The sequence below is a fragment of the Silene latifolia genome, unplaced genomic scaffold, assembly GCF_048544455.1.
Source record: "Silene latifolia isolate original U9 population unplaced genomic scaffold, ASM4854445v1 scaffold_79, whole genome shotgun sequence".
Lineage (NCBI taxonomy): Eukaryota > Viridiplantae > Streptophyta > Magnoliopsida > Caryophyllales > Caryophyllaceae > Silene > Silene latifolia.
Window position 1 is genome coordinate 1,496,676 of NW_027413701.1, and position 72,089 is coordinate 1,568,764.

Below are 72,089 nucleotides of genomic sequence, written 5' to 3' on the forward strand. Positions count from 1 at the left end.
TTTGTTAATCGTATAACTCGGAAAAACAATAACCGATTTGCATGCAAACAACCTAAGGCTCTTGATACCGCTTGTTCGAAATCTATATCTCATTATACTGAACATATTCAAATATGTTATAATTAATTTAGTCATAAAATTAATTTAGATCTTATGCATATAAACAAGAATAAGGATAAAGAAGAAATCGTCATCCTTACATTGAGATTTCGGATATATGGGCACAAATAAGTTCTCCTACTCACTTGTTCTTGAGCTTCCTAATTGTTTTAGCAGGATTTTCCCTGAATGGGTCCGGCTTGATTAAAGAATAATTTGCGTATCTAGTTCTATAAGTTTGGAATATTGTAAATGAATAACAAGGAAAGACTAAGTATAAAGAATAATGTTTATATTATTTAGATAAGCTGAATACAAATTTGTTTAAGTAATTGGATACTCGGAAAATAATGAAAGATAAATAGTGAAGTAGTTCAACACTGATGAATCATGAATACCATTACCAATGCCAGATTACAATATTTATAGTCATACAAATATGAACGTTGTATTGATCTCCAACGTCCTTCTCTTTTGTCGGAGTTGTTACCGGATTAATAGGGCACATTCCCTATTAATTCGGTTGACTCGTTCTCTTCTGATTATTCTTCAACTCTTTCTCCTCTTGCACGTCTAAGTTCATGGGTGATATAGTCTCATAGTTAGACTTGGTCTTCCTTGAGAATAGGACGTGAACATGTATCTTTATATAGCCGTTTTGCTGCTCTTCAGCTTAATCCGGCCTGCTTATGTGTGCTGCCAGGCTATTCCGTGCTTACCATCAGGCCTTCCTTCTGGGATTAAGTAGCCTATTCATCCTGTAATACTCTTCATCTACCAAATAATGGTTAGATTTATCCGGTCTCTGTTTGCCTTAATCAGCCTTGTAAGGTCAGGCTAGGTTAGAGTCAGACCAGGCTAAACTGGGCCTAACAATTGCCCCTTGACATTTTGCCCGTGTTGGATCAGGCTAGGGGTAAGATGTCAACTTTACCGGGTTAAACAATAAAAAGAATTATATATGCTCAATGACTCTTAGACTCCTAGTTACCGTTAAACACTATAACGGCTAATTTGTATGATGTCACGCTGACAGTTTTGTGTTGTCTAGGGTTTTTGCACCGTTATCCTCCTTCTATAAATACGGTATTTGGGATGAGATTGTTCTTCACCGAATTTCTTCCACTTTTCTTGCTAAACTTTCTCTAAAATTCTCCCCTATTTCCCAGGAGTTTCATTCTGCTAACTTATAAAATAAAGTTCCCTCACAATAAACTAAATAACAAAGGATATGGGAGCCAAAGAGCGTCATGCACCTCAGAAAGCCGCTGCTGAACCTGAACCCAAAGACGTCCAGGAGGAGGAGGTGATGGAAGTTGATCCTCCTGCTCGTGCTGTAGCTTTTAAATATCAGGATTCTATTTTTACTGCCCTTCAATCTTTGGATCCTTACTTTCCTGAAGAAAAATTATTGAAAACAAACTATGATAGGGTTTTAAGGGAGAAGAAAATAATTCCTGATTCGACTGAGGTATGGATTCGAGTCTTGTCCGGTCGAGCTAACTGGGTGTCACCTGGTTGGTTCTGTATTTTTGAATGGGCGTTCAAAGGAGGCTGTAAGTTACCCTTTACTCCTTTGATGATTGACACCATTCGTGCTATGGAAGTATCACCTTTTCAAATTATGCCCATGGTTTAGAAACTTGTTCATTCCATTGAAAATTTATGTGCTAAACACAACCTTGTAATTACTATTAATGATATCAAGGCAATATATCATATGAAAAATCCTGTTGACGGTCGTTTTAATTTGAGAATCAAGTCGAAAATGTCTCCATTAATTACTAACCTGGACTCTGGAGATGATAAAAGCTGGGCAAAGACTTTCATGTTTGTCCGGACTGAGAGCCTGGGGTCAGGCTTTGATTACCTGAGATATCCCCCTCTGGAAAGTGGTAGGTTTCCTGTACTGTTAATTTGCAATTTATATTGAATGAAAGTAGGATATATAAGTCTTACCTGTATACTTTTGTTTCTGTAATGTTTGTAGCTCCTGATTTGAACCATGATCCTCTTGATGAGGAGGTTGTTGCAAGGATAGACGCTTTCCTTTCTATTTCTGAGGAAGAGAGGACCTGGCCTGCCAGTCTGGGCAGGGAATTATTGCCCCGGTATATGAAGACCAAGCTGAGTGGGGTCAGAGTGGCCAAAGGCAAGCCTAGCTCCACTGCTCTTTCCTGTATGGTTTCTATATGTCTTTATGTTAATTGCTGTCTTCTTATCGCTTTTTATCTGATATTTATGTATACTCTTTATATATCCAGTATTCAGGTCTTCTGCCAGGTTGGCCAGCTTTTCTGCAAAAGATTTAAAGGCTGGGGTGGCTAGGATTGCTGAACAGTCCAAGAGCCAGGAGGCTAGTGGGAGTGACAAGACGCTTGATATTTTGGTTTCTGATGTCCAGCCTCCCCAAGAACCGCCCAGACTAGTATCACCAGAGGTAGTTCAGGCTTCTAAGAGGAGAAGGGAAGATGTTATTCCTGAAGAAGAAGAGGGAGAGAAAGAGCCTATTCAGGCTCAACCAATCAGGAGTATCAGGCAAGTGTCTGCTAGGATTGACGATATGGATGCTGCTCGGGCTCGGATAGATGAATTCTCTTCAAAAATGGGCGGCCAGCTTTTGTCTGCTAATACCCTTGAGTCGTCTACTAAAGTGGTTTCTATTCTGACTTCTCTTGTGACAAAGGCTACTGAACTTGCTTCTCAGGCTAAGGAGGTTAGTTGTAAAGGGATGTTTTAATTGTTCAAGTGTTCTTTGAGTTACTTTATATTGGGCTGATTAATTTTGTTTCTTGTAGGGATTTGATGTCGGGTTGGCTACTGCTTGTCAGTTCAGGGATGCCCAGACCAGGGTTTCTACTCTGGAAGAAAAACTGGATAAGGTTAACCGTGAGCTGCACACATCCAGGGGTAATGAAGTAGTACTTCAATCTCAGCTGGCGACAGCTAGAGAGGCATCCAGGGCTGCTATAGTTTGTGAGGTTGCTGCAAAAAATGCTGAGAAGGCTGTCAGGCAAGAGTTAGAGGCTGTAAGGGAGGAGTTGGCTGCTGAGAAGCAGGCTATGCAAGATCAGCTGAGGAAAAATGAAGAGCTTGGCGCTGAGAAGGAACTAGTGGAGGCGCGGCTTGCTGCTGCTGCTCAGTACTTCTTTGGGAAAGGCCGGGTTGATGCTATGAGGGATCCGGATTCTGATCGGGCTAATTGGGACCTGGACCGTGATGAGGCAGCTTTGGACGCCCAGTATCCTGATTTGGCCAATATGGGTCAAGAAGATGAGGCGGATTCTCCTCCTTCCAAGGGAAAATCTGGTGATCAGGAAATGGTGGATGGGTGTGAGTCAGTTACTGGTGAGAAACCTACTTAGTTTGGAGTTTTTTCTTTTTTTGTTTTGGCCCATCCAGGGGGGTGTTCCTGGAATGAATATTTAGGTATTTTTTGGCTCATCCAGGGGGAATGTCCCTGGAATGGATAATTAGGTTTGTGGCAAGGCCAACTATTTTGGGTAAATAAATATTTGGTCTTTGTTGGTTCCTTTTTGTGTTTTGATAAGGCACTTTTGTAGTATTGGATGTGTATTCTTTGGATCGGCGATTATTCGATTGGATCGGGCGTTTCTTGTCTTGGATCTGGCCGTTTATTGTGTTATGGGTGGGGTTGTTGCACATGCGGAGGGCTTATGTCCCCTGCACTGTCGGAGGGCTTATGACCCATCTATGTTATACAATCCAGGAATAGATTTTCCAGGTTTGTATGTTAAGTTGAGCTCAGTATTTTAAGGCCTGTTTTTGCAACTGAAAGTTGGGTATCAGTTGGATATTGGTGGGGGTGGCCCCCAATCTTTAAGATTTGTTTTAAGTAAAGTGCAGTATATAAAACAAGTATTGAAGATTCTACTTGGTAAAAAGAAATATGAGAATATTGACAAGTACTTGGGCACATCATGGAAGAAATTATATAAGGCATTTATTCATATAATGGTAAGTATCATACATGTAGTTTCATATCAAGCCAGGCAAGAAATGTCAAGGTGAAAATTATACCTGGACTGGGAGATATATTTTATATGTGAAATAGTTTTAAGTGTGCAATATTCCAAGCTCTTGGGATCATTTCGCCGTCCAGGGTTTGTAACCTATAAGCTCCTGGGCGACTATTGAGTCAATCGGTAGGGACCTTCCCAGGTTGGGGCCAATTTGCCAAAGCATTCTTTTCTTTTGTGTTTTGGAAGACTTTCCGAGGACCAGATCTCCTACCCCGAATACCCTGGCTTTGTGAGTCTTGTTGTAGCTTTTCGCAACTCTTTCTTCGATATCTTTGCCAATCTAATGATGGTCTGCATCTCTTAGCTCTTTCGTTAAGTCCAGCTGTCCTCCATTAGAGGTATATTGCTTGTTATTGTGTTCAGCTGCATCTGGTGATGGAATGTCGACCTCGGCCCGGGATTATCGCTTCACATCCATAGACCAAGGAGTAGGGGTTTGGCCTGTGGATGTTTTAGGCGTGGTTCTATCGCCCCGGAGGACCGGGGAGCTCTTGACCCATCTGCCTTTCCTTCTTTCTAGCTTCTTCTTTATGCAGCTGATTACTACTTTGTTACTGGATTCTGCCTGACCGTTAGCTTTTGGATATCCTGGCGTGGAGGTTACCAGGTTGATGTTCCATTGAGCACAGAAGGCTGCTGTTCTTTTTCCCACGAATTGCGTGCCATTGTCACATACTATTTCAGAGGGGATGCCATATCTACATATGATGTTGTGTTTGATGAATGCTATGACATCCTTTTCCTTGACTTGCCTGTATGAATCAGCTTCTATCCACTTGGAGAAGTAATCAGTCATTGCTAGCATGAAAACTTTTTGTCCGGGTGCTTGAGGTAGTTTCCCTACTATATCCATGCCCCACTTCATAAATGGCCAGGGTGCGGATATGGAATGTAGTTCCTCAGATGGCTGATGGATATATGGTCCGTGAATCTGACAAGCTTTACATTTAAAGCTAAATTCCAGGCAATAGGCCCTCAAGGTGGGCCAATAATAACCTGTTCTGAGTACTTTGCTTGCCAGGCTTCTTCCACCTTTATGATTTCCACAGTATCCTTCATGGATTTCTGATAATATCTGCTCAGCTTCTTGTGGCTCCAGGCATCTGAGGTATGGCCCAGCCTGCAATTTCTTAAAAAGCACGTTGTTAATAATAGTATATGAAGCAGCTTTTATTTTTAGTGCTCTGGCATCTTGCTTATTTAGGGGGAGGATTCCCTGTTGTAGCCAGTCATAGTAAGGTTTTGTCTAAGAATTGGCAACATAAATTGGGAAACTTTCATCTTGTTTATTTATTGCAGGTTCTAATAAATGTACGATGGGTATTTTGTCGAAGTCAAGGGGACTGAAGTTTATGGCTCTTATTTTGATGCTGTACGAACTAGATTGTGGACTCAACTTAAGAATTTAAAGAATACTTGTACTCTTCCCTGGTGCATTGGCGGTGATTTTAACTCCCTCCTAAATTTCAATGAGATAGTGGGAAGTGAGGTTTTATGGTCTGAGATCAGGGAGTTCAGAGAATGTGTTGATTACTGTGAAGTGACTGACATTAGGGCTCAAGGTTCTTTTTTTACCTGAAACAACAAACAAGACTTTGCAACTCGTGTGTTCTCAAGAATTGATAGATGCCTTATCAATATGGAATGGATGCATTTGTACCCTGAAAGTAGAGCTTATTTTATGAATGAAGGGACTTTTGATCACTGTCCCTGTATTTGCTATAGAAGGAATGCCACTGTGATCAGGAATTCCCCTTTCAGATACTTCAACATGTGGAGCCTTGATCCTCATTTTCAGACTATAGTTCAGCATGAATGGGATAAACCTGTTACTGGAGTAAGAATGTTCCAGGTTGTAACTAAGCTTAAAAATTTGAAGCATCCCCTTAAGGAGCTTAACAAGAACATATTTTCTGATATTGAGACATCCACTGAGCTGGCAAAAATCCATTTGGATAATATTTAGACCCAGATGCATCATAATCCTCAGGATAGTGCCCTCCTGCAGGCTGAAAAAGAGGCTGCTAAATCTTTCACTCTTCTCAATAATGCCAAGATCAGCTTCCTCAGGCAGAAAACTAAGTCTGATTGGCTTAAAGGTGGTGATGGTAATACCAGATTTTTCCATAGTCAGATCAAGGCCAGAGAAATCCATAACAATGTACTTCAGATCACTGACTCTGTTGGAAATACTTATACTGATCACAAAGATATTGAACTGGCCTTCCTCTCTTATTATCATGGTCTACTAGGAACCAGCACCCACACAACTAAGGTGCATAATCCTACTGTTAGGACTGGGAAGGTCATTGAAGCTCACCATGTGACTACTCTGTTGAAACCAATTACTGATGCTGAGATTAGGCAATGTATCTATGCTATTCCTTCTTCCAAGAGCCCAGGACCTGATGGGTTCTCAAGTCAATTTTTTAAAGATACATGGGAAACTGTTGGGCCAGATGTTTATGCTGCTGTCAAAGATTTTTTTCATTCTGGTAAGATCCTGAAACAAATCAACACTACAACTATCACCCTTATTCCTAAAGTCCCTCAGCCTAAAACTGTCATGGAATTTTGTCCTACTGTGTGTTGCAATATTATTTATAAATGCATTGCTAAACTTTTATGCAATAAATTAAGTGAAGTCCTCCCTGACATTGTGAGTGAAAATCAAGGAGGGTTTGTGAAAGGAAGGAGTATAGTGGAGAATATTCTTTTTTGTCAGGACATTGTTAGACTTTACAATAGGAAATCAGCTTCCCCTCGATGTCTTGTCAAAATTGACCTCAAAAAAGCATATGATAGTGTTGAATGGGACTTTTTACATCAAATGCTTAAAGCATTGAAGTTCCCTGATCAGTTTGTCCATTGGACTATTTCTTGTGTCTCTACTCCTACCTATTCCTTATCCTTGAAGGGTAACACTTTTGGATTTTTCCCTGGGAAAAGAGGGCTTAGGCAGGGGGATCCCTTATCCCCCCTCCTGTTCACTCTGTGCATGGAGTACCTTTCAAGGATACTTACTGTTGTGGGGCAACAGAGTGACTTCAGATTTCATCCCCTCTGCTCTCATCTGAAATGCTGATGATCTCCTCTTATTTGCAAAAGGGAATGCTCCTTCTATTATGTGGATTTTAAGAGCATTTGCCACTTTTTCTGCTGCTTCTGGCCTTCAGCTTAACAAGGATAAATCTGAAATATACTTCAATGGGGTGCAACATAATACTCAGCAAGATATACTACAAGTTTCTGGGTTTGTGAAGGGCTCCCTGCCTTTCAAATATTTGGGTGTTCCTATCTCCTGTAAAAAAATTGACTAGGAATGAAGGAAGGAAACTTATTGATAAAATTGTGGCTAGGATAAGAGCTTCGGGGGCCAAACACTTATCCTATACTGGAAGGCTGACTTTGGTCACCTCTGTTCTTCAATCCCTTCACTCTTACTGGTCGAATATTTTCCTCATTCCCAACTGTATAATGAGCAAGATTGATGCTATCTGTAGAAACTTCTTATGGGGTGGCACTAACCTATACCTAAGAGCAACTGCTATCCACTGGGATCAATGCTGCAGGTCTAAATCTGAGGGTGACTTAGGTATTAAAGCTACTAAAGTTTGGAACAAAGCCATCCTGGGGAAGTATGTTTGGTGGATTGCAAATAAGAAAGACCATCTGTGGGTAAAATGGATAAATCATGTGTATATGAAAGGGACTCATTGGACTATTTACACTCCCCCAACTGATTGTAGCTGGACTTGGAAGAAAATTGCCTATCTCATGGGTATTTTCAGGTCAGCTTATGTTAATGACAAGTGGAATGGTACCATAACAGATTACAGTGTGCAAGAGGGGTATAGGTGGCTCAGACCTTCCCTTTCTCAAGTTCACTGGTGGAGGGTTTGTTGGAATAACATGAATATTCCTAAAACTTCCTTTATTTACTGGGCAATGATTCAAAATAGGCTGTTTACCCGTGATAGAATGAATAGAATGGGGTGTCCTCAGGGTCTGAGTTGTTACATTTGTGCAGGAGCTGATGAGAGTCATCTTCACCTTTTCTTTGATTGCCCTTTTAGCACTAGATGTGTTTACCTTTTGCAGTCATATCTTGGTATTCACTTTGATCCCAGGAAGCTTACTCAGTGGTATAGATGTGGAAGAAGACTTAGTGTGCTGGTCAGGAAGTTTGTCACCAGCTGTCACATTAAGCTGGTCCATTCTATTTGGTTGGCCAGAAATAGAGCTCGGCTTTTTGACCAGGTTATCCATCCAGAGTTGCTAGTCAAGCAAGTTTTGCGAGATATGTCCATCAGATTTTGGGCCATGAATCAGCAGATAGTTCAGAGTAGAGATAAGTGTTGGCTTGATAAGATAGCATCTTTGAGTCTGTAATCTTTTGTTTTGCGTTTGTGTTCACAGTGTATGTAATACCCCTGGATGATGTACTTTTGTTAATATTAATATACTTACCTTTTACCAAAAAAAAAAAAAGATAAAATGGATTCCATTTTATCTTTGTCAATTTATCAATTTGTCACATGTCACAAGTCATGTAAAATTGTCATGCATTTTTAACATATTAAAAAAACAACGTATTAATAAAAATACGTCATGTACAAAATCGACTTAGTAATCATAATTACTTGTACCAAAATGATTTACCAATTATAAATCACAACATCTTGTATTTATAATAAATTATTCATTCAAATTCAATTGTTTCCGTAAACAATAATTTCATCTAAGTAATAAAACAATTCGATCACTTAGACCGTATCTTATTTAATCAAATTATAATGAGATACGTAAATATTACTTCCAAAATCGTCCGTCAATTTTAAGTAATTTAATTAACCCGTATCGTCATACGATCAGTTAAATAATCAATTAAGAGTGTTACCCTTTAGGTATGACCTAAGGGGATCAACTGATCACCACCGTCGCACGACAGTAATGTCAAACTCTAGTCAGCCAATCATTACCGATATGTGTGGACTAGTTGACAGTAAAATACTACTTCCCACATGTATTCTTAAAATGAGACTTAAACATGTGATCATCATGATCGACAGTTGTGATCGCATTATTGTCGGAGGACACATATTCCAACAGGGTCAATCTCCATAGGGAGGCGGTCACTATCTACTTGTTTATTCTAGTCTGTCTACGGTCACAATTTGGGGGTTTGAGTATGAATAAACTAAACTAATAAGAACAAGGGTAAAGAGAAAACAAAGAGAGAGATGCCAGGATGTCGGCCTATCATGGTATTACACAAATCAGCTAAAGGTAGGTCAATCGATCTAATGTGAGAAGGGTAAAGGAAAGGTCCTTTCGATTCGCTATCCGCCCTAAAATACAACTAGCTTAGCTTCGACCCTCACTAGTGTAGTCTATTGCTCATAACAGGTCTATTCATTCCAATCTTCCGATCTAGGATTGAACTTAACCAAATTAACTAATTCAGTTGTATGCATTCAACCAAACGATTATAATTAAATTGTTAATGAAACCATTCTCACATAAAATCTCCTAAACCAACTATCGCATCATTGCTATACTACCATGACTCCCCTAATCCTAGCATTAAGGGATTAGCTAAACATAGTAATAGGTAAAGCAATAACAATAGATAAAAGGACAAACATGATATAGAAATATGCAAGGGAATTAAATTAAATAAAGGGAGTAAGGGAATTACAGAAGTTTAAGATCCAGCAAAAGGAAGGCAAAAGCACCGTTCAACAGAGAAAGGAGAAAAGAGAACTCCCTAAACCTAATTAAGTCTCTCCTATTTATAGGAGAGATATTTATTTTAACCTAAAACATAATTAAAATATCACGAAAATAAGTTTACGCCAGAAAAACTCACGTCACATAGCAAACTACTCGATCGAGGACTTTAGAACTCCTCGATCGAGTAACTGCTAGCAAAAACCTCTCGATCGAGGACATTAGGTACTCGATCGAACACTATCAGAAAAAGGACATTCGATCGAGGATATTAACCACTCGATCGAACAAGATAGTACTCGATCGAGTACTATCCAGCGCACAATTCCTGCTTCGCGCACTAAACTTCAAACGGCCGCCATATCTTCGTTACTTGGGCAAACAGAGCGTTTCCGGTGGCGTTGGAAAGCTAAGAGGATAAGATGAATCTAGTTGGAATCACATGAAAATAAGTTGTAGAACTCGAGATATAGCTCTTCAAATTAGGCACTAGTAATTTGAAGTTCTTCGTTTGCTCGCCTAGCTATCTTACTTCTTTGCGCATCACAATTAGTAGTTTCCAAGCTCCGACTCAACTCATCTCGTAAATGCATGCATATGGACATGTTTTAAGCTTGATTATGCTCCTTTCCGGTTCATACCTGCAAATAATACAAGACAAACCAAATTAGACTATTCGGGGGGCATTTGTAGCGAAACACTACTAAATATGCATTGGAATGCGTGCAAATGAAGTACAAAATACCTATATAAAATGCACGCATCAAATCTCTCCAAGCCAAACCTTTGCTTGTCCCCAAGCAAACTATATGCAAAACTAGTGGAACAGAAAAGAAAACTCAGAGCTAGCTACAAATTGTCCACTCAAACCGATTTAATGCAGCAAACTAACACTTATAGCAAAAAACTATCAAATGCAAACGAGTTGTAAGATGTTTATAATAAAGCTGAACAGTCGACCTTGCAAGACCTCTGATAATGGACTTTCTCGGGTTATTCTTCTCTCATGAAGAAAAGGGTAAGCATATCAGTGTAAGAGAAGGAGAAAAATAGTCGCTCACCTGAACTACGACCGACATAAACATGCATGCAGCTAATATGATAGACAATTCTAACTACCGTACACACATTCCAACCAAACAAGATATGTCACAGCCGAGGGCTTACAAAAATATGGCAAAGTGAGGCAATGGGTAAGAAAAAGGCAAAACATTTATGGAATTGTGAGGTAATAGTCAAGCTAGCTACCTAACGAAACCATACTTAAACAAATCCGATTCTTCACCATTAGAAATAAGCACAAGTGCCCTTCATTTTTCACACAAGCTCACTAAACCAAAGTAGTACTCCTCATAAGATATAGAATAAGAATATAGGAGCAAAAACCATTAACAAACAAATCTTTTCATCATTTTTTCTTCTTCTTTCTTTTCTCCTTCTTTTTTTTTTCTTTTTTCTTTTCTTCTTCACGTTTTTTTCTTTCTTTTTTTTTCCATTTTCAACTTTTTCATATTTTTTTCAACACACCATCCTTCCTTCTTTCATAAATTACCAACTCCAAAACAATACAAAATACCGCATAAGCATACACTAAACTAGCTTGAAAGGCAGGCTAAATTTGGATGTAGTCAAGGGTCAATAGGCAAATTTGGCTAAATGTGGAGTTAAATGGGTAAAAATGGAAGAAAGGGGAAATGTAAGCACCTCCCTGCATGTGACACCAACCACTAACCCGAATGTATGTAGGCAAAAAGCAATTGAATTTCATGTACGTGCAAACTAATGAACATGTTACAAGAAGTATACTACTCACAATCCTACATGTACTGGTCATAAATGACACCAGTTATAAGGCTCTAGTATCTTAGAATATATAAGTATTTTGCCAAAATTTTCAGGCCAAGTCTATTTGTTCAGCTGTATTTTAACATAAACTCGTAGATTATGCAAAAGACAAAGCTAAAAGATATTAATTTTTACAAGGCTTAAGCAAAAGGACAAAAAGTAGTGCAATTTCATCATCGAAATACACCGTTCCGATTCAACCTATATGCTAAAATAAACGTGCAATTTTTTTATTTGTATCAAATTTTTTAATTTTTTGAGATTTTGATTTTTATAAAAATAAACAACAATGCATACAGAAATTAAACGTGATAACAAAAATGCAATAAAAACAACATGCAGACACAGATATGGATGCATAACCTCCCCAAACCAAACCGTACAATGCCCTCATTGTACCCAAAAATAGGGAAAAGAAATGCAAACTAAAAAGGAGAGAGAGACTGCGGAAAACTCACAAGAACACACGAACAAGGGACCTCCCCAAACCAGCCAACAACATGGGAGGTCACAAACAGCTTCACAGTGGCGTCATTGGAAACAATACAAAACAAGCCTACTCGTGGTACTTCGATCGAAAAGATAGACTACTCGATCGAGTAAAATCAGCTGCCGAAGTGTTCGATCGAGGAAAAAGAGTTACTCGATCGAGATGTCTATTTCTGTGGATGCTCGATTGAAGAGGATAAGCAATCGATCGAGGGAGTGGGCACTCGATCGAACAGAAAATAGCTCGATCAAGGGCTCCCTATTGCGGTACTCCTAGGCGACAGTGAAGCACCTGCAAAGACTCAAATAGCAACCATAAAAACGACCAAAAACCCAGCCGATATTGTTCGCAGTCTATGGTCGTAGTGACCAATTATTACTTGTTCAACAAATACTGAAATGTTTCAAAAAACTACTCAAAAGAAATCTAAACTCCGGGTTGCCTCCCCGTAAGTGCTAGTTTCAAACAGGTCCCAGCTCGACCTTCTCTTTTCTTCAACCGCCATTCTAATTGACCCAAGTCAAAATAGCTCAAAGCACGGAGCAGCAGATCAAACAACTGTGAATGCGCTACACAAAAATGTAAGTAGCACCATAATATAATAATAACATATGAAATTGATATGTACAACCGTTTAAGCCTAACGAATTTCCTATGACAGATATGGTGAAAAATTATTATCTTATTTGTCCAACCGGGAGGGAGTCGAGCATCAAAATAAAAAGCAGGGGTCATATGAGATAGTGTACCATTAATACCAATAATAAAGAAATTATCAATATCTACCTCAGGTTGGTCGCTCCTAACGTCGGAATCATTGGCAAAAGAGTATATTACCTCTACCGCGCTAGGAACAGTCACTGACTCAGCTACCTTCTCATTCCCCGCGCTAGGAACAGTCACTCGGCTTTCCAAATGGGGGATTCACCATAACCATTGTCTTCATTCGTATCGTCATCCGAAATAGGCGAGAATGATGAATCAACAGTGTTCATGGTCAGAGCACTCGATCGAGCAAGAATAGTGCTCGATCGAGGAGTTTCTTCATACAACTCAGTAGATCGAATAAGGTAGGGTGTTCGATCGAGGTCCTCTTCCTCAGCATTACTCGATCGAACAGTGTGGGGTGTTCGATCGAGGTCTTCCTCATACAAACCGTTTGATTGAGTGGTAAGTTCTGCTCGATCGAATTCCTCCTCATAGAATTCACTCGATCGAACAAGGTGGGCCGTTCGATTGAGTGTTTGATGCTGAACCTTAGTGAGGTGCTTAAGAAATGCTTCGTTTTCAATAGCTTCTTCAATTTCCGAGTCATACAAATCTTCATCATCAATAGGCAGCTTAGGTCCTTCATAGGAAGGACCGCTCTCGGTACAAATAGCAAGTACCTCCTCTGAATGCCTATAGTCCATCTCGGTAGCTAATTGAGCTATTTGAGATTCAAATAGCTTGACACAAGCTTCCCTAGCTTTGTCAGATTCTTGCACTAGAAGTGCAAGCGCCTTCACCAAGGATTTCAATTAAATAACCTCTTCATTCTCTTTAACGGGAGGAAGGGTTTGTTGTTGCGGGGGCCAGATAAAGGGATGTGGTGGAACATATGTGAAGGAATGACTGGCTTGCCTACACTACCTAAATGCATAGACTTCGTCGTTCCGTACTAGACAGATAACAGCATTGTGCCTCGCAGCACCACATCTCTAACAATAGACCACATGTCGAGCCATCGGATGGAACATAGGTGTAAGATCAAAGGTACTCAAGCCTTCCCTTTGATGATCTTTTACCTAGAACTGTCTAGGTAGGACCTGTAGGGCCTATCAAAACAACATTAAGGAAAAAGATTAGAACTGCCTCAAGGAATAAATCCCTTGAGGCTAAAGACAGTCAAAAATAAACAAATAAATAAAGTAGCTGCCTCCCCGACAACGGCGCCAAAATTTGATACCAATCAAAAAATTTCACGTTTATTTTAGCATATAGGTTGAGTCGGAACGGTGTATTTCGATGATGAAATTGCACTACTTTTTGTCCTTTTGCTTAAGCCTTGTAAAAATTAATATCTTTTAGCTTTGTCTTTTGCATAATCTACGAGTTTATGTTAAAATACAGCTGAACAAATAGACTTGACCTGAAAATTTTGGCAAACTACTTATATATTCTAAGATATTAGAGCCTTATAACTGGTGTCATTTATGACCAGTTCATGTAGGATTGTGAGTAGTATAATCCTTGCATAGCATGTTTATTAGTTTGCACGTATATGAAATTCAATTGCTTTTTGCCTACATACATTCGGGTTAGTGGTTGGTGTCACATGCAGGGAGGTGCTTATATGTCGCCTTTCTTTCATTTTTACCCATTTAACTCCACATTTGAGAAATAATTTGCACTAGTTTCAGCGCTAGTTTTACTATAAAGAAGAGCAATAATTAAAGAAAGCAAAAGATTAGATTAAGGTTAAGAGAAAGAGAGATTACAAAAGAGCGAATCCGGCGTAGCAGCGGTAATTAAGAGAAGTAAAGAGAGTATTAAGCGTATAAAAAGTGTGATAAGATTTTTTTAACCTAATCCCGACTTCCTTTATATAGGTGTAGATACCTCATTTCTGCACCTCCCGCAAACCACCCAGTGATGATTAGGCCGCAAGTTTTGTATACGGAATGATTTGTCACAGTTCGTAAGTTTATCGTCAAGTGATCGCTCAAACACTTGTCTCTACCTCTTAATTGTCATCTACGTGTCGATACGGTCGTTTTGGCAGTAATTGGAGTACATTTGGAGTCCGGGTCAAAAACCGTCTTCATTCTCTAATAACCGAGTCAGAATGTTCTGGAATGTTCCGGATATTTCTATTCCATATTTTCCAATCTTTTGATCTTTGGTAAAATATCTCTCGTAATATTCACACAAAATATTAAGGAAACGAGATTAATCCGCTATTCCATAATAGAAACGCGGAAATCTTTCTTCCGCAGGAGGAAACCACTGAGGAAAGGACGCAGCAAGTGCTGCGCCTCTTCCTCAGTCCTTTCCTGCGTATTTTCCGTATCTTTTCGAGATTCACTTCCAAAGTTTCTCCGAAAACCCTACTTCCTCCGTGTGATTAGTATAAATAGAGACATTCGGTCTCACATATTTCTCACGCGAGTGTCCGCCCTTCTCTTCTCCCTTTGCATTCTAGACCACGCTCTTGCTTTTTGGCGTCTACGTGCTTGAATTTTCGACCACGTAAGCTCGGATCTTTCTGAGTACCAGCCTCGTTTTGCATGACCGACCAATTTGACCAACTTCACATCAATCAACTTAATCAACCTTATTCGTTTTTCTCCTAGAGGGCAATTTCATCTACATTCGAGTCGAGCATCACTAAACGTTAACTTAGTTCATCTCGTTTCGTCAAACATGTAAGTCTGAGGGTGTATAATCCTTATTTTATTATTCTTATTTATTATCGTAATTAATATTGTAAGATTTATGTCGAAAAGATTCTTAAAACCGATTTGTAAAACCTTGTTTAAAAACCCTTTTTACGGATTATCAGAAGACAACCGTCAAGAATGGACGCAGCAACTGCTGCGCCTCTTCGTGAGGCTGCCGCAGTTCCTGCTTCCTTTCTTCTTCCTTCGTCTTTTGTTCGTCCTTTTGTTTTTCGCTTTGTTATCAATTGTTCATTGTTTCATTAGCATAGCAATTTAAATATGATAATTTTAACCTGTAATTTATTCATAATTCTTCATAATTAATTCATCTTTCAAAATCCCGACTTAAATCCCTTATAATTCATATTTGTGGGTTTATGTCATTGAAATTAATTCGGTTTTAGAGGTTAGATTAACCCATATTGAATCTCTGGAATTCATCTTTGATATATTTGTATCTGTTATTTACCGTCACCATCATTAATTCATCATTAATAACTTGTTCAGCCTAATTAATTTGTCTTAGTTTGTTAATTTGTAATTAATAATCCTATAAATCTTATAATAATTCGTTCTAATTTGTTTTTATCCATGTTTTATCGTTTTTATGACCCCATTCACATGTAAATAATATGCTAATCACTTTCATCCGAGTCAATTATCCATTAATCAAGAATTAAATTCACCAATGAACATTAACGAGTTGCGGTTCCGGCTTCACAGCCAGAACTCAAGCCAGGAATAGACGCAGCGACTTTCGCGCCTCTTCCAAGGGACGCAGCTCTGTTGCGCCTGTTCCCGGTTGATTTCTGTCTCTGAATTCCCGTTTTTGCTTTGACCTAGTTTATTAATTACGTGTTTAATTAACAATTACTCGTATTATCGCCTAATATCTGTTCGTTTATTTATTTATTCTTTATTTTCTAAAATCATCCATTTTAAATGTATTTTCGACATAAATCATTAAATCCGATGTAATTATTGTAATTTTCCATTATTGTATTATTATTTTATTTCTTTTATTGTATTGCTTGTATGCTTCCACATGCAATTAACCTAAATCTCTACCTCGACATTAATTGTATGTTAAATTATGTGTCTACCGACTTAGTTAATTCTCACATGCTAGGATTAATTTATTGGATGTTGCATTGCATGCATATAATCGACAATATATCGAGTATAGACAATTTCCCTAATCATTAGTAGAGGCCGCTATTGAGGCGGGCGGGATTAGGTGTTCGATCAAAAGAGCTTCCTAATACGTACCCTCACCCCTTACTCCAGATCTCTGTGAACATCCAAGTTGATTGGCATCCACGAGAGTCATTCTAGACATAGAATGCTAAGGGTGACGAGTGCTTAGTGTTCATGTCATTACTTTGTCTCTTGACATGACACGAGTTATTCGAACGGTTTCCAATTTTCCACAATAAATTGGTGGCGACTCCACAAATGCAAACAAACCAAGAGAGTGAAAAGCTTGCTTCGCTTTTAGCCCCCGTGGGCCCGCGTCCACAGTTTGGCGACTCCGCTGGGGATAATACACTTACGTGTAGCCAAAAGGGTGAAACTTGAACAAGGTTAGGGAATAGTTTGTAAGACAATTGTCGGTTTTCATAACTCGGTCTTCCTAGATCGTTTCATTCGGCCTTCCTAGGCCCAACCCAACCCATTCGACCAATCGTACCGTCTAAACGGTCCTAATTCTTATTTCGGCCTAAGGATGGATAGCGATTGACGTCATCCATACCATGGTAGTTACTCTTGTTTGTATCAAGGACTTTCACTACTTGAGGAAATGGACTAGGAATCGGCCATACTCTTGTTTAGTACGAGCCTCTCCACAGACCTCGGGTTTGATTGTTCGGTATGGCAACCCACCCTTTAAAGCGAAAGCCCTTCTAAATGCACTCAGCATCCCGTTATAATGCTTGTATAATGTTTGTACCATATGTGATCACCATTCCTAAACAAAACCATGACGATTTTTGGAAAATCAAAATCCCTTTTAAATTGTAAAATTTTCGAAACATAGGCCTAATATTAGCGCAAAACCAGTTGAAACTCTGCCCGATTGTCGAGTCAAAATTGGGGCCTCAAAACCCATTTCAAAACCTCACTCCGAGTCCACTCCTACAACTACACTAAAGTTGACTAGGACTAACATTTTCAAACTTTGTCATTTCCTCAAAACTCACTTGACACAAGTGGCACACTCCCACTTCAGGAGTCAAAACATTTCTTTTCGAGTAAGTGTGCTAGAATGGTCGATCGTGTTTTGATTTGTCGTCGATCTCTTATCCAGTTTCCAAGATGCCTGAAACAAGTGACGTGAACTTCAACCAACACCAGAATGGTAATGATCAAATCCTAGCCGCACTAGCTCGTCTCCAAGTCACTCAAGACCAAGTGTATGATCGCCTTGACACAATCGAGGGCCGAATATATGCCGTCGAAACGAGGATGCCTCCTCGAGAAAGTGAAGTGTCTGATGAATTTGTGAATAACTTCGGGGACGAAAACCCTCCCATAGGTATGATTACAGCTGAGAAACGACTCCAATACTTAGAGGAACAATTGATGTATCTCAATGGTGATGACATTTATAGGGAAAATAATCGTAAATATGAAGCCGTGAGTTCCAAGTTGCCAACCAACTTCAACATGACGGATATCCCTAAATTCAAGGGGCATGAAAACCCTTTGAAACTGTAGATACCTCATTTCTGCACCTCTCGCAAACCACCCGGTGATGATTGGGCCGCATTTTTGCTACGCAGAACGATTTGTGACAGTTCGTAAGTCTATCGTCAAGTGATTGCTCAAATATTAATGTCTACCTCTTAGTTGTTATCTACGTGCCGATACGGTCGTTTTGACAGTAATTAAAGTATATTTGGAGCCCGGGCCTAAAACCGTCTTCATTTTCTGATAACCGTTAAATCCCGAGTCAGAATGTTCTGGAATGTTCCGGATATTTCTATTCCATATTTTATAAATATTTCATAATCTTTATCCTTTGGTAAACAATTTCCCGTAATATTCACACAAGATATTAAGGAAAACCAAATTATTCCGTCCTACCATAACTTAAACACGGAAATCTTTCTTCCGCAGGAGGAAACTCCTTGGGAACAGACGCAGCAGGTGCTGCGCCTCTTACAAGAGACGCAGTGGCTGTTGCGCCTCTTCCCAGGTCCTTTTCTGCGTAATTTTCGTATCTTTTTCATATCTTTCTGAGATTCACTTCCAAAGACTCTCCGAAACCCTAATTCCTTCACGTGATTAGTATAAATAGGAGCCTTCGCTCCTCATATTTCTCACGCGAGTATCCGCCCTTCTCTTCTTCCTTTGCATTCTAGACCTTTGTTCTTACTTTTTGGCGTCTACGTTCTTGAACTTTCGACCATGTAAGCTCGGATCCTTCTGATTACCCGCTTCGTTTGCATGACCGACCAATTTGACCAACTCCACAATCAATCAACTTAATTAATCTAATCGTTTTGCTCTTACGAGGGCACTTTCTTTACATTAGCGTCGAGCATCACTAATCGATATCTTAGTCCTTCTCGTTTCGTCAAACATGTAAGTCTGAAGGTGTAAATCTTCCTTTATTTATTGTTATTTACTTTTTGTATCATCAATTGTAAGGTTTATGTCGAAAATACCAATTAAAACCGATTTCTGAAACCGTACTTTAAAACCCTTTTTACGGATTTCCAGAAGACAAACCGTCGAGAAAGGACGCAGCAACTGTTGCGCCTCTTCGAAGGAGCGCAGTACCTGCTGCGCCTCTTCGTGAGGCTACCGCAGTTCCTGCTTCCTTTCTTCTTCCTTCGTCCTCTGTAAATTCGTTCGTTATTTGATTTTTATTTGTTTGTTCATTAATTCTTCGACATAATAGCTTATAATTTCATCTGTATAATATTGTTCATTCACACGTTTAATTCACCATTAAACCCGACTTAAATCCCTTATAATCAATATTTGCGGGTTTTCGTCATTAAATTCAATCCGGGTTGTAGAAATTCAATTTGTTCATATTGAGTTTCTGGAATTCGACCTTTGATAAATTTTCATCTGTCTATTGTCATATTCGTCATTAATTTGTCGTTGATTCATCTTGTTTAGTTTATTTCATTCACCCATGTCACTAATCCATCATTCGTTCATGTAATTAATTCGTTTGTATCCGTCTCATCCGTGTTTTATTGTTTTATGACCCCTCAATCACATGTAATTAACCTATTAATCACTTTCATCCGAGTAAATAATTTAATCAATCATTAAATTTACCAACGAGTATTAACAACACGCAATTCCGGCTTCACAGCCAGAATTCAGATCAGCAATTGACGCAGCAACTGCTGCGCCTATTCCAAGGGACGCAGCTCTACTGCGCCTATTCCGGGTTGATTTCTGCCTCTGAACTCCGTTGTTGCTTGTCCTAGATTAATTAGCTTACGTATAATTGACTATTAATCGTATTATCGCCTACTGATTTGATCGTTGATTCATTCTTTTATTCGTTTTCTCAAATCATCCGTTTTAAAGGTATTTTCGACATAAATCGCCTAATCCATTGTAATTATTGTAATTTTCATTATTGTAATTTTCTTTATTGTATTTGTCATATTTATTGTATCATTTGTATGTTTTCACATGTAATTGAATATTAAATCCTACTTCGACCCAAGTGTTTGCTAATTACGTGTCAACCGACTTAGCCTAATTCTTCACATGCTAGGATTAAAACTTGGATGTTGCATTGCATGCGAATAATCGACGATATATCGAGTATGAATAACTTCCCTAATCATTAGTAGAGGCCGCTATCGAGGCGGGCGGGATTAGGTGTTCGATCAAAAGAGCTTCCTAATACGTACCCTCACCTCTTACTCCAGATCTCTGTGAACATCCGTGTTCATTGGCATCCACGAGAGTCATTCTAGACATAGAATGCTAAGGGTAACGATTGCTTAGTGTTCATGTCTCTACTTTGTGTCTTGACATGACACGAGGTATTCGAACGGTTCCAATTTCCCATAAAAATTGGTGGCGACTCCAACAAAAATGCAAACGCTTGTTCTCTTCCTCCCAAGCCCTCCCGTGGGCCCCCCGCTGTGCACAGTTTGGCGACTCCGCTGGGGATAATACACTTACGTGTAGCCAAGGGTTAAACTTGAACAAGGTTAGGGAATAATTTGTACAAGACAATTGTCGGTTTTCATAACTCGATCTTCCTAGACCGTTTCATTCGGCCTTTCTAGGCCCAACCCAACCCATTCGACCAATCGTCCCGTCTAAACGGTCCTAATTCTTATTTGGGCCTAAAGATGGATAGCGATTGACGTCATCCATACCATGATGCTTACTCTTGTTTGTATCAAGGGCCTTCACTACTTGAGGAAATGGACTAGGAATCGGACTTCCTCTTGTTTGGTACGAGCCTCTCCACAGACTTCGGTTTTGATGGTTCAGTATGGCAACCCACCCTTTAAACCAAAACCCTTTTAAATTCACTCAGCATCCCGTTATAATGCTTGTATGAATGTTTGTACTTTACGTGATCATCATTTCTAAACAGAACCATGACGATTTTTGTAAAAAATCAAAATCCTTCTCTAAATCAAAATTTCGAAAAAAAAAGAGGCCATTGGTTAGCGCAAAACCCAGTCGAAACTCTGTCCGTTTATCGAGTCAAAATCCGGGTCACATGCCCATTTCAAAACCTCACTTCGAGTCTACTCCTACAACTACACTATAGTTGACTGGGATACATATTTTCAAAATCCTTGTCTTTCTTCAAAGCTCACTCAACACAAGTGGCACACACCCACTTCACCGAGTCAAAACATTTCTTCTTTTAGCAAGTATGTTAGATTGGTCGATCGTGTTTTGATTCGTCATCGATCTCTTATCCAGTTTTCAAGATGCCTCGATCCAGCGAAACAAACCTCCACCAACTTCAAGATGGTAATGATCAAATCCTAGCCGCGCTAGCCCAAATCCAAATTACCCAAGACCAAGTCCATGATCGCCTTGAGACCATCGAGGGACGGATCTATGCCGTAGAGGGAAGATTGCCTCCCCATGAAAGTGAAGTAATAGGTGACTCTGCGGATGAATCCAGGGATGAAAATCCTCCCATGGGACTAACTGTAGCCTAGAAAAGACTCCAATACTTAGAGGAGCAATTGATGTACCTTAAAGGGGATGACATTTATAGGGAGAACAATCGCAAGTATAAAGTCGTCAATTCCAAATTGTCAACCAACTTCAATATGACGGATATCCCTAAATTCAAGGGGCACGAGAACCCTTTGAACCACATCCGTGCCTTCAAGGATTACATGTCTATCAAAGGCATCAAACCCGAGATGTTCTTAAGGATCTTTCCTTCATCTCTTGACACCATCCCGAAGCAATGGTTCTACTCCTTAGAACACAAGAAGGTCGCTACTTGGGAAGATGCCGCAAACGAGTTTTCTAAACAATATGCGGATAATGCCGAGATCCAAGTTAACATGCGCACTCTAGAGGTTCTTACCCAAAATGACAAAGAAGGATTCACCAACTTCCTAAGTAGGTGGAGGAAGACTAGTACCCAACTAGTTGAACGCCCGGATGAGGCTACCCTTGTGGAGAAGTTTGTAGACAATCTCAAACCCATCTTGTTGGGAAATGTGTCCTCAACAATAGTGCGATTACATGATTTAAATATCATTATTAAATCTCATTTTAAGAATACAATTGGGAAGTAATATTGTTACTGTCAACTGGTCAACATATATCGGTAATGATTGGCTGACTAGGGTTTGACATTACTGTCGTGTGACGGTGGTGATCAGTTGACCCCCTAGGTCATACCTAAAGGGCAATACTCTTAATTGATTATTTAATTAATCGTATAATGTTGCGAGTTAATTAAATTACTTGAAAATTGACGGACGATTTTGGAAGTATAATTTACGTATCAAATTGAAATATGATTAAATGAGATACGGTCTGAGTAATCAAATTGTATAATTACTCGGATGAAATAAAATTGTTTAAAGAAACAATCGAAATTGAATGAATTGTTATAAATACAATCTGTTGTGATTTATAAATTGGTAAAATATTTTGGCACAAGTAATTATGATATTACTAAGTCGATTTTTGTATGTGACGTATTTTTATTAATACGTTGATTTTTAATATGTTAAAAATACATAACATATATATGTGACATATGACATGTTACATATAGACAATTGACAAAAATAATATGGACTCCATATTAGGTATAATGGTCGAAATTATGGAGGGTGATTAGGCTTAAATTATGTTTATATTTTAATAAGAAACATAATGATGAAAAAGCTAATCTAGCCATGCAAGTCTACTCACCTTGTGAAGACCACTATGGGCATGCATTGGCTCCCCAAAAGGGCTCCTCTCCACCGGTTTTTTGAGGAGGTAATTAGAGAGTTTTTCTCTCTAATTATTCATTCATTCATTTACATTATTTTTGCTAGAGTTAGAAAGATAATATCCTCTCAACATTTGAGTGTAAAATTAGAGAGATAAAATACTCCAAAATACCTTCTCCTACCCGGTTTTAGGAGTTAAAATACCAACTATTTTGGTTCAATTTTTACAAGATTAATATTATACTAGATTCAATAATATTAATTAGATTAAGAGAAAGCCTTGGGTATAAAGCTTGGGGAGAGATCTTGTACTTAGATCTTTGTTCTTCCATAAGGATAAGCTCAAGAACAAGAGAGAAAGGTGATCTCTCTTGTGCCCAATATAGCCGAAATATTGAATGTAAGGACATTATTTCTCTTCTCTTTTATTAATGTTTGCATGCATAAGATCCGTTTTAATTTATGACAAATTAATTTGACATATATGAGTATGTTATAATGTATATAGATCTACATTTCCTTCAATCGGTATCATGAGCCACGGTTGTTTGCATGCAAATTGGTTAAAAGTTTTTCCGAGTTATATGAATAACAAAATAAAACTTGTAAAATTTGTGTTATTATGATATATCACGAAATAATTACATGCATGTTAATATTTCTGGTCCTAAAGTGTTTTAGGATTTTTGGGTTATTTTTCCGGATTTTTATTGTTCATATTTTACAATAATGGCATTTAAATGTGATTTTATGAGTAAAAATGTCATTTTTGGTCTAAAAATAGCTATACTTCGAATTTTCACTTGGTTTTTGGATATGTTGTTACATATATTATTTTGAGATAACCTGTAAATTTTCATAATTTTTGCACTTGTTATGCTCGAAAAATGAATTTTTCATTATTAAATTCGGATTTAAGAGAAAAATAGGTTAATATGAGTTAAATTTCGAATCTGGTCATAGAAAATTTATATGTTGTCACATGCAATTTTACAAGATGTGTGTAAAATAATTGGCTATAAAGAAGTCTTTTAGCATGATTTATGAATTTTTGAAGAAAAATGACATAAATAGTGACTTTATTAGTGAAAATTAATAAAATATAATCTATGACTTAGGAAAAACGTCTAATGTTGCATTTTATTATATTTTTCAGATCTAAAATTGAAAAGTTAATGAAAATAATTTTTCCATGTTTTTATGATTATTTTATTAAATATCGATAAACCGCAACATTGTTTTTCCGGAAAATTTTCGAAATTTTTAACCTAAGATTTTGAACATTATGAGTGTCATGGATTTTTTCCAGAATGTTCATGAATTTAAATTTCAAATTTTGAATTTATTTGGAATTTTTGGATTTATTTGAAGTTTAATAGCTTAATTTTGTATTTTTGGCCCATTTATGAACAATTTTGTAAATAAAAGTTAATTATGGTCAAATTATTAGTGAAGACTATATTTTGAGTCCTAAGAGGTTAGGGTAATTAACTTATGCATAAATATGAGTTTATGTATTTTTGTGATTATAAAATGTTGAAATCACGCAAATCCGTAAAAACCGAGTAATATGCGATATTGGCTAATTAAAAGGCGATTTAGCATAAAATTGAGCATGTTCATACATATTATAATGCTGCATTTTTCTTTATGATTGTCATAATTTTAATTTATGTAATTTTGAATTATGTAATTTTTACTTAGTATGGCCTTAGATTTTAATTGGTATTGCCCGAATTGCATGGGAATATCGATTCGGTTGTAATTTTATTGTGATCTCGTATCACCGTTTTGTAATTTAATAGATTTATTTTATTTTAGTTACAAATGTATAATAGGAATTATGTAATTTATTATGTAATTTTATTCATTCCGGAGTTCCTAAAGACGGATTTCTTCAAGAATGGCGATACATAAAGACGGTGTTACCTCGAGATGCGTGCCACAACCGAAGTTCAAGGGACCAATGGAGTTGGTTTCCGAATATGTAATAGTTAAAGAGTTTTTCTATTTTAGGAAAGGCCATACTAGGATTTATTTATCTTTATGCTTGCATTTTATTTTATGTCACATGCATCGCTAAATCGCCATAACTAAACATGCATTGTCTTTTCTTTTATCGAGTTTATCGACCGTGTCAATTAAAATTATCGTAGTTCACCGCTTTAGTTCACTTAAAACGTGATAGATAATAAATTGACATGACCTCTCGCTAAAATAAACAATTGAGACTTAGCCTTGCCAAAGAGTAGAAACCATGAAAACCTATTTCGTGAGGGAGTGCGCTCGGCCACACCGGGGTACAAACCTTGTTACGTAGGGGAAGTGGGTGATGAATGTTAATCCACCGAATTCATGTTGATGAGGGATGTATCGGCCCCACCGTGCCCAAGTTAATGTGGGTTTGGATCATGGACACATTTATTCGAAATTTGGATTGAACTCAACAAAAGTATTTGATAAGGGATGTATCGGCCCCACCGTGCCCTTGTCGATGTGTTTTGGGCTAAAGATAAATGTTAATGTATTTTTATCGACCAAGAGTTCTAAAAGTAGAATCGATTAAAGAGTTAATCCACCGAGTTATATTGATAAGGGATGTATCGGCCCCACCGTGCCCAAGTTAATATGAATTTGGATCTTGGAATCATTTATCATAGTTGGGTAGAGGTCACTATGTAAATGCTATACTTGTTTACAAGTATTAATAAAACGATAAATGTTAAGTTTTCCACTATTCCGTTTTTTATATTGTTCTATTTCTTTACCACAATTCATATACGATATCATTTCGATTTTGATACAAATCTCCATTAAAACATCGTAACTAAAGACAAATATGAATTTGCTTCTAAAACCTCAAATGAACCATTGCTAAGGATCTCTTGTAAAGAGTATAGATTAAAGTTATTCATTATCAAACAGGTTTTTGATTCTTGACTAACACATCTACTTACAATGGATTGTTTTTCATATACTTAAATGAATTAAGTACCTTGAAGCGATAAATTATTTTGGTAATTAGTTTTGTCAAGAATTCGTAATTGACCAAAATAACGCAACCACTTCAATGAAAGTTTTAAGACTAAAACGAACAAATGAAGAGTAATCTTCATGAATTCAATTTTGCTTCTCAAAGCAAAGACTCATTGAAATGAGTGGGAGCATTCTCTTAAACCGTTAAGATGAGGACGAGGTTCAAGAAGTAAAGATAATAATGGAATTGATACAAGGTAATGTTAAAAGTAAAGTCATTGAGGAATGACGATACTAAACCTATCAATCCCAACCGATAAAGTTTCCGTTGTCTTAAATGTTAGACACAAGAAAGGAAACTACCCCAAATTATTGAAGAATCAACAAGTTAGTTGTGGGACATCTAATGGGACCTTCTTCTTTAAATGTTTATTTGATTAAACATAAATTTTGCTAGTACTACTTCGTCAATATTAGAAACCAATGGAGGTTTTCATCATTGTACTTGATACATAGGATGATTAGAATATGACGACTAGCAACAATAATGTCGAGAGATAGAGTAATTGTGTACTCAATCTAGTTTTTGGATTTAAAGTTATACTTAATTGTGACTATTAAGTGCATAAACTCTAAATAAGAATATAAACTTGTTAAGATACAAAAGAGGTTTCACTTTTGTGACCCTTTACACCACGATTTGATATATGGCAAGCCCATTATCAAGGTGATTATATTCTAAACCAAACTAGAATGATATATCATGAAGATGATGTAAGACTCAAATTGGTAACCCAAGATTAAACCTTAAATTTTGGAATGATGAATGCAAAGAGTTATCGAGTACTCTTGAAACCATTAGATTGTTAATGGTATATGCGTATCTTGTATTCAAAGCAAGATGTCTCGTGCCTTTTGGTTGAAAAGGAGATCGAGATAGTAAATCATCGATCCAAAATAGGTTGATCATTTTCTTTTACCAACGATTTAAGTTGACGCTAATATGTTCACTTAATAAGGTAAAAGGAGAAATCTTTGAAGAATTTCAAAGAGTTCAAGGAATCACGATTTAGTCGTGATGGGATTATCAAAGTGAAGACTTTGATATAAGCCAAAGGAAATGTGATATAGTATCACAAGTTAATCTCTCTTAGCACGCATTATGGAATAATGTGTGATTAGATAAGAAATCAAACGCTATTCGATATGGTTTGGATTTCAATCAAGTTACTTTGAGTTACTTGATCCTTTTGGGGATTTTATCATTTTTGTCTAAATTATTTTTCCACTAAATCGAATCATATGAGATATGAAATGGTAAGGGTACCATGGTTGTAAGTTTTCACAAGAAACAAATGCTCATTTTTCCCTTTCAATTTTCACGAGTACAACGGGTTTGCGGCTCATGAAGCTGTCTTTCTAAAATACAAGTTTATTTTTAGAAGACAGAGTGGGAGAAATTATTCAAAGAGCCACAAAGATGTTATGTCGCAAGAAACTGGTCTTTCTTGGCTACATGAGACGTTTTGTGTAAGACATTGTTTCTTCAAAACCTAGGAGGTTAAAATTCGTCACTTGTTAAAAAAATGATGAATTCATGTTACTTTTAAGAAAGTAAAGAGCTTATAACTTACAAAGAAATTGTTTGATTCAAGATTGATTACTTTCGGAAAGTAATGAACATATGACTTACATAAGAGTGTTTAAGTCACAACTCAATACAAGGCTTAGAGCCATGAAAATCCGAAATAAAGGCTTGATTAGTGACAAAGGGTTTTGCACTAATAAAGAGAGATTTCAAGGTTTGATTGGTTGCAAAGGGTTTTGCACCAATTGAAATGCTTAAGTCTATTTGGATCTTCTTAGGGATTGTGTTTCATTATTATGAAATACATAGCAAGTGAATCTAGAACCCACTTCTTCAATTAGAAGGAATGTATTCAATACATGTCTTGAGTTTTGAAGATTCTTGCAATCCTAAGATAATGTGAAACTTAAGAGAGGGTCTTAAGTAGGACATCAATGAGTTGGAATCAACATTTTTGGATCATGTGATAAAACACTTCAAGATAAGTCGAGAAGTTGTGTTTATACATGGAGTTTAGTGGGAGTTACGGAAATTTTAATTAGTCCGATATGTGGATGACATATTGATCATCGAGAATGATTTAAGACTTTTGGAGTAATATAATACATCTTTAATATCTAGATTTATGCAGATAAATCCACATGATATTAGCGTCAGTAAGAAGTCTTATGTTGATAAGATTCATGACTAGTTCAATTAAATTGAACATATTTGATTGATTCCATTTGCTTCCGCTGCCGAATCAATTAAAAAGAAATGATGTGCAACACTTCATATACTTTGAGTATGATGAATTGTTTTCAAAATCGAATTTAAGTAATCTTTGCAAAGTATGCCATAAAGATTACCCTTAAATGCATGCAGTAGCATTAAGGAAGTAAAGCAAAGTGTTTATGATGCAATTTTGTGTAAGTGTGTTACACAAGTGACAATTGACAATTGAGGTTGCGCATGGTTTCCGACAAAACCATAATCAAAACACATTAGGATGGTTAAGATACCATTGTGGCTATGATAATTAAGAAGTAGATTTTCTAGAATCGTTCTAGGCAATAAAGAACAATGAGAGATATTAATAACGGAAATTGAGTACACTTGCAATCATGAGATGTGCAAGAGGATGAGTCCCGCACACTGAGAAAACAGTGGGAGCTATTCTTAGGCTAAGAGGGCTTATGTCTTGATTGGATCTCGACATGTACTCAGAGAGTTTTGTGATACAAATGTATACATTACAAAGGAAAACGAGTATGTAGTAGGGTTGAGTAAGGTACAAGAAATTGATAAAACCTACTAACCAAAGCCTTCTCAAAGGCTAAACATGATGAGTCATGTCATTTCAATTGAATTGAAATTAACAACTACATGCAAGATCAAATTAGATTATAGAATATGAAATAGTAATCAGGCATTGACTATTCATATGTGATAATCGCATTTGTCGTTCGAGTTTTTCTTTCAAAACTCCTTTTATACCTTGTTACATCCAAACGGGTTGTAGAGACAATTGAACCCCGTTAAAGTGAACACGGATTAGCATGGTATTCGCCCATAGTCACTTGTATGAGGTGACGTCTCGAAGTGACTAGAGTGTGATGCGATTGATGGCAAGTTCAAGTGCCATAGAGTCATGTGAGATGACTAGTCGATCACATAGGCAGACTGTTAGGAACTTTTTGTCGGGCCTTATGACCGCTTATAGAGTTCTGGCAATTTATATAGCCTGGTCGTGGCGAGAGCTGCTATAGTATTCAAATGAGTCGATTCTTTTGACTAAAGACTATTCACCTAAGATGGCTCAGTTTCAGATTAACTTTGATTTGTGTTACTACGACCTTCGTAAATGGGGTCAAATGGGCATATTTTGGGTTATGATGGCTGTGGCTAGTCGAAGGGAATGAGTGCGATAGGAATTGTCCATCCCCTTGTCAGGGTTAAAACAATATCTCAGGGCCACTCGAGGAGTAATGAATCGAAATGCGTGGCCACGCTCGGAAGGTATCCGAGTGGATAAATCCGGTCAATCAGTTATTCTCCGGATCGAGGAAACCACTCTCGATATGATCACTTGCAAGTACGACCTGAAAGACACCTTGCATTGAGTGGGAGATAGTAATAGGACAAGAGAATTGGTGACGCACACTTGTCGAGGACAAGTGGGAGATTGTTGGGAAATGTGTCCTCAACAATAGTGCGATTACATGATTTAAATATCATTATTAAATCTCATTTTAAGAATACAATTGGGAAGTAATATTGTTATGTCAACCTGGTCAACATATATCGGTAATGATTGGTGACTAGGGTTTGACATTATGTCGTGTGACGGTGGTGATCGAGTTGACCCCTAGGTCATACCTAAAGGGCAATACTCTTAATTGATTATTTAATTAATCGTATAATGTTGCGAGTTAATTAAATTACTTGAAAATTGACGGACGATTTTGGAAGTATAATTTACGTATCAAATTGAAATATGATTAAATGAGATACGGTCTGAGTAATCAAATTGTATAATTACTCGGATGAAATAAAATTGTTTAAAGAAACAATCGAAATTGAATGAATTGTTATAAATACAATCTGTTGTGATTTATAAATTGGTAAAATATTTTGGCACAAGTAATTATGATATTACTAAGTCGATTTTTGTATGTGACGTATTTTTATTAATACGTTGATTTTTAATATGCTAAAAATACATAACATATATATGTGACATATGACATGTTACATATAGACAATTGACAAAAATAATATGGACTCCATATTAGGTATAATGGTCGAAATTATGGAGGGTGATTAGGCTTAAATTATGTTTATATTTTAATAAGAAACATAATGATGAAAAAGCTAATCTAGCCATGCAAGTCTACTCACCTTGTGAAGACCACTATGGGCATGCATTGGCTCCCCAAAAGGGCTCCTCTCCACCGGTTTTTTGAGGAGGTAATTAGAGAGTTTTTCTCTCTAATTATTCATTCATTCATTTACATTATTTTTGCTAGAGTTAGAAAGATAATATCCTCTCAACATTTGAGTGTAAAATTAGAGAGATAAAATACTCCAAAATACCTTCTCCTACCCGGTTTTAGGAGTTAAAATACCAACTATTTTGGTTCAATTTTTACAAGATTAATATTATACTAGATTCAATAATATTAATTAGATTAAGAGAAAGCCTTGGGTATAAAGCTTGGGGAGAGATCTTGTACTTAGATCTTTGTTCTTCCATAAGGATAAGCTCAAGAACAAGAGAGAAAGGTGATCTCTCTTGTGCCCAATATAGCCGAAATATTGAATGTAAGGACATTATTTCTCTTCTCTTTTATTAATGTTTGCATGCATAAGATCCGTTTTAATTTATGACAAATTAATTTGACATATATGAGTATGTTATAATGTATATAGATCTACATTTCCTTCACATCTATGCCAATCATTTGAGATACCAAAATATCAAAACTTTCAAGGACTTAACCGTACTAGGGACAAGGATTGAAGATGACATCCGTAAAGGACTCTTGTCCAAAACGGTAGGTCGAGGATATCAAGGCCCAACAAGTCGTTCATATGGCTCCACTAGCAAGATAGATGAAGTTAACCTTCTCGAGCCATCCAAGAAAATTACCCCACCAAGGAAATTCACAAATCTTGGGGACACTAGCTTACTCCAACGCTCTAAAGAGGTTAATGAAGAAAGGCAAACTCCAACCCATTGGACCTACTCCCGAGCCCGAAAGGAAATCCAAATTCTGGGACGAGAACTCGTACAGTGAATACCGTAGGGGCAAGGGGCACGACACATAAAAATGCTACAAGTTGAAAAATGTGCTTCAAGACATGATTGAAGATGGTCGGTTGCCAATACCGCCGGGAGGGAAACCCAACAACACTCAGAATCCTCTTGGAGTTCTAGTGATTACAAGTGACGAATCTACCTTAGATTGCTCACACCTCATTTCTCCAATTGAAGATGAACTCCATGCAATCAAGAATGAAGGGTTCTATTCTACTATCTCCCCTATCATTTCCGACTTCATCACATGGGCAAGGAGTGTGGATAGGCAAGTTTGGGAATTAGAAAATGTGATGACAACTTTACATTATCCCAACGTGACACCCAAGAATCATATGCCACCAATCTTCTCTCAAGACGCTACTATGCAAGAAATAGTCGCCATGGTAGATAAACTAGTCGACCAAATCATACGACTAGAGGATGAAATCATGAGAATGAGAAAACTAGCTACAATCAATGGAGTTTGGTCCAACGATGACGAGGACGAGTACCTCATTGAGAACTCCCTAGTCAAGGAAATAGTCCAAAACGGTGAAGACCAAGAGGTGGACCACCTAACTCGTTCGGGACGTCCATACCAAAGCACTACTCAAAATGGTCCAACCAACGTTGTCACACCAAATGATAACGAAGAGGACTCCACTGACCATTTGCTCAAGCAATTACAGAAGACAAAGGCTGATCTTTCAGTTTGGCAATTAATAGCAAGCTCATTCCCGCATCGCCAAACTTTACTGCAAGCTTTGGCCAAACTAAATGTAGCACATAACTCGACACCCGAAGATGTAGTCAACTTGGTCTTCCAAGAATCACCAAAGCTAAGTAATCCTATTACTTTCTCAGACGAAGATTTGCCACCTTTTAGCGCTAGTCACAATTTAGCACTTTACATCAATGTAATTTGTCTAAAGAAGAACGTGCCAATGACCTTGGTAGATGATGGTTCCGCGGTCAACGTCATACCCCTCAAAACGGCATACAAATTAGGCATGAAAGAGTCAGATTGGACCCCTACCAATCAAGGTGTGCGTGCATATGATGGTACACGACGAAAGGTGGTAGGACTTGTTAACCTAACCATAGCCACAGGGCCAATTGAGCGAAAGGTTAATTTCCAAATAGTGGACATCGAAGCTTCCTTCAACATACTTCTAGGAAGACCTTGGATTCACGCTTCCAAAGCGGTAACATCCACCCTTCATCAAAAGATCAAGATCCCACTAAATGACAAAGTGGTGACGATCACTTCGTCGCCCCTCAAGGCAATAATCGAAAAGCAGTCAAACAATCAAGTCCTTGCAGATCCCGTATACGAACTTGGGGGCTTCCAAAGCATAAGTGTCATAGAAAGAGAATTGGCACCCTTATACTATGATCCCTACTCCAACTTGGTGGTCAACCACATGCTCAAAACCCAGGGATACTTCCCTGGAATGACTTTGAACCCTACCTGAAGAAATACCTTCGCACCATATAAGGAAGGCAACTCAAAGAGGATACCACTTGGACTAGGGTACAAACCCACTAAAGAAGAGGTTCTCGAAATGCTTGCTCAAGTTCAAAACCGTAAGCATGTAGGAGTCCAAATGCGACCCTATCTCCCTACCCTAAATGGGTACTTTGTTGAAGAAGGAAGTCTAGAACTCTTTCACGGATTTCCCGAGCCTTGGCATTAGCTCGAGAAGAAGCTAGCTAGAATCGAGATCTTTCACAATTGCTACTTCATCCCTCCAGAAACGGTTCCTACCGTCAAAACCCGTCGAGCACCTTTCTTAGACGAACAAGCTGTTCGCCTATTGTTTGGAGAAGATCGATTTGTTAGGGCCGCGCAGGATGAGATCATTACCATGATACTTCAAGACGATCGCTTCAACCCCACCGCGTTAATCACATAAACCAACGCAAGTCAGCAGAAAGGATGGAGAAAATCAATCAAGTGGACCAACAATCAAGGAAGACTTTTTAAGATTACCACTGGAGAAGGAGAAATGTTCAAAGGAGAACCAGAAGACGATGAGTTCGAGTCGGAGTCGGAGTCGGAGTCTAGAAAAGTCATTAGAGAGTCTCCTCCTGTCGTCATCCCCACTCCCTTTGTTTCTCCTAGCGTAGCCTCGAGTAGTCACAGTAGCTCGGGAAATGTCCCAATCACTGTCCCTTTGCCGCCACTGACCATGGATCAGATGGCTTCTTTGTTTCAACTTTACTCAAATTTTAATATGAATAAATCAGGTTCTGCTTACTCTTTATGTTATCTTGAGTGCAATTCTGTTTACGATGATACGGAGGATGACCAAGACCCAGACTCAATTGAAATACCTCCCTATGTAGCCAAAGAAATACTACAGGAAGGGGTAGGGGTACCAGTAATAGAGGACACCGAACCCATCAACGTAGGAACCGAACTAGAACCCCAAGAACTTAGGATAGGGACTACCTTGAGCTCTACCGAAAGGGCCGATTTCATAGACCTCATAAACGAGTTCAAAGATGCTTTCGCTTGGTCCTACAAAGACATGCCAGGGATCGACAGGGATATCGCCGAACATAGAATCCCGATTAAGCCAGGTTTCAAACCTGTAAAACAGAAGCTTCGACGAATGAGAACAGAATGGGGTCTTAAGATTAAGGAAGAAGTTGACAAGCAATTCAAAGCCGGGTTCATCAAAGTTTCCGAGTATTCTGACTGGGTAGCCAACATAGTACCCGTACCCAAAAAGGATGGGAGAATCCGCATTTGTGTTGACTTTAGGGACTTAAACAAAGCAAGTCCTAAAGATGACTTCCCTCTACCACACATTGATATATTGGTGGACAATACTGCAGACCATGCGTTACTATCCTTCATGGATGGGTACGCGGGTTATAATCAAATTAAGATGGCCATAGAAGACATGCATAAGACCGCCTTTATCACTCAATGGGGAACCTATTGCTATACGGTCATGCCATTCGGATTGATCAACGCCGGAGCTACATATCAACGCACCGCAACTACACTCTTACATGACATGATTGTCAAATCAAAGGATAGAGAAGGGCATATTGCGAACCTTTGCAAATTTTTCACAAGGCTGCGAAAATACAACATGAGGCTCAATCCTCAGAAATGCACATTCGGAGTAACATCTGGCAAACTCCTAGGATACGTCGTTAGCCAACGAGGAATAGAAATAGACCCTTCCAAGATCAAGGCTCTGATCGAAATGCCACAACCTCAAACAGAAAAAGAAGTCAGAGGATTCCTGGGAAAAGTGCAATATATAAGTCGATTCATATCGAAACTCACCATGATTTGCGAGCCTATCTTCAAGAAACTCAAGAAAACGGATCACACCATGTGGGATGATGATTGTCAGAAGGCATTTGACCGAATCAAAGAGATATTGGCTAAACCACCAGTGCTCATGCCACCACAACGAGATCAACCTCTTGGTTTATATCTCATAGTAACCGAAACAGCCATGGGTGCCATGCTAGCTCAATTTGTAGGAAGCGAAGAAAGAGTTATATACTACCTTAGTAAGAAGTTCTTGGAGTACGAGTGCAAATACTCACAACTCGAAAAGACATGCCTCGCTCTTGTGTGGGCAACGAAGAAGCTACGCCATTACATGCTTCACGTGATTAGTATAAATAGGAGCCTTCGCTCCTCATATTTCTCACGCGAGTGTCCGCCCTTCTCTTCTCCCTTTGCATTCTAGACCTTTGTTCTTACTTTTTGGCGTCTACGTGCTTGAACTTTCGACCACGTAAGCTCGGATCCTTCTGAGTACCAGCCTCGTTTGCATGACCGACCAATTTGACCAACTCCACAATCAATCAACTTAATTAATCTAATCGTTTTCCTCTTACGAGGGCACTTTCTTTACATTCGCGTCGAGCATCACTAATCGATATCTTAGTCCTTCTCGTTTCATCAAACATGTAAGTCTGAGGGTGTAAATCTTCCTTTATTTATTGTTATTTAATTTTTGTATCATCAATTGTAAGGTTTATGTCGAAAATACCAATTAAAACCGATTTCTAAAACCGTACTTTAAAACCCTTTTTACGGATTTCCAGAAGACAAACCGTCGAGAAAGGACGCAGCAACTGCTGCGCCTCTTCGAAGGAGCGCAGTACCTGCTGCGCCTCTTCGTGAGGCTACCGCAGTTCCTGCTTCCTTTCTTCTTCCTTCGACCTCTGTAAATTCGTTCGTTATTTGATTTTTATTTATTTGTTCGTTAATTCTTCGACATAATAGCTTATAATTTCATCTGTATAATATTGTTCATTCACACGTTTAATTCATCATTAAACCCGACTTAAATCCCTTATAATCAATATTTGCGGGTTTTCGTCATTAAATTCAATCCGGGTTGTAGAAATTCAATTTGTTCATATTGAGTTTCTGGAATTCGACCTTTGATAAATTTTCATCTGTCTATTGTCATATTCGTCATTAATTTGTCATTGATTCATCTTGTTTAGTTTATTTCATTAACCCATGTCACTAATCCATCATTCGTTCATGTAATTAATTCGTTTGTATCCGTCTCATCCGTGTTTTATTGTTTTATGACCCCTCAATCACATGTAATTAACCTATTAATCACTTTCATCCGAGTAAATAATTTAATCAATCATTAAATTTACCAACGAGTATTAACAACACGCAATTCCGGCTTCACAGCCAGAATTCAGATCAGCAATTGACGCAGCAACTGCTGCGCCTATTCCAAGGGACGCAGCTCTACTGCGCCTATTCCGGGTTGATTTCTGCCTCTGAACTCCGTTGTTGCTTGTCCTAGATTAATTAGCTTACGTATAATTGACTATTAATCGTATTATCGCCTACTGATTTGATCGTTGATTCATTCTTTTATTCGTTTTCTCAAATCATCCGTTTTAAAGGTATTTTCGACATAAATCGCCTAATCCATTGTAATTATTGTAATTTTCATTATTGTAATTTTCTTTATTGTATTTGTCATATTTATTGTATCATTTGTATGTTTTCACATGTAATTGAACATTAAATCCTACTTCGACCCAATTGTTTGCTAATTACGTGTCAACCGACTTAGCCTAATTCTTCACATGCTAGGATTAAAACTTGGATGTTGCATTGCATGCATATAATCGACGATATATCGAGTATGAATAACTTCCCTAATCATTAGTAGAGGCCGCTATCGAGGCGGGCGGGATTAGGTGTTCGATCAAAAGAGCTTCCTAATACGTACCCTCACCCCTTACTCCAGATCTCTATGAACATCCGTGTTCATTGGCATCCACGAGAGTCATTCTAGACATAGAATGCTAAGGGTAACGATTGCTTAGTGTTCATGTCTCTACTTTGTGTCTTGACATGACACGAGGTATTCGAACGGTTCCAATTTCCCATAAAAATTGGTGGCGACTCCAACAAAATTGCAAACGCTTGTTCTCTTCCTCCCAAGCGCCCCCGTGGGCCCCCCGCTGTCCACAGAACCATATCCGTGCTTTCAAGGATTACATGTCTATCAAAGGCATTAAACCCGAGATGTTCTTAAGGATCTTTCCTTCATCTCTTGACACCATCCCAAAACAATGGTTCTATTCTCTAGAGCATAAGAAGATAGCTACCTGGGACGATGCCGCAATTGAATTCGCCAAGCAATATGCGGAAAATGCTGAAATCCAAGTCAACATGCGCACTTTAGAGGTTCTTACCCAAAATGACAAAGAAGGTTTCACCGACTTCCTAAGTAGGTGGAGGAAGACTAGTACTCAACTTGTTGAACGTCCAGATGAAGCAACCCTCGTGGAGAAGTTCGTGGACAACCTCAAGCCCATCTATGCAAGTCATTTGAGGTACCAAAACATTAATACCTTCAAAGACTTAACCGTACTAGTAACAAGGATCGAAGATGACATTCGTAAAGGGCTCTTGTCCAAAACAGTAGGTTGTGGATATCAAGGCTCAACAAGTCGTTCTTACGGCTCTACTAGCAAAACTGATGAAGTTATCCTTCTCGAGCCATCTAAGAAGAGTACCCCGCCAAGGAAATTCACAAGTCTTGGGGACACGTATTCCAATGATCTAAAAAGGTTGATAAAACTGGGTAAACTTCAACCGATAGGCCCTACACCCGAACCAGAAAAGAAATCCAAGTTCTGGGATAAGAATTCGTACTGCGAATACCATAGAGGCAAGGGACATGATACAGAAAAATGCTACAAACTGAAAAATGTACTTCAAGACATGATTGAAGACGGTCGCCTACCAATACCGCCTGGAGGTAAGCCTAACAACACTCAGAATCCTCTTGGAATTCTAGTGATTACAAGTGAAGAATCTACCATAGATTGTTCACACCTCATTTCTCCAGTCGAGGATGAAATTCATGCAATAGAGAATGAATGGAACTACTCTACCATTTCCCCAACCATCACCGATTTCATTGCATGGGCAAAAAGTGTGAATAGGCAAGTCATAGAACTAGAGAGTGTTGTGCCAACCCTACGTGATCCCAACGCAACACCTAAAGAACGTGCACCACTAGTCTTCTCTCAAAAAACTACAATGCAAGAAGTAGTAGCCATGGTTGATAAACTAGTCGACCAAATTATCCAAATGGAGGCCGAAATGATAAGAATGAAGGAACTTGCTACTGTCAATGGAATATGGGCCGATGATGATGAAGATGAGTATCTCACTGAACACTACCTAGTCTAAATCAGTGAGCAAATAGTCCAAAATTGTGAAGATCAAGATGTAGACCACCTTACTCGTTCGGGACGCCCATACCAAAACACTTCTCAAAATGGTCTCATAGCGAATGGTCCAGCCAATGTGGTCACACCAAATGATAATGAAGATGGCTCCACCGACCATTTGCTAAAGCAACTACAGAAGACAAAGGCTGATCTTTCAGTCTGGCAACTAGTGGCAAGCTCATTCCCACATCGCGAAGCTTTACTACAAGCCTTGGCCAAACTAAATGAGGCACATTACTCCACACCCGATGACGTAGTCAACTTGGTCTTCCAAGAATCACCAAATCTAAGTAATTTTATTACTTTCTCGGATGAAGATTTGCCACCCTTTGGTGCTAGTCATAACTTGGCTCTTTATATCACTGTCATTTGCTTAAAGAAGAATGTGCCAATGACTTTGATAGATGATGGCTCTGCAGTCAATGTCATACCCTTGAAAACGGCATAGAAATAGGGCATTAAAGAGTCGGATTGGACCCCTACCAACCAAGGTGTTCGCGCATATGATGGTACACGACGAAAGGTAGTAGGACTTGTTAACCTAACCATAGCCACAGGGCCGATTGAACAAAAAGTCAACTTCCAAATAGTAGACATTGAAGCATCCTTTAACATACTTCTGGGAAGACCTTGGATTCACGCTTTCAAGGCGGTAACATCCACCCTCCACCAAAAAATCAATATCCCACTAAATGGTAAAGTGGTGACGATCACTTCGCCGCCCATCAAGGCAATTATCGAAATGAAGTCAAGTAATCAAGTCCTTGCGGATCCAGTACATGAACTTGGGGGCTTCCATATCATAAATGTCATAGAAAGTGAGTTGACACCCTTATACTTCAATCCCTACTCTAATTTAGTGGTCAACCACATGCTCAAATCCTAGGGATACTTCCCAGGAATGCCTTTGAATCATATCCGAAGGAACACCTTTGCACCCTACAAAGAAGGCAACTCACAAAGAATACCTCTTGGACTACGATACAAACCCACTAAAGAAGAAGTTCTCGAGATGCTCGCTCAAGTTCAAAACCGTAAGAATGTGGGAATCCAAATCCGACCCTACCTCCCTACCCTAAATGGATACTTCGTTAGGAAAGGAAGTCAAGATATCTTTCACGGATTTCTCGAACCTTGGCACTATCTCGAAAGGAAGCTAGCCGAAATCGAGATCTTTCACGATTGCTACTTCATTCCTCCAGAAACGGTTCCTACCGTCAAGACTCGTCAAGCACCTTGCTTAGACGAACAAGCTGTTAGTCTACTATTTGGAGAAGATCGATTCGTTAGAGCCGCGCAGGATGAGATCATTACCATGATACTTCAAGACGATCACTTCAACCCTACCGCATTAATCACAGAAACTAACACCAATCAGCAGAAAGGATGGAGACAGTCGATCAAGTGGACAAACAATCAAGGAGGACTCTTCAAGCTCACCACTGGAGAAGGAGAGATGTTTAAAGGAGAACTGGAAGACGATGAATTCGAGTCAGAGTCATAGTCGGAGTCAGAGTCGGAGTCTAGAGAAGTTCCTAGAGAGTCTCCTCCTGTCATCATTCTCACACCCCTTGTTTCTCCTAGCTTAGTATCAAGTAGTAACAGTAGTTCGGGAAATGTCCCAACGGCTATCCCTTTACCGCCACTGACTACAGATTAGTTGGCTTCTTTATTTCAACTTTTCTCAAACTTTAATATGAATAAATCAGGTTCTACTTACTCTTCGTGTTATCTTGAATGCAATTTTGTTTACGATGATAATGAGGATGACCCAGACCCAGACTCAGTCGAAATACCTCCCTACATAGCCAAAGAAATACTACAAGAGAGGGAAGGGGGACCAGTAATAGAAAACACTGAACCCATCAACGTAGGAACCAAACTAGAACCCCAAGAACTTAGGATAGGGACGACCTTGAGCCCTACCGAAAGGGCCAGTTTCATAGACCTCCTGCACGAGTTCAAAGACGTTTTTGCTTGGTTATACAAAGACATGCCAGGGATCGACAGGGACATCGCAGAGCATAGAATCCCAATTAAACAGGGTTTCAAACCCGTGAAACAGAAGCTTCGTCGAATAAGGACAGAATGGTCTCTCAAGATCAAAGAAGAAGTCGATAAACAGTTCAAAGTCGGGTTCATCAAAGTTTCCGAGTACTCAGGCTGGGTAGCTAACATAGTACTGTGGACATAGCCCACCTGCAAGCCCAACCGATCTGTGGACATAAGGCGGTCTTTTAAAAGCCACGCTTGGCGGCGTAAAAATGCTTTCAACCGGATCGTTTTAGATCGGTCGGTTTCGTCTGGGTAAGGGTCTCGAAACGATTAGAGATTTTCGGAGTCGCCACCAAGCATTTGTGGGATGCCTGGAACCCGTTCGAAATCCACTTTATACCTCGGTCAAATTGAAGCACAAAGCAGCGTTTGACATAGGTACTAAAGATAAGGAAATCGTCCCTCTTTAGCATCTTATCTCTAGAATGACTCTCGTACGCCCTGGATAAGGTTGTCCACTATCCAAAGTTTTTGAGTAAGAGGTGAAGGTACGTATTGGGAAGCCCTTTAATCAGACACCCAATCCCGCCCGCGTTAGCGGCCTCTACTGATCGATCTTGGTTGGTTGAATGCAAAAGTTGATAAAACGGTTTAAATGCATGAATGCGCATCCAATAATTTAAACCTAACATGTGAGAGCTTTCTAATTCGGTTGATTTAATCCAAGTATCAAGTATAAGATGTCGAGTTGGATTAATGATTGATTTGCATGCAAGACGGAAATTAAACATCCATTTACCGTATTAGGTTTAGGGTGCATAACATGATCCATTTGTCTTAGTAAGGCATTTTGCAAATATGGTGTTGGATAATCAAATAGTCATCTGATCCGTCCTATATCCGGGTTAACCGGAGTCGGGATCGTCCTAGACTAATGCTGGAAGGGAACAGGCCCTGTACCAGACGGCTATATGAGGCGCGAGCCAGCCGGCGGTGTAAGGGGCCTCCCTCTGGTTTTGAAAGTGAGAAATGGAGAGCCTGTTTAGGCGCGGGTTAGCCCACGGTTTATGTGTTGTGTTCTGACCTTTTAGAAAACGTTATAAAACTTATTAAAAATGGGTATTTGAACCCGGTTTGATTTGAAGGGGTCGTTTAGACCGCATTTGTTGATTTGAAGAACTAGACTCGAATAATCATCATTATTTGGATAATATTCGGTGTCGGGTTCGATTTGACAAACTTGACATGAATAGTTTTGAAAATAATTATGGACTAATTGTTTTAAGTCCATTTGAATGTTATTATTCGATACTCATCATCGTACCCGGGTTAAAATCCGGCATGGTATGTAGAATCAAGGACGGCTTTGTGTTGGTGACTAATATGTTTGTTTGAAAATGTAAAGAAATGAAATAAAAGGCTTTAAAATACCTTTTAAATGTCATGGTATGAGGAACCAAGGGTGAAAAATGCTTTATGGTTAAAACAAGTGAAATAAAGTAAAAAGGGTTCGAAAATATTTGAAATGGTTAAAACCGATTACAAATATGAAGATGGATTAAAAGGAAATGACGAGAACAAACACGGTTGATCTCTGGTCTGAACACCCCATTTAGGCGCGGGCAAGTTGGCGACCTAAGGGGCTTCTGCCTCAGACCAAAAATCAGTTTTGGCTCGTTTATTCCATGTTTTGGTTCATGTTATGCATGTTTTAGCATGTTATAGTCATGAAACAAATGAAAACATAATAAAAGAGGATTTTTACACCCTCATACTTACATGTTTGGTTATGGCGAGTGACCGACGTAAGTATAACAACTCGTTTGATCGGAAAAAACTCGGTTTAAAACCGTTTTGGTAAGTAAAAAGAGTGTTATAATGTTTAGTGATGGTGTAGTGGTCGAAGTGGTCGGTCAATTGATTTAATGCACGATAACGGTACAAAACAATGTGTAAGGCTCGTGTTTACGATCGGTAGGCCGTAAATACGCGTCGGGTTGTGACTTAAGAAGTCGAGTCGAGAATTTTAAGGGAGAAAAGAGGGGGCGGACACTCGCGTAACTCTCAAATAGGTGGCATTTGAGGGGTATTTATAGGGAAATGAGTGGTTGTGTGAGTTTTGAATGACGTAGCCACTTTGGCTGCTCAAAGAGGCGCGAGCCACGTCGCGGTTCTTCGAGTTGTGTTGTCACTTTCACAACAAACGCAATCATGATTTGTTCTATCCTAGGTTTTGTAGTCACATGTTTGGTACTTGACCAACATGAATCCGGGAAAACTTAAGGTAGAAGGTTTGAAATGTTTTGTTTTTGGTGGTTGACTCGGTTTGACTCGTTGTTGGAGTCGGGATTTGAATTTTTGAGTCGGTTTTTGGTCCGGTATCGGTTTTGACTCTTGTTAGTGTCATTGTGACCCCGTCGTCGTGCATTAAACACTCCAAGTATTTTTGAAATGTTTTGAGATGTTTTATTTTCGAAATCGTTTTAAGTTTTCCGACGTAAAGTTGTACACAAATTGTCGATCAAACGCCGCGATTCCAAAACATGTTGTAGTCCGATAATCATCGGGTGTTTGTTAGAGTCTCAGCAGGTACCAGGTATCTACAGAGCCCCCACTTTGACTGAGGCTTGGACAGGGCGAAAGTCAAAGTAGAGCCCCCAGGTCAATCGAAGATTACAACCTGGAGACCCAAGCGACGTCGAGGCGGCTCGAAAGGATTCGGGCCAAGGACCTGCCGTCGGGAAGGGCGACGTCAAGGCGACTCGAGGGTACGAGTCAAGGACCTGCCGTCGGGAACAGTTTAAAGTCTGTCGACTATCCGTGTGGGTCGTTTAAAGTCCGTCAGACTACGTACAAAGGCTCGCCAACCATAGAAAGGATTCATACCTGAGGCATCTTCGGATATGTCCTTGCACTTTTGCGGACAAAGGCTAGCCAGCTGGGGTAAGGAAATGTACCCGAGGCATCTTCGGGATCTGTCCTTGAGAGGTTGCGGACAAAGGCTCGCCAGCCACGGTAAGGAAATGTACCCGAGGCATCTTCGGGATCTGTCCTTGGAAGGTTGCGGACAAAGGCTCGCCAGCCAATGGTAAGGAAATGTACCCAAGGCATCTTAGGGATCTGTCCTTGGAAGGTTGCGGACAAAGGCTCTCCAGCCAATGGTAAGGAAATGTACCCGAAGCATCTTCGGGATCTGTCCTCGAAAGGGTTGTGGACAAAGGCTCGCCAGCTGATGGTAAGGAAATGTACCCGAGGCATCTTCGGGATCTGTCCTTGGAAGGTTGCGGACAAAGGCTCGCCAGCCAATGGTAAGGAAATGTACCCGAAGCATCTTCGGGATCTGTCCTTGGAAGGTTGCGGACAAAGGCTCGCCAGCTAATGGTAAGGAAATGTACCCGAGGCATCTTCGGGATCTGTCCTTGAAAGGTTGCGGACAAAGGCTCGCCAGCCATGGGGCGGTCGGTTAATGGACCATGGGAATAGCCGCGTCAAATGGGCTTGTTTGAACGTAGCGCGCTCGTGATGCCACCGTGAATTTGGATGAGAATAGCCGCGTCAAAAGGGCTTGTCTTGAAAGTAGCGAACTCATGATGCCGCCGTGGAAACAGTGAATTTGGATTTTTATTATCACTGTTTTTGGAATGAGCGGGTTCCGCGAGAAAGCCCCCTGCTGGTAGTGAATTCGGAATTTTCACTATTTAACTGAAGTGACGGTTTATGTGCCGCCGTTGACATTTGATGGAAATAGTGAATTTGGAATCTTCACTATTAGTTGAAGTGACGGTTTATGTGCCGCCGTTGACATTTGATGGAAATAGTGAATTTGAAATCTTCACTATTGATTGAAGTGACAGTTTATGTGCCGCCGTTGACATGCGTGGTGAGAATAGTGGAATTCAATTTCCAACTATTATTTTGAGCATGACGGTTTTAATTGCCGTCGCTTAAAATTTAAAGAAATAGCGGTTTTTGAATCTTCGCTATTATTTCTGAAATTGAAGGAAAATAGTGAATTTGATTTCACTATTATTTTTGAAATTGGCGGTTTTGATCGCCGTTTGCTTGAAATTTTTGAAAATAGCGAATTTAAATTTTCACTATTTGCTTTGTCTTTGTCTTTCAGGAAATGACGATTTTCAATATCGTCAATGAAAATCCGAATTTTGTTATGTGGAAATTGGGCGAAAGCCCAAAATTCGCTGAAAAAGCAAGTGGACACCTGATTGAGGCGCGATCCATCTTGCGAATCAAAGGGGCTTCCCTTTTTTTCTGTAAAAGACGCGAGTTCAGGCTGCATACCATTCATCATCTCGTCTTCTTCATTCGACCCAGAAACCCGCAAAAATCGCCATTGAAGGACCTTCGCTAGCTTCCACTCGTGCCATAATCAACAATGTCATCTCAAGGTATGTATTTCCTCTTGAATCCATTTAAATTTGTTGATCTTTAGCTTGATTGAATTAGGGCGAATTTACCCTAAAAAATCGAATTGGGCGTTTTTGATTGAGCCCATTTCGAGTGAAATTGATGCTTGCATTAGGTTAGAAACCTGTTTAGGAGTATAGGGGCGCTTTTAGTTTGCATTTTGGTCCCCGTTCCCGCTCCCTATGCTCGAAAACCGCAAGTAAGGTGAGACACCGTCTCATTTCACAATGCTAAGTTTATTTGCTTGGGTAGTGGGTCCCACTAGGTTGCATTGTAGTTGGGAAAACCCGTATTTGCCATTTATGGACCTTCGTTAGATATTGTGGGCAAAATTGGATTTTTGCCTTTTGTGATGGTCTTATGTCTGACAAAATAAGCGTCTGTTTGGGCTTGAATTGAGTCAGTTTGCCTTGAAATGGACCTTATCGGTAATTTAAGTCACCTTGAGGCGTGATAAAATCACGTTTGCCTTTTTGCGGTCGTTTTTGAATTTTTGACCTGTTTGGGCTCAAATTAGCGTATGAATTGCCTTTTTGAGCCGTAGAAAAATACCTCATTGTGTCGGGAATGTATTTTGGTTTGTTGGCGGACCTTGTATGGGTCTTGAAATGCCGTTTTTCGTGGTTTTGACTCGTCTTTTGCTTGAAAAGATGGGCGAGTCGTTTTTGTTTGTTTGTTGTGAATGGTTTTGTTTGGTTGGATTTTGGGCGGGATTGCCCTTGTTTTGCATTGCAGGTTGTTGTTGTTTTTGTTTGGATTTATCCATTTCATGCCATCGTAATGCCGTAATTTCGGCTGACGTTTTTTGTTTGTTGTGTTTTTTTATTGCAGGGTATCGTTTGGGACCTATGGGGTCTGTTGTGAAGGCACTGGAGGAGGAAGACGATCCTGGAGGGGAAGAGACGACCGAAGAGGCTGCCGGATTTGAGGCGGTGGTGGAGGATGCTTCCGTAGAGGAGGAGAGGCGGCTGACGTGGCCGGTTTGTCCTTTTCGTTGTGGCTCATAGACAGGATGGCTGATGATTGAGGGTTAGCACCGGAGTGGTGCATCGCATCATGGTTCTTGGCCTTCTCATCATCCGAAGTCTGCAAGACACTGTCTTCTTTTTTTGTTGTGGAGCAGGAACGGGGTATTACCATAATGGTAATCACCTCTGCTTCCGTTGTTGCTCCTTTGTTTCTTGTGTTGCTCTCTTTCTTTTCCGTTTGAGAGGATAAAGAGTGCTTAGTTCGGTAGGTGGCAGATAGCCCCCAGTTCGTTGTCTTAGGCCAGTGTCTGTATGATAGACGGTTGTTTTAGGCCAGTGTCTGTATGATAGACGGTTGTTTTAGGCCAGTATCTGTATGATAGACGGTTGTTTTAGGCCAGTGTCTGTATGATAGATGTCTTTACTGAACCCTGTTTGTACGGTCAGTTGTTCGTATCGAACGCGTGTCGATGTATTTTGCGTGAAGCGGTTTGTATATATGTGTTTTTGGATTGTGGTTCATTTTTGTGAATTTTGGCTTTTTGTGTTTCGGAGGAGCGCTGTCGGCTGTTGATTCTCCTTTTGCTTTGCACTAGTTCCTGCATCGTTAGTGTAGAAAACAAGCAATAGATAGCACATACGCATAAATGTAAACACGTAAAAGCATTTGATTGAAAACAAAATTAACCAAGATGACTTGAAGTTAAAATTGAAATTTTGAAAAGAATTTTGAAAATTCCGTGACAAATCGTCACGTTCGGAATTCAAATGGAATTGATTTGAAAATTTTGAGCAATTAACTCGTGTCGTGAATTAAATTGCGTCGAAATCATTGAAATTGACTCGAAAAATTCAAACTCAAACCGTCAGGAAAAAAATTTTAGAAAAGGATTTTTACGAGTATATTTGATTTTTGATTTTTGAGGTCAAGACTCGAATTTGTGAGTGCTTGAATTTTGGAGAAAAATTGACGTCGTGTTATCAATTCTCGATTTTGATTTTTGCCGGAAAATTGCGAAAAGGCGAAAAATTTTCGGAATTTCGACTTACATGGAAACGATCCATCGCGGATCGGGGCGACTAGCCCTTCCCCCCTTAAAAAAAGAAAGAAAAAGCCGTATATTTAAAGCTGCGTCATGAAAACCGTGTCGGATTTCGTAAAACGCGAAAACAAGGAAATGTGAGTGAGGAAACACAAAATATCCTGAATCATCCCGAAAAGGCGTGAGCTTCCTGGCGGGAGGTTTGAGGTGTCAGGAGAAAACACAAGTTGAAAGAGACAAGTCAACAGGGGGAATCCTGGAGAAGCCTTTAAAGAGGCGCGAGCGGCCTGGCGATGGAAGCCGGCTCTCCCCTTTTTTTCTGAAAATGCGCTGATCATTTTGTATAAATAGGGATGTTTGCGCTTCATTGTTTCATCATCCGAAACACAAAATCATCTCTACAAAACCCCTTCTTCTTCTTCCACAAAAATATTTCATGGATGTTTTTGAGAACGCATTGCGACAATGGTGCCGGGATTTGTCGCCTCCCGAAAAGTATCAACTCGTTTACATGGGAGTTGGTCAATTGTTGGTGCTTCGTCAAGTAAAGGTGCAACCTTCATTTCTTGAAGCATGTTCTCGGTTTTGGGATTCGAAACATCATGTTTTCGTTTTCCCGAAAGGTGAGCTTTGTCCCCTTGCCGAAGAAGTTGGAGCCATTGGTGGGTGGCCGGGTTGTGTTCCGGTGCTTCCTCCGACTCGGTTGTGTTACAAGGAGAAATTCCGTTCCATGTTGGGCTTATCAACAAGCCAAATCAACTTTCTTCTTGCTCCACATGGTGCGGATATGTTGGCTCTTATCAACATCTTTTCAACTCGATTAGATGTTAATGTCTCGGAGGTGGCTAGGAGAAGGGCTCTTGCATTTTGCCTTGTCCATGTGTACCTCTTTGTTGATGTCTTGAAGAAGGAGGGGCCAAGATGCTATGGTAGCATGACCCTTATCCATGTGATTGAGCAAATGGAGCATGGTAGAGATCCATCATGGTTGATGCTTGGAGAGATTATCCAAGCTTTGGACAAGGAAGGCTCTTGTGGAGAAGCTCCCTCTTTCGGATCCCCAAGGATCCTCTAAGTGTGGCTATTGGAGAGGCTAAGGTATGTAGAGCCTCCGGTTGATTCTTCTTCTTATTCCTTCCGTCACCTTACCATGAGGAAGAAGTTGTACCCAGATAGTTTCGCTTCCACCGAGGCCTATTGGGCCGCAAGATTGGCGGAGGAGGGTGGTCCTCATATCCGTTGGGTGGTGCCGTGGTGGCACTTGAGGTCCTTCATGGGGTTGCCCGCTTCGGGTGCTAGTCCTCGTTCTTTGATGATGGTGGGTTTGAAGGTTGTTTCCTTCATTTATCCCGAAAGGCTCATGAGGCAAATGGGGCATCAACAAAAGGTGCCCGCTCAAGATACTCTTGTCCAAGAGAATATTTTCCGGAACTCCGAGCTTGTGGATTTATCTGAAAGGTGGTGGGCCACTCGGCCGCTTTGAGAGGTGCCAAACCCCGCTGCCACGGCATGGGTGACTCCCGCTTATGTCAAGTGGTCACGTGCTCCATCCTTGGAAGAGAGGTCCAAATTCCGTAAGGACGAGGTTGTCGACTTGAAGTACCGAGAGGTTGGCAAGGCCAACCGTGCCTTCTTTGAGGAGTATGTTGATGGAGCTACCCCCGATGTGATGAGACCACCGAAGAGGAGGAGTTCTGGCCCCAAGAATATGGTGGGTCGTGCATTGGCTCATCTTGGGTCGAATATGGGGTCTTGTGCTAGGCCGGAGGCTGACGCCGTCTTAGATCCGTTGAGGATCCGTTCCGAGGAGGAAATCCATGCTAGGCGGGCCAACAAGAAGAACAAGGGGAAGATATACCCCGAGGGAAAAGGCAAGGGTAGAATGGAAGAGTGATGACCTCCATTACCCGCTTTATTATTATGTTGTATTATTGTTGTGAGTTTTTATTATGTTGTACTAGCTAGTTATTGTGTGTTTTGTGCTAGTTTTATTATGTGAGGTGTTTTAGTTGACACCTTAGCTTTGACAAGTTGTAGACTCGTCGAGCTCTATTTGTTGAAATTGTAATCCCTCCCATTATTAATTAAATAAGAGGATTGCTCGTGTCGAATATTGTGAACGCTTGTTTCTTCCATCCATTTGGTGAAGGCAATTCAATTTGAATCGTCCTAAACAATTGCACTTGGGAAAGTGGAGTTTTGTGGGAAGGGAGAAAGGCTCATTTTTTTGTATTTTGTGGGAAAGGGAATGGTTTTCCCTTTCTCTTTTTTTTGATAGGGATTTTTTGTATGTGGGGATGGTTGTATCCTTCTTTTATAAGAAAGGACTGCCTACGTATTCACCTGGGGAGGTGAAATCAAACCATGATCGTAGTTCGAAACGTTTTGTAAATTTGAATTGGGTTTTGTGGTTGTATCCCTCAGGCATAAGTGGGACTGCCTACGTATCCACCTGAAGTGGTGAAATCAAACCATGCTCGTAGTTCAGGGGGTTGTTTTGTTTTAGTGCAAATAGACGTTGCCTTTGTCAGATCAAAGGACATTCGAAACGGGCAAGGTGCCACAGCTTAGACTCGATAAAACATGCAATTTCAAATCAGAATATGTTGAGGAACTTGACTTGAAAAGGGTTGAGGTCGTTGCTAGTTGTAAAACTAGGCTAGGTCGTTGGTTGTCACGGTTCAAGGCTAGTATTTCTTGAGTTGGTCTAGGTTGGTCGGGTTTGTAAAGTCCTCCCCATCTAGGTCACTCAGTCTCACTGCGCTCCCCGAAAGTATTTTCTTGACCAGGTATGGCCCGGCCCAGTTAGGTTTGAATTTTCCCCTCGGATCGACGGGTAGCGGTGCTCGAACTGACTTGAGGACCAAGTCGCCCTCTTGGATGTTTCTGGGTTTGACCTTCTTGTTTTTTTTTTTGGGAAAGGTTTAAGTATATTAATATCAACAAAAGAATACATCATCCGTGTAGAGATTTACAAGATCACAAAAACCGCAAAAAATAAACTAATGAGCTACATCAAGAACAGCAACTTAGATCAACTTAAGAACGCAAAAAAGTGAGCCAACTGGTATCTTCCTCTTTGATAGGTACTTTGTTTCGAGCCCAGAATCTAGTAGTAACTGCTTGAATGGTCTGCTGGACAATAACTTTAGGATGAGTGACAATAAGCATAACTCGTGCTTTGTTCCTAGCCTGCCAAATCAGATACACAAGCATCACATGGCACGCACAATAATCCTTCTTCTCAGAATACTAATTCGTCTCCCTCGTTTGTTCCACTCCACCAGCTCTCTAGGATTCAGGCTGACAGTAAGCTTCTGCTGCAGAAGATCAGTACATTTCCTGCTAAAGTCACACTCATAATATAGGTGCCCATGGGATTCATCAGCTCCCTGGCACAAGTAACACTCCATAGATGTAGGACCACCCATCCTAGCTAACCTATCTCGAGTAAGCAGCCTTCTTAGCATGACTGCACAGAAAATAAAAGACGACTTGGGAACATTCAGAGCATTCCAACAAATTTTCCACCAACTAACAGAGTCCCCAGGGTTCCTAATCCAATCATAACCTGCTTTAATGGTGTAAGCAGCGCTATTCCCTAGCCACTGATCCTCAATATAAGCAGGCCTAAACATCATCATTATATGGGCAATTTTTTTCCAAGACCAACTACAATCAGAAGGAGGAGAGTAGTTGGTCCAGTGTCTACCCCTGAGATATACATGATTGATCCAACGCACCCAGAGATGATCCTTCTTATTAGCAACCCACCAGACATACTTACCCAATAAAGCTTTGTTCCACATTTTGGAATTCTTAATGCCCAGCCCACCTTCAGCCTTTGGCTTGCAACACTGATCCCAAGCTACAACAGGGGCACGAAGGTAGGAGTCTTTCCCACTCCAAAGGAAGTTTCTGCATATTCGATCAATATTATTCATGATGCCAGAGGGGATGAGAAAGATGGTAGCCCAGTAAGAGTGTAAAGTATGCAGAACAGAAGTGACCAGAGTTAGTCTACCAGCATAGGTAAGATGTTTAGTCCCCCAAGCTCTGATCTTTGCAGTAATCTTGTCTATCAGTTTTCTTACTTCATTCTTAGATAGTTTCTTGGAGGATATAGGGACCCTTAAATATTTGAAGGGAAGATCTCCCTTCTTGAACCCAGAAATCTGAAGAACCTCATTCACTGTATTAGCTCTCACCCCATTGAAGTAAATCTCAGTCTTGTCTTTGTTGAGGCAAAGCCTAGAAGCAGAGGAGAAAGTGGCAAAGGCTCTAAGGATCCACATGATAGACACTGCATTGCCCTTGGAAAACATGAGCAGGTCGTCTGCAAACAACAAATGATTAAGCTTCAAGTGTCCACAAAGGGGATGGAATCTAAACCCATCTTGTTGCCCCACAACAGCAAGAATTCTAGACAAGTAATCCATACAGAGAGTGAACAAAATAGGGGACAAAGGATCCCCTTGCCTAAGTCCTCTCTTGCCTTTGAAAAACCCAAAAGACCTTCCATTTAAGGATAGAGAAAAAGAAAGGGTAGAAACACATTTCATTATCCAATTAGTAAATTTCACAGGAAAATTTAAAGCTCCCAATATCTGCTCCAAGAACTCCCATTCCACACTGTCATATGCTTTCTTAAGGTCAATTTTTACAAGGCATCTAGGTGATGCAGCTTGCCTGTTGTAGAGTCTTACAATATCTTGGCAAATGAGGACATTCTCTACGATGTTTCTCCATTTGATAAACCCACCTTGGTTAATGCTAACAATCTCAGGAAGAATATCTCCCAGCCTGTTGCAGAGAAGCTTTGCAATGCACTTGTACAAGGTGTTGCAACAGGCAATAGGACGAAATTCTAGGACACTTTTAGGATTACTCCCTTTGGGAATGAGAGTAATATTAGTTGTGTTGAGTTGCTTCAATAGCTGCCCAGAATGAAAGAAATCCTTCACTTCATTACATACCTCCTGTCCCACAATGTCCCAAGAATCTTTTTAAAACTGACTAGTGTATCCATCTGGTCCAGGACTTTTATCAGCTGGAATGGAGAACATACACTGTCTAATTTCACTGTCAGAAATTGGTCTAAGGAGCAGCTGGACATGGTGGTCATTAATAAGCTTACCCGTTCTTACAGTAGGTTTATGCACAGGTGTTGTATGTTTACTTAATCCCAGTAGCTCAGTATAATAAGATAGGAAGGCATTCTCAATACCTTGGGGGTCTTGATGAGTGACTCCCTCCATATCAACAATTTAAGTTACCTTATTATAAATGTGTCTAGCTTTGATTCTGCTGTGGTAGAAACTAGTATTCTCATCTCCTTCCAGTAACCACTCCACCTTGGCTTTTTGATGTAAGTATTTAGTTCTAGCCTGATTTAATATTTTAAAATCCTCAGCAGCTGCATGTTCTTCAGCTAGAAGTTGCTGATCTTGGGGATTAAGATGCATTACAGTTTGCAGCCTATCCAATAAGACTCTAGCAACCTCAGCACTCTTCTCAATGTCAGAGAATTTGTTCTTGTTTAACTCCTTTAGAGGTTTCTTCAGATTCCTAAGCTTAGTGACAACTTGATACATCCTGACCCCAGAGATATGCTTATTCCATTAAGTAGCCACCACTTCTTTGAACTGAGGGTCTAAGCTCCACATATTGAAATATTTAAAAGAAGTCTTTCTAGTAGTTGCCTCATTCCTTCTATAGCAAATACAGGGACAATGATCAAAAGTTCCTTCATTCATGAAATAAGCTGAGCTATCAGGGAACATCTGAAGCCACTCAATGTTAATTAAGCACCTATCAATACTTGAAAATACACGAGTAGAGGGGACTTGTTTATTGTTCCAAGTGAAAAATGAGCCATGAGCTACAATGTCAATCACCTCACAATACTCAACACATTGCCTGAAGTCTTTAATTTCATTCCAAATCACCTCTCTACCCAACCTTTCATTGTAATCTAGAACTGAGTTGAAATCCCCACAAATACACCAAGGTTTGACACACTGATCCTTGATCTGGTTAAGCTGCTCCCAGAGAGTGAGCCTCTCACTATCAGAGTTAGACCCATACACTACAGTATACCAGAAAACATCACCTGAATTAATGTCAGACACTTCAACAGTGATATGCTGGTCACTGTCAGCAATGAGTTGAACATTAAAAACATGAGGAAACCAAATAATCCAGACTCTACCACCAGGATGATGCACATTATTGTTGATACCTTTCCACTGACTTCCTTAATTATTGAGCACAAGCACAAAATCTTGCTCCTTTATTTTAGTCTCCACTAATCCAAATAAACCAATTTTATTTTGAAAAAGAAATTGCTTAATATCTAATTGTTTATTTGGGTTGTTCATAGCCCTAACATTCCAAAATCCCAATCTATCCATTATCACAAGTAATATTGGTACTACTCTCCCCTTCCTCTTGTACTACCCTTGTCTAAAACAGTACTAGCATTGTCCTTAGTAGGAGAAACAGCTGCTTTATATGAAGTGCCAGGCCTTAGATGAGATACAGGAGCGTGTTCTTGCCTCACTCTTTGAATAATAAGAATGGTTGGAACAGGTAGATGATCTGAATTATGAAAAGTTACCCCTCCAAATAAAGGAGTGGATGGTATCTCCTGGTTTGTTCAGGGTAGTATGCTGTGGCTGGGTCACAATAGGCTTAACCACTGGTCTCTATACCTGAATTATGCGAGGAGCAGCAGAGGGCTTCTTACATACATCCTTCATGTGGCCAATACCCTTACAGGAACCACAAACCGCAGGCTTCCATTCATATTCAACACATACACAAACATCATTGCCTTTTTCATCCTTAAAGTATATCTTACCAGGGAACTCTTGACCAACCTCCACTTCTACCATAAGCCTTGCGTACCCTAGTCTGGTTTTATCTAAAGTAGCACTATCAGCACGCATATATTTCCCCACATTTTACCTTCTTGTTGAATGTCCGTTGTATACGTCGTTGGTATAGCTGGACGTTGTGCAAGGCGTTGAGTTGCCGTTCGTCTAGAAGCGTGAGTTGTTCGTACCTTCGACGGGTCCATTTCGCTTCAGGGACTTGACTCTCCAGTAGGATGCGTAGAGATGGGACCTCTAACTCTACCGGTTGAACCGCCTCCATACCGTATGCTCGGTAGAAGGGTGTGGCACCTGGCGGTGTTCGAATGGAGGTTCGGTATCCCCAGAGTGCGAATGGGAGTTTGCTCGGCCAATCGCGGTAGTAGTCTTGCATTTTCTTGATAATGGTGACAAGAGTTTTGTTCGCTGCCTCCACCGCTCCGTTGGTCTGGTGACGGTAGGGGGATGATCGATGTCATTTGATTTCGTACTTGTCCAGCAAAGCTTGAGTTTCCGCCCGGAAGTGAGAGCCTTGATCGCTGATGATTTCATGGGGTACCCCATATCGGCAGAGGATGTTGTTTTGAATGAACTTGGCCACTTGTTTGGCGGTCAAGACTGCATATGACTGCGTTTCCACCCATTTGGTGAAGTAGTCGATGGCGACGAGGATGAAGCAATGCCCATTGGTGCCTATCGGGTTGACTTTCCCGATGATGTCAATGCCCCAGGTTGAGAAAGGCATGGGTGATGTCATGGTGTATAAAAGGGATGGTGGTATGTGCTGTATGTTGGCAAAGATTTGGCAATTGTGGCAATGCTTGACGTAGTTACGGCAATCGGCTTCCATGGTGGTCCAATAGTAACCTAGCCGTGTGATTTTCCGAGTAAGCATCATTGCACTCGTGTGAGGGCCACATTCTCCGTCGTGAACCTCTCCCATGAATTTTTTGGCTTTGTGATGGTCAATACAAAGGAGGAGAATTCCTTGGGGTGTTCTTTTGTATAGTTGATTCTGGTTTATCACGAATTATGATGCAAGTAAACGGATGGCTCTTTGTCCTCTTTTATCAGAGTTAGGAGGGAATTCGTTTTTGGTTTTGTAATTGAGGATGGCTTGGTACCAAGGTTCATCATGGCTTTCCTCGTCGTTGATAATGGCACAAATGTGGGCTGGCTCGCTCCTTCTCTCGACACATAGGGGCATTGATGTCATGTCGTCAGGTATGTTGACGAGCACGGCAAGTTTTGCCAGGGCATCAGCAAATTGATTTTCCTCTCGTGGCAGGTGGAAGTAGTCGACTTGGTCGAAGAATTCGGCCTCTTGATTGATCTTTGCTCGGTAGGAAGCTAAGCTGTCAGATCGGATTTTTCATGATCCGGACACCTGATTGATGATGAGTAAGGAATCGCCATGGACCCTCAATCTCTTGATGCCAAGTGTGATGGCTGCTTGTAGGCCGATGAGACATGCTTCATATTCAGCGGCATTGTTGGTGACGGCGAAGTCTAGCTTGACCGAGATCGGAACATGTTCTCCCTCTGGTGATATTAGAAGGATTCCTACCCCGAAGCCTCTCAGATTAGATGCACCATCGAAGTATAGGTCCCATGCGTCAGAGTCGGCACAAAGGATGTCCTCGTCAGGAAGTGACCATGTGTCGGTCGTAGGATCCTCGTTGACGGGATTTTCTGCTAGGAAATCGGCAACTGCTCTTCCCTTGATAACTTTGAGGGGTACAAACTTGAGGTCAAATTCGGACAGCATGAGTGTCCATCTAGACAGCCTTCCATTTAGCACGGGTTTTTCGAAGATGTATTTATGGTCGGACTCACTTGGAGGTTTAGTTTTCGGTACTTGTCGTTAGGAGCACCTAGACCAAAACACAATTTATAACTCCACAAACAACTCTACAATAAGTAAAGAGGCAAGTAAAGGTCGGATCCCAAGGGACGGGAATTGAGATGAGATTTTCAATTGCAACTAGTGGTGTCTAAGGGTGTCACAATTTGGGGTTTGAAGTAGAAGATCACTAAACTAAATAGCAATAAAAGTCAACAAGCAAGATGATTAAAAAGGGGTGTAAACAATTGAGAAAGGGCACTAGGGTGTCATGGGGTCATAGGGGATTCATGGGACTTGATCATACAAACATATTCTCAAATTATAAGCAAGCAATTATTGTTGTGATGGATCGAGTTGGTTTATATCTTACAATCCTAGGAAAGTTTAGGTCCCGGAGCCGAATCGATTAGATTGTACAACACCTACAAGTCGACTTAATCTTCCCTACTCAACTATATGCATGGTCTAATGAGACTCGAGTTGGTTTATGTCTTACAAGTCTCATTGAAAAGATAAGTGATGGGTAAAAAATGCAAGGATTCATAGGATCGCATTTCATCAAACATAACATGTGCATAAGTTGAGATCACAACAAGCAAGCAAATAAACTATGAAAACATATTAATTTAACCATGAATCATCCCCCATGTTTGTTTCCCCTAATTACCCATTAACCCTAGCTAAGAAAACTACTCACTCATTATCATGTTGAACATGCTAACAAGGTTGTCAATCATACCAACAAAGTAAAACATAATGAATAAATGAAGATAATTAACAATAATTAAAAAGGGATTAAGAGAATTATACCTACTAATGATTCCAATAATAAAGCAAAGAATAATAGAAGTACTTGATGATTGATTGGAAGGTTGTCAATCTCCGAATAATAACCCAAATAATCTTCAATTACCCAAAATGAAAGATGAACAAGAGAGAGATTAAGGAAATGAAACTTGTATTAAAACTTAATTAAATGTTGATTACAAGATTAAAGAGAGATTTGATTGATACTAACTACACTAAAGATTGCTAAGAAGAACATGATCATCTAATTAGCCTAATGGGGTATTTATAGTGGGGATTAGTTACATAAATTAGGGTTTACTAAGGGCTTAAATGACGATTAAGTCCTTGAGGAATCGCCGGTCTCAAGGGAGACTCCGGTTTCCTTTTTGTCGGTCTAGAAAAATATGCGCATCCTTCCTTAAAACTTGTAGAAGGCGAAATGGCTGATAGACAATCCGAGCGTCCAGGGCACGGGACGGGCGGATTGGGGGTGTTTTGGATGGGCGGATTGTTGGGGTGGACGGGCGGATTCTGCTGTTTCTGGACGGGCGTCCACTGGGGGAAGACGCTCGGATTGCCCCTCTTGGACGGGCGTCTTGTGGACAATCCGCTCAGATTGTCTTACAGCTACTTTCTTTCTTCTTTTCTTCCTTTCTCTTCATAAAATCCTTGAGTATTTCCTCGGGGATGCAAGGATCTTTTCTCATCATTGCCCATCTACTATAGTATGTACAAAGGCCTTCTAATCTTGTCTTATCTTTGATGCTTGGTCATTGAATTCAATCAATTTAGCTTCATTTTGCCATGAAAATGCAAGGTTTGCACTCCTTTCCTACCAAGGAAACAAAACCTCAAAGAATATGCAAAACAAAGGACTAAAGACAATAAATGACCCAAATATACACTAAAAAGCATGGGAACAAGGCTAATTCGGGGACTAAATATGCTTTAATTATGGTCACATCAAATATCCCCAAACCGAACCTTTGCTCGTCCCGAGTAAAGAGGTGACAAAGACTAAGGCCGTTATTTAAACTAACATAATAGCATAGCCGATATGAGACAATTAGCGGGTCTCACTCCGCCCCTTCAACTCACAAAAAAGACAACCATGAGGTAGGATGCCTTCTTGCAAGGCAAGGTGGGTTTTGCCAAAATGGCGACACATCCAAACATTAAGCACACAAAATCAAGTAACGGATGCATCTACAAAAGAATAGCCACTTTCCTCATCTAAGTGGTGGAAATTATCTACAAGGGAATCAATTCAAGGGTACACACTCCTTCATAGATGCAATTTCTTCAAACTACTAAGCCTAGAAGGATACCAATAAATCACCTCCAAATTGTGTCAAGCTAGGGTACCTTTGTCCTCAATCGTTAAATGCTTTTGTCAAGAGTAGACTCCCTATGGTGTTAGAAACACTGGAGGATCGCGGAATTCCCCCTCTTGCCTAGATAAGAAGAAGGATCGTCCCCTCTCTACCATGCACAAAAATGGATACGATGGATAAAGGGATCAATAGATATTTGAGTTTCATTTTGGGAGTTTGCTTTTGTTTTTGTTTTTCCCCCCAATTTCTTGTGGCATTTGACATTTGAGAATACTTTATTTTTGCCATTTCTTTTGATATTTGGCATTTCAATACTTGACAACTTTTCAACTTTTTGCATTTCTTTTTGAACATTTTCAAAGTCACCCTATATGTAGTGAGGGTGCCTTATATTTGAAGCATTAGGAGTCTATTTTTGCTCCTCTTTTCATTTGATGCATTTTGCAAACTTTCTTTCACTTTTCATTTCATTGAACTCAAATCAATTTCTTTTTGTGCACATTCCCTTTGATGACAAAAATGTGGTAGAACATGGATGATGGATGCATGCATGGTTTCAAGGATCACCTTGGAATAAACGGTAGCCAAGGAGTTATCACACCACAAGGTAATCTTGACTAGGCCTTAATCCATGGCTCAAAGGATACTAGCATGACACATCTTAGGGTGTTTTACAAGTATTCTAACCAGCAAAGTCTTAATAAGAAAAAGCATCTACTAGGGCCTATATACACTTGTCAAGCTTCCCAAGTAGACGGTTTCGCAAAATTTTCTAACATGCAACTACATGCCATGATGCAACTAACATATAAACATCATAATGCATATGATTCTACCAACTAATATGCCATATAAACTAAATGCAAGTCCTAAATTCACATTGTTATACCGCATCAATCAAAATAAAGCCACATAGTCATTAACATAAAGAGGAAAAAGGAGATTGGAAAGATCATACCCTGCGGTCTTCAATATCCTCATGTCTCGGATGTGGCGTAGTCGATCAATGTGAACAAGGATAGAACAAATACAATATATACAAGTCTACACTACAAAGGAAATGAACTTGTTTTTGGATTTTCAAATTTTTCAATTTTTTAAATTTTCTCGAAATTGTTTTTTTGATTATTTTGGGTTTTTGAATAAAAGTTAAGTTAGAATTCCCCATCCCCACACTAATATGGGCATTGTCCTCAATGGCCAAAATGATGGGAAATTATGCAAGTATGATGCATGAATTCTATACGAAATGCAAGCTATACTAATCTACACTACATGATGCATGGGTTTTTGTTTATGACGGAGAGCGTAATTTAGATTACCTCCCGTTGCGTATGCATGTATTTCCCAAACTGAGATAGACATTATTTCTAATGTCTTAAAGTTGGGGGTAGTTCATGCACACAAGATGCAATGCATGAAACTAAATTCTCATTTTGGATTTTCAAACGGGAACAATAAAATAAGAACACCTCAATGGGGTCGAGGTGTTAGTCCTCTATGTTCCTAGGACTCTCCAACTATGATCAAGATAAAAATAAATAAAACAAATAAAGAAGTAGACAAACCTCAATAGGGTAGGAGCCTCCAAAGCTTTCTAGTCCTCCACCATATCATCATTGTCATCATTTTCCTCCATAGAAGCGGACTCATCTCCACTTCCCTCTTCAGTTCCTTGCTCACTTCCTTCATCATCTTCATTAGCCTCTTCTTCTTCATCATCTACCTCTTCATCAACACCCTCATCATCATCAACCTCATCGTCGACATTCCCATCTTCACCCGGTCTTTCACCCCTAGATGTGCTTGGAAAGAAGACTTCCCTATCCGCCCAACTAGGCAAAGGACATGAAGGATCAAGTAGTCCTTGCCTAGCTAAATGAAATAGGGGTGGATATTGGGCCAAGTATGCATCTACTCGATCATTGTAAGCTTGTTTATGCATCTCTTGCATAAGTAGAGTCATGTAGTCTTTGCCCACTTCAACACCTTCGGGTTTGAATTCTTGATATTTGAATGGGTAGGGTGGTGTGACAATGGAGGAGTAGGGCTCTTCAATTTCGCCCCTTTGTTGACGGATGATGTACTCGGCGCCTTTTGAGAGTGGAAGTAGGTAGTTTGTTCTATGAGCACTCAAGCGGCATATCTTGGAAGGCAAAGTGAAAGATCTAGCATCATTGGTGAGCCACCCATAGTTGGTGTCAAGAGGATTATGCTTGACCCACTTGTACTTGTTAATCATGGCATCCATGTCAATGAGATGACCCCCTTTTTTCGTCACATAGGTGTTATCCTTGTTGAAATTTGGATCAAAGTACTTGGCCAAGATAGTAACTAGACCTCCATTTACGATAAAAGCGGTGCCTTCCTTACCACAATCAACATTGAGCCATCTTTCCACCAAAAGCCTTAGAGCATTGTAAGGCTTAGTGAATTCCCTTCCAACATTTAAGGCCGACTCAAGTAGAACAAAATCGAGCTTTGTAAAGTGATTAGTGTCTTTTCTTGCAATTATAGTATTCCCGATGACCTTGTGCCACACTCTAATGCCCGGATGGTGAACTAATAGAGCGCGAAAACCATGAAAGTTCTCAAATTTCTTCCCGGAAATCGCCTCCCAAAGAGGAGCGGGGTCATACTTTTCGGGCTTCTTATGATAGCGAGGTGTATCACTAAGACCTAATGCTTTACTCAAAACATCAAAGGTGATGCGCCTATTCACATTGGCAAGGCGAAACTCGATATATGTTCTAGTCTCTACCTTAGTCACTTTCAATGAACTTAGGAATTCCAAGGTAAGGGAGGGGTATGTCAATTCTCTTGTAGTGAACAATTTTCCCAACCCCATGGCTTCAAAGAAGGTTTTTGTTTGTTCAAGGCATCTTCACATATGAATTTGGTGGGTAGAATGGATTTCTTAGCATACTTGGCAAATGTATCCCTATGGGAGTTAGAAATGAAAATTACCTCCGGATAATTTGATAATTGAGCAATTTCCGGAGTTGTTGTTGTTGTTGCTTCCAAGGGAGGATTTTGTTGTTGAACTTCCAAGTTTGCATTAGCAACCACCATAGCCATTGAAACTTTCTTTGCTTGAAGGCATTGTTGCCTTTTTTAGAGTGCCTTTGCCTTGAGTGCCTTTGTTGACCCTTTTGTTCTTGCCATTGAGGATTATACCAAGAAAAGATTGAAAATCTTCAATTTCCAGTTATACCCAAATCGATTTTAAGATGAAAGGATTTGCCTTTGTATTTCAAAAATCGACTCAAAGGTTGAAGATTTTGGTGCTTGGATTGATTATTGTTGGAAAAGGAGTGATTAATTGTTGTTGTAAGGAAGTTTGGATTTGATTTTGTTGAATTTGGTTGAGGAAATCTTGTTTTTGGTGATGGAGAGGCTGAGGGTTTTGGGGTTTTGGGTTTATGGGTAGTGTTTTGAATGTATGAATGAATGAATGTGGGAAGGGTATTTAAAAACACCCGAAATTTCAAAACTGCAGGGGGAAGACGAGCGGATTCCCTTCGGGACGCTCGGATTCTGCTCAATCTGGGTTCAGGAAATCTCGCCTAAAGAAGAGCGTCTTTTAGTGAAGACGGGCGGATTTCTGCAATTCAGGACGAGCGGATTCCTTCAGAGACGAGCGGATTCTGTTACAGGAACTTTTCTTATTTTGCACTGGCAAAAAGACGGGCGTCTTCTTGCAAAGACGAGCGGATTCTTTCAGACGAGCGGATTCTTCCAGACGAGCGTCTTCTCTGCTGGGACGCTCGGATTCTCTAACAGTCCCAAATTTTCAACTTTGCAGCTTATTTGGACGGACGGATTCAGCCATAGACGCTCGGATTCCCATAAGACGAGCGGATTCCCCTTAAGGACGCTCGGATTCCTCCTAGTCTACCCGGATTCAGTTCCATCTGTGTACTTGCATATCCCGTGTCATTTTCATTCTTCAAATCCCGTGTTCTTCATTGTAGGGGCACTACTAAGGCATGAATAGCCTAGGCAATTGCTATCCCCACACTAAGCTAAAGCACTACACATCAATAGAATCATTAGTCCCTCCCTCACTTCTCTCAAAAATGATAAATATCTTGATCAAAGCATAAAAATCCAAAAATGACAAAAATGCAATGTAAGAATTAAAATGCAAGTAAGGGAGTTAGAAATATTTACAAATGGTGGTTTGGAGAGGACTCCACCAAACTCTCATCCTTAGTGAGATGTCATGGGGGCATGTCCAAGGTGTTGTTGATGTTGCTCAACACCTTGAAGAAGTAGTCAAAAGCTTGTTCATTATATGATAAAGATCTTAAATAGATCTTTACACTTGTTGTCCTTCATGTTGGTCTTGATCGATAGCATTACCAATGTAGGGATTGAAAATCCCTTCAAACTCATCGTCCCAAAGACCACAAACTTCATCTACTTGATCACTAAAGATCTCTTGAGTTGATAGAGACAACTCTCCCACTTTCTTGTCTTGGCTAATGAGGCCATCTTCTTCATTGCTTGACTTGGGTGAGCTTTTCAAGCTCTCTTTGTTACAATTTCCTTGCTCTTTGAATAGAGCATCATCGATTTTCTTCTTCCATTGGAATTCCGACTTCTTCCTCTCATCCTTCCGGCTATAATGATCAACCATAAAACATGGTTCATGCAAACGGGGAGCTCTCATGGTCTTATCAAGATTGAAAGTTATGCTCTCATCTCCCACTTTTAGAGTGAGCTCTCTATGCTTCACATCTATCACCGCACCCGCGGTGTGCAAGAAAGGTCTACCTAGAATGATTGGAATGTTGGAGTCTTCTTCCATGTCAACAATGACAAAGTCCACCGGGATGAAAAATTTCCCAACTCTTACGGGAACATCTTCCCATATCCCTAATGGTGTCTTCGTCGATCTATCGACCATTTGTAGTGTGATATTGGTGCATTTAAGCTCTCCCATCCCTAACCTTTTACTCACCGAGTACGGCATAACACTCACACTAGCCCCTAGATCACATAAGGCTTTGTTGATCGTGGTGTCGCCAATGGTACACGGTATTGAGAAGCTTCCCGGATCTTTAAGTTTTGGAGGTGAACTCCCTTGAAGTATTGCACTACTCACCTTAGTGAAGGCGATAGTCTCAAGTTTCCGGATCGACTTCTTCTTCGTAAGGATGTCTTTAATATATTTTGCATAGGCCGGCACGTGATTGATTAATTCCCTAAAAGGAATCGAGACTTCCAAATTCTTCACAATCTCCATAAATTTTCCAAGTTGGTCATCAAATTTGGGCTTGGCTTGACGACTTGGAAAAGGAAGTCTAATCATAATAGGCTCCTTCTCCTTGGCCTTGTCTTCATTTTTCTTTGAAATTTCTTCTTTTGATGGTTCTCCATACTTTGAGTTTTGCACAACTTCTTCTTTATTACTAGCTTCCACAACTTTATCCTCAACTTGCTTCTCTGGTGCTTCATACCTTGTACCACTTCTCAAGTGAATGGCACTAACCGTTTCATGTCTCGGGGGATTACTTTGAGGTGGTAGTTGCCTCTTTTGTCTTTGTGAGCTTGAAGATGTTAGTTGAGTTAATTGGGTTTCCAACATTTTGGTGTGGGCTAGGATATTGTTGATGGTGATTTCCTTTGCTTGACTATCCTTTTGCATTTGAGTGAAAAACTCTTGTTGATTCTTTTGCATTTGGAGGACCGCTTTTTGAACATCAAAACCTTGGTCATTTTGTTGATTGTATGGAGTTTGATTTTGGTAACCTTGGTTTTGGTTGTAAAAGGGTCTTTGATTTTGGTTTCTCATGGGAGGTGGGGTGTATGTTGGTTGAGGGTTTTGAACATTTTGGCTTTTGTATGAGAGATTTGGGTGGAATTTGGTGTTTTCATTGTAATAGTTTGAATAAGGGGTACCACTCTTGTATGCTTGAAAATCATTCACTTGTTCATTTGTTCCCCTACATTCACTTTGGTCATGTCCCAAAGTTCCACAATTCTCACATATCCCACTTGGGATTGATGAAGATGCCGTCATGGCATTAACATGATGCTTTGGTGATTTTGAGGCTTCTTCAAGTCTAGCCATAGCTTTTTCGAACTTCAAATTGATGGTATCAATGTGAGCACTAAGTTGAGCACCCAATTGAGTAATAGAGTCCACTGCATGCTTTCCTCCTCTAGTAGCCTTGCGAGGTCTACTATATTGTGAATTATGGACCGCCATTTCCTCAATCTTATTCCAAGTTTGATTGTCATCAACTTCGGTGAACATTCCATTTGATCCCATGTTGAGAATGTTTCTTGAGTCTTCATAAAGACCGTTCCAAAATTGTTGTACCAAGAACCACTTGCTAAGTCCATGATGAGGACATGAGCGACAAATTCCCTTGAATCGCTCCCAAGCTTCATACAAAGATTCTTCATCTCTTTGCTTAAAGCCCGTAATTTGAGCTCTTAGCATGTTAGTCTTTTCCGGTGGATAGAACTTTTTGTAGAAGGCTAGTGCCAACTTCTTCCAAGAATCAATTCCGAGAGTAGCCTTATCAAGGCCATTCAACCATTGTTTTGCGGTGCCAATTAGAGAAAAAGGAAATAAGACCCATCGAATTTGGTCTTGAGTTACACCGGTTTGAGAAATCGCATCACAATAGTCGCAAAAAGTCTCCATGTGAGAGTGAGGGTCTTCACTAGGCATCCCCCCAAATTGGCTTCTTTCGACTAATTGGATAAATGCGGATTTGGCAATAAAATTTCCTTTTAAATGTTGTTGTGTGGGAGTACCATTGGGTAGGTTCTCCTCGGTTGGTACGGAATGTGATGAAAATTTAGGCATTGTGGGTTGATTTTGTGTTGGATTTTGTGTTGGGTTCTCCTCACCTTCTCTTTCAAAACGGTTGATGAACTCAATAGTGTTTGGTTGAATATCTACAACCTCACCAATACCTCTCAAAGTTCTCCTAGCAAGTCTTCTATTGTTTGTCAAAGTCCTTTCAATTTTGTGATCAAAGGGTAACAAGTTACCTTGTGATCTTCTAGACATGCAAAATATCAAACAACTCAAAAATAATTCGAACAAACCTTGAGAAGTTTTACTTCCCCAAGGCAAAGAAAGACACAACTAATAACAATATAAGAAAATCTAAATCAAGTTAACACCGTTCCCAGCAACGGCGCCATTTTTGTCGGACTCACTTGGAGGTTTAGTTTTCGGTTCTTGTCGTTAGAAGCACCTAGACCAAAACACAATTTATAACTCCACAAACAACTCTACAATAAGTAAAGAGGCAAGTAAAGGTCGGATCCCAAGGGACGGGAATTGAGATGAGATTTTCAATTGCAACTAGTGGTGTCTAAGGGTGTCACAATTTGGGGTTTGAAGTAGAAGATCACTAAACTAAATAGCAATAAAAGTCAACAAGCAAGATGATTAAAAAGGGGTGTAAACAATTGATAAAGGGCACTAGGGTGTCATGGGGTCATAGGGGATTCATGGGAATCTATCATACAAACATATTCTCAAATTATAAGCAAGCAATTATTGTTGTGATGGATCGAGTTGGTTTATATCTTACAATCCTAGGAAAGTTTGGGTCCCGGAGCCGAATCGATTAGATTGTACAACACCTACAAGTCGACTTAATCTTCCCTACTCAACTATATGCATGGTCTAATGAGACTCGAGTTGATTTATGTCTTACAAGTCTCATTGAAAAGATAGGTGATGGGTAAAAAATGCAAGGATTCATAGGCTCGCATTTCATCAAACATAACATGTGCATAAGTTGAGATCACAACAAGCAAGCAAATAAACTATGAAAACATATTAATTTAAGCATGAATCATCCCCCATGTTGGTTTCCCCTAATTACCCATTAACCCTAGCTAAGAAAACTACTCACTCCTTATCATGTTGAACATGCTAGCAAGGTTGTCAATCATACCAACAAAGTAAAACATGATGAATAAATGAAGATAATTTACAATAATTAAAAAGGGAATAAGAGAATTATACCTACTAATGATTCCAATAATAAAGCAAAGAATAATAGAAGTACTTGATGATTGATTGGAAGGTTGTCAATCTCCCAATAATAACCCAAATAATCTTCAAAGAATATGCAAAACAAAGGACTAAAGACAATAAATGACCCAAATATGCACTAAAAAGCATGGGAACAAGGCTAATTCGAGGACTAAATATGCTATAATTATGGTCACATTAATTTAACCGAGTCCATCTTGGAGTAGATGTAGATCGTGTAGCTGAGCATGTAATGCTGCAGCTTTTTTGTTGACCATACTAGGGCAAGGCATGTCTTTTCCAGTTGGGTATACCTCGTCTCGTACTCAATGAACTTTTTGCTGATGTAGTAGATGGCTCGTTCTTCGTTGCCAACTGTTTGTGCTAACATTGCTCCCATGGCTGTGTTGTGTTGGTACATGATCGGGTATAGGGATAGAGGAATCCCCGGTTGAGGTGGCATGAGGACAGGAGGTTTGGATAGGATTTCCTTTATCCTGTCGAAGGCCTTCTGACAGTCGTCGTCCCAATCAGTGTGATCGGAGGCGCGAAGCTTTTTGAATATTGGTTCACAAATCATAGTGAGCTTGGCAATGAAGCGGCTGATGTATTGAACCTGGCCGAGAAATCCCCGAATCTCCTTCTCGTTCCTAGGCCGAGGCATTTGTTAAAGGGCTTTGATTTTGGTTGGATCAATCTCAATGCCTCTTTTGCTGACGACATGTCCCAAGAGTTTTCCGGAGGTAACCCCGAATGCACACTTATGAGGATTTAGCCTCATGTTATATTTCCCCAGACGAGCGAAGAATTTCCGGAGGGCATTGATGTGGCCGTCCCATTCTTTTGATTTGACAATCATGTTATCGACATATACCTCTACCTCCTTGTGCATCATGTCATGTAGGAGAGTAGTAGCGGTTCTTTGATAGGTTGCCCCGGCGTTGATGAGGCCGAAAGGCATGACCGTGTAACAATATGTACCCCACTGTATAGTGAACGCAGTTTTGTGCATGTCTTCCTCAGCCATTTTAATCTGGTTGTACCCAGCATACCCGTCCATGAATGATAGGAGAGCATGCTCGGCAGTATTGTCCACCAGAATGTCAACATGTGGCAAAGGGAAATCGTCCTTTGGACTCGCCTTGTTCAGATCCCTGAAGTCGACGCACACCCGAATTCTTCCGTCTTTCTTTAGTACTGGCACAATGTTGGCCACCCAGTCAGAGTATTCAGATACTTTGATAAAACCAGCCTTGAACTGTTTATCCACCTCTTCCTTGATTTTTGGGGCCCACTCAGGACACATCCGGCGTAGCTTCTGCTTCATAGGTTTAGCCTCGGGTTTAATGGGTGTCCGGTGCTCTGCAATTTCTCTGTCAATCCCAGGCATGTCTCTGTAAGACCAGGCGAACACGTCCTTGTATTCGTGGAGGAGGTCAATGAACTGTTATCTTTCCGAGGGGTCCAGGGTTGTCCCTATCCTAAGTTCTTGAGGTGTATTGTCGGTTCCTACGTTAATAGGTTCGGTCTCCTCAATGATGGGGTTCGGTTTCTGTTTGTCAAGTTCTTTGGCTAGGTGAGGTGGGTAGTCACTCAAGTCAAATTCCTCATAGTCATTCAGAATTGCATTGCAGTTAAATTGAGACGAGTCATAAGCAAACTTAGCGTTCATTAAGTTGACACGAGCGAAAAGCTCGGAAAGGACAGACATCTCGTGGTCAGTCAGAGGCGACACAACAGAGGAAGCGGCCCCTGGAACAGGCTCCAGGTTGTCACCTTTCATGGGAGTGGGTTGACCCTAGTAGACTCATCCTCTGAATCAGCCACGACTTTGTGATAAAACCGTGGGAAGGGGACCTTGACCGGGACATTAAGAGCGTTAGGAGCTATGATAGACTCTGACTCCGACTCAGACTCAGACTCGGATCCTTCTTCACTTCCCTCCTTGAACATAGGGGCCTCTCCAGTTGTTATCTTGAGAATGCGGCCTTAGCGATCGGTCCACTTGACGGTCTTCCTCCAGCCTTGGGTAGCTTTCTCCGGGTCAGTATCGGAGATCAAGGCGGTTGGATCAAATTGATTGTCCTTCAAGGCGATGTTGATGATGTCCTCATAGTCGAGGTGTTTGACGTTATCTTCCCCAAAGAGGAGTGTGACAGCTTGTCCGTCAAGGCATGGCGATGGCTTGGACTCAGTTGATGCGGCTTCGATGTTGTCGGGGATAAAGTAGCAGTCTTGGAAGACTTCCACTCCCGGGTATCTAGCCCTGGCCACAGAGTCATAAATTGGCTCCGGAAAGCCGTGGTAGAGCTCGGACTCTCCCTCGGGGACAAAGTATCCGTTGAGAGTCAGATGGTATGGACGGAGGATAACCCCGTGCTTCTTGCGTTTTCGGACTAGGAGGTTCATCTCCTGGATATCTTCGTCGGTAGGTTCGTATCTCAACCCAAAGGGAATGTTGGGGACCTTAGCCTGTTTTAAGGGAGGCAATGGGTCCTTTAGTGGATTGAGCGGCAAACCCGAGAAATAACCCTAACGCATCATGATACGGTTGACCGTGAGGTTGGTGAACGGGTCACCATTAGAGGGCGCCAATTCATCAGTTATGGCGTTCACGGCTCGAAAACCCCACATTTCGTTGTCGTCCTCCTCAATGGCTTGGGAGGCTACTCCCCTTCTCATGACAGCTTTGATCGGGGAAGCGCGAATTGTGATCGTTTTTCCGTTGAAGGTGACCCTGATCTTTTGGTGGAGAGTTGAGGCGACTGCCTTGACGGCGTGAATCCAGGGACGTCCCAGGAACATGTTGAAGGAAGTGTCGATGTCGACCACTTGAAAACTGGTTCGTCTTTCCAGTGGCCCGGTTGCGACGGTCAAAGTGATAAGCCCAGCGACCTTGCGATGAGTGTCGTCGTAGGCGCGTACTCCTTGATTCGTTGGGACCAAGTCAGCTTCCTTGGTACCCAACTTGTGGGCAGTCTTGAGAGGAATGACATTTACCGCAGAACCGTCATCCACGAGGACCATGGGTATATTTTTCTGGAGGTATTGTACGGTGATATACAGGGCCAGGTTATGATTGCCTCCGAACGGAGGGATATCCTCGTCGGAGAAGACGACCATGTTGTTTAGATCTGGGGCGTCCCTTGTCATGTGCGCCACAATTTCTTCTGGGGAAGAGGTGGAGGGCACGGTTAATTTTCCCAAGGCCTACAACAAGGCCTGTCGATGCTCAAAAGACGTTGCGATCAGTTGCCAAATTGAGATTTCGGCTTTTGCTTTCTGGAGCTGTTTCAGGATTGAGTTCTCGGGAGCCTTTGGTTGATTGTCCACCTCTGGGACGATTTGGTCATTCGTTGTTGGAACGGCGTTGGATTGTTCGGATTCTAATAGGGACGTCCGGACCGGGTGAGATGTCCGATTTCTTTCGCCCGCTTCTCCTTCCCTGGGATGATATATACATCCTCAACATCATCTCTCCATATGCCGTTAATTTCAGAGCCTCGAGGATACCTTGGATGGGTATTCCTTGGTGGGTAGTTCTTGTGAGGGATATTTTTGTGAGGATGGTTTTTGTGAGGGTGATTTTTATGGGGGTAGTTATTTTGAGGGTGATTTTCGTGAGGTCTATGTCAGAATGGTCGCGGGAGCAATCCATCCTGGGGTGGGTAGTTTTGAATGCTTGGGGAATTCTCCCTTGGGCGCGGTGCTGGAGGATTGAAGATGAGTCGACGGTAGGCGTCGTCGAGTCGGGTGATTTTCTCAGAGAGGCTGGCTATGGCCTCTTCAACTTGTTGAAACATAGTGAGCATAGTGGCAGCACTAAACACAAACACTCCGTCCGAAGAATCTTTTCCCAAAATATTCACCTCGTCGTCAATCGGCAGGATGAGGTGAGAGGAGTCTAGGGTCGGCTCATCGTCAGAGATGGCGTGGATTCCCAGAGGATTCGTCTTGTTGTTCGGCTTAGTTGGTGGGGGTATAGGCAAATCTCATTTCTCAATCATGTCTTGAATGAGGTGCTTGAGTTTGAAGCAGGTTTCGGTATCGTGCCCTTTCCCTCTATGATACTGACAGTAGGCGTTGGGGTTCCCGAACCGGGACTTCTTGGCATTGGTCGGATCCGGGGTGGGTCCGATCAGTTGTAACTTCCCCTGGTCCATGAGCCTTTTCAGGGCACTTGCGTAAGTCGACCCTATGTTAGTAAACACTCTCTGGGGGCACTCGGTTTTCTTAGCAGATGGTTCGATGAGGTTGACCTCATCAATCTTGTTCGTCTGGCCGTAAGGGCGAGATCCGGTTAAGGTGGATCCCTGGTAACCTCTGCCAGTGGTCTTGGCTAAGACACCCTTTCGGAGGTCGTCCTCAATGCGCGTCCCAAGAATCTGCAGATCTTGGAAGGTCTTGATGTTCTGATATCTCAGTAGGTTGGCATAAACCGGGCAGAGATTGTTGACAAACTTTTCTACCAAAGTCGATTCACTTGGCTTACTGACCAGTTGAGTACTCACCCTTCTCCAACGGGTTAAGAACTCAGTGAACCCTTCCTTGTCGTTCTGGGTTAGCACTTCGAGAGTACGGGTATTGGCCTGGATCTCGACATTGTCGGCATACTGTTTGGCGAAATCAACTGCGATCTCATCCCAAGTAGTAAGGTTTTTCGGATCAAGGGAGTAGTACCATTGGCGAGGGATCGGTTCCAAAGAGGATGGGAAGATCCGGGTAAAAAGTTCCTGTTTGACCCCTTTAATGGCCATGTAGTCCTTGAAAGCACGGATATGGTTGAGTGGGTCCTCCACTCCCTTGAACTTAGGCACATCGGTCAGGGTAAAGTTGTCGTAACTTAGGTCCCCAACAGGTTCGAACCTTCGGTTGTTCTCAAGATGGATATTGTTACCCCGGGCTAGGAGCTGTTCTTCCAAGAGTTTCAGCCTCTTCTCAGTTTCAATCAGAGGTGGGGTATTGTGTTCCCCAGTTTCCTTGTTCTCCAGGGTGTCGATACGGGTCTCGACGCGATCCAGAGTGACCTTAAGAGCGGTAAGCAGGCTGGCTAGTTGATCAGTTGTGACATCTCTGTTGTTGTCATTGTTGTTGTTGGAGGAAGCTGAAGACAGGGCCATGGCTCTGAGGCAGAAAAATGGCTCACATTACAACTCAATCCGACACGGTTCCAAGACTGGACGCAGACAACGCAAAGGACGAGACAAAGATCAGACTCAACAAGACGGGGCGACCGTGTGTGGTCCCTCGGTGCTGACTTGACTTATGACGTGACGGTGTTGACCGAACTTTTGACACGAGTCCAACATGACGGCGTGACGCCGTTGGACGGGTTTCGTGGTGAGACGACTCATAAGTAAAGACCCATAAGTACGTTTGCTTTGACTCGATAGACACGAGGCGGAATTGGAATGGTGGACTGAAGTTTTCGAAAATAGAAATTTTCAAAAAGATTCATTTGTCGCTTCAATGGACGACTTCCGAAGATAGAAATCTCCCCAAGTCGATCAGTTGAAAGGGTCGTCTTAAGTTTATTTGCAAAAGACAGTTTGAGTTTGAGTCGGCTCGGAAAACAGTGTATCGTTTCCCAAGACGGTTTTGAAATTCAAAATCGTATGTTTTGAAAATCGGGTTTGAAATGTTTGAAGAGGTCTCGGGGACGGTGTATGGTCCTCGGGATCTCGAAAGTGTCTCGAAAAAAGTGTGTGTGCTTTTCTCGGGTTTTCAAAGAGCCATTATCGGCGCGAAACGGGTTAAAATCCGTGTCCAGACGCGGCGATTATAACAGCTTAAAAAGGTGATTTGAAATGGTTGTAGAAAACCGGGATTGAAAATCGTCATTACGAAGGCGTAGAAAGGCGTGTTTAAATGGTTATACAAAACCGGGTTTGAAAAATCGTCATTATGACGGCCTAGAAAGGCGTGTTGAAATGGTTATACAAAACCGGGTTTGAAAAATCGTCATTATGACGGCCTAGAAAGGCGTGTTGAAATGGTTATACAAAACGGGGTTTGAAAATCGTCATTACGACGGCCTAGAATGGCGTGTTGAAATGGTTATACAAAACCGGTTTTTGAAAATCGTCATTACGACGGTCTAGAAAGGCGTGTTGCGGTCGGCGAAAGACCGAGTTTTGAAATGGCCATTATAACGGCGCAAAAAGGGTGATTTTGAAAGTTTGAAAATGACACGGAAGGACTTATGATCAAGTAGCACATAAGCACTCGCAGTTCATTATATTATGCCTTATGCTGACACGGGTTTTGGCTTAAAAGGGTGGGTTACACACCAAGCAATCAAACCCCGATTTGCGAGAGGGATACCAATCCAAACAAAATGTGTAAGGAGGGTGCCCTATCCTCGTGCACGAAAGTGATGAAAGCTCTTTGACGAAACAGAAATGTGTAACGTCAACAGTATGATTGACTCAATCGAGATTCAAAACACGGGGATGAGAAAACTGACGCCGACGAGACGAGCCAATTGGTCGAAAAGGGTTAGGTTGTAGGCCCGGACAAGGAACCTGACCGTGACCGTAATATCAATTAATGCATTCCAACCGAGACCTCGTTCGAGTCTCGCCATCTAGGGATCACAGAGACGTAAGTGTCCTAGTTATCCCCAGCGAAGTCGCCAATCTGT

At 40.5% G+C, this 72,089-nt stretch overlaps 3 protein-coding genes and 1 non-coding gene across 4 annotated transcripts; 2 read left to right on the forward strand and 2 right to left on the reverse strand.

The window, feature by feature from the left end:
- The first annotated feature begins 7,267 nt into the window (after positions 1-7,267).
- LOC141640416 (uncharacterized) lies at positions 7,268-8,534 on the forward strand. The gene is made up of 2 exons (XM_074449219.1): positions 7,268-7,395; positions 7,463-8,534. The coding sequence occupies exons 1-2, from the start codon at positions 7,268-7,270 to the stop codon at positions 8,532-8,534; spliced, it is 1,200 nt and encodes a 399-aa protein (XP_074305320.1).
- A 4,102-nt stretch (positions 8,535-12,636) lies between these two features.
- LOC141640417 (uncharacterized) lies at positions 12,637-52,182 on the reverse strand. Its single transcript, XM_074449221.1, has 5 exons — positions 51,865-52,182; positions 49,873-51,567; positions 49,679-49,780; positions 13,467-13,712; positions 12,637-12,768 (listed from the first exon to the last, which is right to left on the reverse strand). Exons 1-5 carry the CDS (start codon positions 52,180-52,182, stop codon positions 12,637-12,639), a joined length of 2,493 nt encoding a protein of 830 aa, XP_074305322.1.
- A 27-nt stretch (positions 52,183-52,209) lies between these two features.
- On the reverse strand, positions 52,210-53,538 carry LOC141640418 (uncharacterized). Its single transcript, XM_074449222.1, has 3 exons — positions 53,302-53,538; positions 53,048-53,237; positions 52,210-52,844 (listed from the first exon to the last, which is right to left on the reverse strand). The coding sequence occupies exons 1-3, from the start codon at positions 53,536-53,538 to the stop codon at positions 52,210-52,212; spliced, it is 1,062 nt and encodes a 353-aa protein (XP_074305323.1).
- Positions 53,539-63,779: 10,241 nt separating this feature from the next.
- Positions 63,780-63,886, forward strand: LOC141640456 (small nucleolar RNA R71). Its single transcript, XR_012542989.1, has one exon. It is a non-coding gene; the product is annotated as a small nucleolar RNA R71 (small nucleolar RNA).
- The last annotated feature ends 8,203 nt before the right edge of the window (positions 63,887-72,089 follow it).

What these genes read in the sequence shown, in the direction of transcription:
- LOC141640416 (XM_074449219.1), top strand. Translation starts at nt 7,268, where the DNA reads ATGTGGATTTTAAGAGCATTTGCCACTTTTTCTGCTGCTTCTGGCCTT. An exon ending in GATATACTACAAGTTTCTGG is followed by an intron (nt 7,396 to 7,462) that starts GTTTGTGAAGGG and finishes AAAATTGACTAG; the next exon opens with GAATGAAGGAAGGAAACTTA.
- LOC141640417 (XM_074449221.1), bottom strand. Translation starts at nt 52,182, where the DNA reads ATGTATCAAGTTGTCACTAAGCTTAGGAATCTGAAGAAACCTCTAAAG. An exon ending in CTAGACACATTTATAATAAG is followed by an intron (nt 51,568 to 51,864) that starts GTAACTTAAATT and finishes ATTGTGGGACAG; the next exon opens with GAGGTATGTAATGAAGTGAA. An exon ending in GATTCTGGGCTCGAAACAAA is followed by an intron (nt 13,713 to 49,678) that starts GTACCTATCAAA and finishes TCCTTGGTGAAG; the next exon opens with GCGCTTGCACTTCTAGTGCA.
- LOC141640418 (XM_074449222.1), bottom strand. Translation starts at nt 53,538, where the DNA reads ATGCGTGCTGATAGTGCTACTTTAGATAAAACCAGACTAGGGTACGCA. An exon ending in CTGCTCCTCGCATAATTCAG is followed by an intron (nt 53,238 to 53,301) that starts GTATAGAGACCA and finishes TGAACAAACCAG; the next exon opens with GAGATACCATCCACTCCTTT. An exon ending in TAGTACTGTTTTAGACAAGG is followed by an intron (nt 52,845 to 53,047) that starts GTAGTACAAGAG and finishes TCAATAATTAAG; the next exon opens with GAAGTCAGTGGAAAGGTATC.